Source organism: Blennius ocellaris, assembly GCF_963422515.1.
Source record: "Blennius ocellaris genome assembly, chromosome: 16".
Taxonomy (NCBI): Eukaryota; Metazoa; Chordata; class Actinopteri; order Blenniiformes; family Blenniidae; genus Blennius; species Blennius ocellaris.
The window spans coordinates 10905912-10978000 of record NC_137665.1 but is presented as its reverse complement, the minus strand read 5'-3'; the positions used below and the strand labels follow the sequence as shown (position 1 = coordinate 10978000).

The following is a 72089-nucleotide window of genomic DNA, read 5'->3' as shown; positions in this document are numbered from 1 at the left end:
TCATCCCTCCTACATGCTGATGAGAGCTCTCGGGCAGCTCCGTCAGTTCACCGAATCGCTGCTCCTCCAGCTCCAGGAAGTGAGCGGCCGCATCTGTGCTTCTCCCATCCAGCTCCCCGTGGGACTTGAACGGAGTTGAAGAGAGACTCTTCGCTACCATGCCGTCCCCTCGGCTCTCGTCATTCAGAAACGGCAGGGACATGGCGTTTTTCACATAGGTAGGCGACCCCCCAGGAACCAGCAGGGTGCCTTCGCTGTGTTCGTCTACTCGGGTCACCGACTGGGAGCGCTTGCTGCTTCTGAAGGTGCGTGAGAGGAGGCCGGGCCGCGGTGAGCGGGGGAACGATGTGGACTCCGGGGGAGGCTCCCCCGAGCGCGTGCTGAGGAAGGAGGTGTCTCCGAATGCGTCGCCGCTACGGCCTACATGCATCGTGTGACGAAAATCCCCCAGAGGGGCGCTGATCATCTCTCTGGTCAGGTCCATGCGTGAGCGGCGCTTTGTCTGGGAGGAGGACGACACCAGCTGCTTTAAGATGGGCATGTTGGCAGATTAGAGGTCCCGTTTATGACAGAACGGGCAGTCGGGCTCCTAAAAGGGCATCCAAAATATCAGCAGACTCTTGTCAAGGATCCCAAAATGAATACCGATGCTCCTTACATCCACTCTGCCAGAGAACCTGAAAATTGAAATAAAATACAATAAATTACAGAGACACCCAGACATCTTGAACATATTAAGTCAAACTACTTCAAATCGCTCCAACCAAGACAGATTTGCTGGTGCCTAATGAATAAAAATGGCTTGAATCAATTGAAGCGGAAAGCAAATAAACAAAATCTATAGTCCACCCACTGCATAGCCATCTTAGTTTGGTGTGAAGTCTTTTCACTCTTGGCTGTTTAATCCTATGAATAAAATAATAAAACACTTCTCTGCAATTTCAAAGGCTCCAGTAATTGAAAGAGCTGAAGCTATCAATTATGCAACTGCGCGATGATAAGCAGCGGTGTTTCAACATCTCTGCGAGATGACCTCTGAAATGCACTGGAAATAAGTTGGGGAACACCACAGGATTTCTCTCTCAAACAGCATTATAAGTGAGAGCAAAACACCAACCACACACCAGTGCTAAATACAGAGGAGTAGCTGAGGGCTGCCAGGGATTTTCTGGTGTGAAGCTCACACTAACTGCACAGCTCACTCGCTTGCCTTCCAGTGACAAAAAGTCACTTGGAGAAGCATCAAAGAACAGCACTGCCTGGGACCACCAACTACACAGACGCATTATTTTTGACAAACGCATGCAGAATTGTGATCAGAGAAATGGGGAACGACAGCAGATATTCTCCATCCATCTTTTTCTGACAACAGTTGTTGGAGCCCCCCCCCCTCCACTCGAGAGGTTTGTGAGTGACGGCCTAAAGAAAATGTGCTCCTACATTATTGAAAACTCAGAGGAAACTTCACTACACGCTGCGAGCCAGACACGGCTGCTTCCTCAGGTGGTGCACTGGAGGACGGGCGCGTGGCGTTTCATTAACAATATATCCAAAACAGTGAGCACATGAAAAGAACTCCACTGTGGTGGTCTTGCAAAACGAAATGCAAGCAGTTTCTACAGGCATCAAAAACACATGCATGTCTTGACTGCTGGGCGGAAAATATCTATGGCTGATCAGAAAGCAGAGCCGAAGAAAAATGCTTACCTTGCTTATCCTCACTAGTTTGCACAGAGTGCCTCTTTATTTGTGCGAGCACGGGATTGTAAAACCAGTGAGTGACTTCACCTTGACTTTGGGCTTTCTTACAAACAAAACATCCTCAAAGCCAGAGCTGTTTTTGGTATCAGAGCCTATGGGAGATTTCCGCTGTTAAATAGCAGGCATTTTAATGCATCGACCTCCATTCGTCTCCACCCCCCATATTTGCCAGCTGAGCCTCTTCCTCTTCCTGTTAATGCCCTCACCTGCCTTGGTTTCCATAGAAACACCCTCCTGCGAGCAAGCAAGCGACAGTGTTTCCTGTCAGAGGCTGCAGGCGACTTCACAGACACTGGCAATGCACGGCTCCCTGAGTCAGAGGGAGAATACGCCTTCTTAATCTGGCGTCTGCTCAGTTTCAACCACAAACATCACCCGAGTTGTTATTTTCAAAACAAAATCAACGTTTTACAGTGTAAAGAAAAGCAAAGAGCGACACAAAGAAAAGAATGCATAAAACATTGCAGCATTTTCAAGTAATGCTGGGTCACGATGTGCAAACTTTCCATGAGCTCTAAATGCTTCCATCAAGATACATAAACAAGGTCACTTTTTGTGTTAACAGATCCATTTATAATTAAAACTCTGTGCCGCTTTCTTTTGAGGGAAATAATGATAGAAAAACAATTCACAACCAGCCAGAAAAAACAACTTTTTTTCTCCCTCTTCCATAACTAGCTGCTTCTGGGTGGCATAAATGGGGGGAAAAAAACAAGCAACAGATCAAACAAGGGGAGATGGTAAACGCTTGCCTCCCACCTCTCTTTCTCACCCCTCAGGCCAGGATCAAGCTGAAAGGCTCAGTGGTGCTCAATGCAGGGACGAGGATGCAGGCATTTGTTTCAGACCACCAGGCAGACTGCATTTCGTCTGCTGAATCTAAACCAGATCCGCTGAAACTTCACAGGAGCAACGTTTCTTATTTACGTCAACCCTAATTCGAGGACCTGCCGAGCTATATTTATAGCTTTGTCAACCTTTGCGGAAGTGTGTGCATGCAGTGTGTGTGTGTGTGTGTACACATGTGAATGAAAGAGTGGAAAAGGGCCTGAGAAGACAGCAGTTGGCGTGGGAACCATTGGGTCTCAGCAAGGGGGGGGGGGGGGGGGGGGGGGACTTTATAAACAGACTTTCACAAAACACATAGTTCAACTGCAGCAGAGTCCATTAGAGACACAGAACGTGGGATAGAAACCGACACGATGAGCAAATGATGAGCATGTCTGCATCATTTCATTCCAACACTCGTGCTTCTGAAAACACACAAAAAAACACAGACACAGAAACACACACACACACACACTGCCGTGACCTGAAGACCTTGTGCCCTGTATGATATGCACAGATTCTAAGGTTGGCTGACCTTGCCTCATGTGGTATTTCTCAACTGCCGAGTAAAAAGCAGCAGAGCATGCTGACATGAATGCTGCGATAAACTGAGAATGTTTGCAAACTGGTCTGAGTCGCTCATCTTTCCCCTTTCGTGCATGCAATACAATTTAATACAATTTATTTTAGAGCCATCTGCATGTCAACTCCATGTGCATACACATATTAAACAAACAACATTAATGTGATCATAAACTATATAAATTGCGTTTACAATGTTTCTGTCTAAACTGCATATATTTTAGCCTTTTTTTGTTGAAAAGCATTCAAAAGAGAAGCCTGGACTCAAACCGGGGACTGTAATGAGGCGAGTGCTTAATAACCACTACACTATTATCCAGCCCCACATTAGTAAATAGAAATCATTTTTTAAACCTCTGTAAGCTTACAATTGCTGCAGTCACATCTAAACACCTTATTCAGAAGCTCCATAATGAGCAGTGGCAGCGGGTTAAAGCTGCGAGTTAAGCACAACAATAATTAACATCCTTACATTAAGAGTTGATACTTCAGATAACACACACACACACACACACACACACACACACAAGCACACACCAAAAAAACCCACCGTAACACAAAAAAAATGCATTTGCATGAGCAATGCTCCAGATCTCAATCACAGCAACAAAAAAAAAAAACAAAAAAAAATCGACTGCCTGAATAAATTGCGTTTAAGACCGCAATAACTTTTCACACCTTGTCAATATCCTTCTACTAAACCAGTCAATACTAATACTCAAGAAGACATCTCTGACAAAAACAGATTCACACACTCAAACATAACTTATGGTCCATTTCCAGAACTATTGATGCATCTCCTCTGTGCCAATTTCTTCTGTGTCTGCGAGAGGAAGGCTACTGTGGTCTGATGTCTGCATCATTTGAAGTCACTGACCTGGATGGACAACCAAGTGACCTGAGGGTGAAAAAGCTTTTTGGGGGTAGGAGGCCACATACAAAGGAGAGAGGCAAAGGCTTGCCACTCCTTCAAAATTGCTCGACCGATCACACGGTTTGCAAATATCCAATTTGTGTGGTGAAATTGGGACTCGCGCACACGTTTAAGAAGCAACACCAGGAAGAGGTGTGTACCACAGTTGTACAATAATAGCCGAGCTCAGCCTTCTAGACACGAATGCTCCAGTAATTAAGCAGACAAATGGCCTCTGGTAGATAGGTATCTGCCATGCAACTCAGTTAGTGGGCCTGAATGTCTCATTTAGGAAGGAGCAGCCAAAGGACAAACAGTGGAAATCACATTATCTCTCAATCACACAAATGGGGAACAACAGACATCGAGCAGATGATACCCTTGGAGATAAACACAGCAATGAGAAAGGATGCAGCCCTAATGAGAATTTACAAATAAAGCCCTCCTTACCAGAAAGCTAAATTTAGCTACCTAAATGGTGGATTTGGAGATCCATTAAATAAAAATAAATTCAAAACACTTGAATTCGTAGAATAGAGAAGATGACCTACAAAGTATCTCAGATGCACTTCTCCAGAAAGCAGTGCCAAGAAAGCCAAAGGCTCATTTTAAGTGAGTAAGTCCTTTCTGGTCCAAAAACAAATCTAAAAATCAGTTACTGTGGGGCACTGAAAATGATGAGGAGGAGCTGGGAATATCAAGAGACTGTCTAAATATGCTGCAAGATGGCAACCAGCATCTTTATTACACCATGACAAACTGGACCGTTGAACCAGTTCCCAATTTAGTTTGTGTTAATACATATATGGCTTTATGCATTTCAGCTAATCGAAGGTCTTCCCTGTCTGACCTGTTGAAAGGGATATCTTGTGTTTTTGCATCGACAACCAGGGACCTGAATAAGTCCTCCACAAAAACTGCAGACACCTTGCAGACAAAACAACAAAGTGCCAAATAAGTCGATAAAAGATACATAAAATCAAACAAAACCATTTTCCACACAAAAAAAAAATCTGATTTGTCATAAAGAGATGAATAAATCACCCAAATACTGCCTGTGAGAACATGGAGATTAAAAATCTTTTTTTTTTTTTTTTGTGGGTAGCCTAAAACAAGCTAAATAAATCATGTCAGTGTTTAGTTTTTATTTCTGCCCGCTTACACCTGACAAGCTGGTGCGAGGCTCTCTGTTATGTTAATGTCACACCTGGCACTGTGCTCGACCAGGATCAAACAACAACACATTTTTTTCAGCGCTTCCTTGCTAATAAAACTGCCTGCGGCCTTCTCAATTTGTATTCATGTTGGTGAGTGCCAAAAGTGGAGCTATCGTGAGATCAGTGAGTGGAATATTTGAGGCGAGCACCTCAGACTGGATGAAAAAACTTGCAGGAGCTCAGCTGGGTTTAAAAATAGCACTCACTGTACTTGTAAGTGACTGTGCAAAGGAGCAGACCTTCAATACCACATTATCGGAGTGGAGAGCGACATTACAGAGCGCTGCTCGAGAGTGTCAGGAAGTTTCTTTTGCTTTCCACATAGGCAGGAGAGACCAGTCAGCGAGAAGAGGGAGGAGTGATGGACAGATAAAGACGAGGACAAAAAAAACAAAATACAATGCCACATCTTTAAAAGAGCTCCGACAGCCAATGAGAAGGTTCCTGGCAGAAAGCAGGCCTGCAGCGAGTCAGCTTGACATGTACCAGCTGACCTCTGATACCCGAGAGGAGATGACTTGTCTCTCTTACATTTACAGCCAACACAGCCCCCAGATACGACACCCCATCCCTTTCCCCGCGTTCTCGGCTGCGATGAAGCAGACAGCTTTTATCACGGACGGGAGTGTGTTCCACTTCAACACGTCAGAGACCGAAACGTATTCTGTTGCTCAAACAAGGCTGATCAACACTATTTTTGTGAATTTACAATGCCTCTTAGTGTGCAAACAATGCCGTTTGTTCCCACTCTGCCGTCATCTCAGATCTGAACAAAAAGTTACAGGCGCACAACTAAAATTGCAGCTCGACATCAATATCTGTGTACCGGGCAAACACAAGAAAAAGGGTGGGGGACAAGAATTGGACCCATGCTGACATCTTGAGTGTGTCAACGTAATCAGTGAGAATGACGTGCAAAATGTGCCAGGAACAACAACTTAATATTATGCTGAATGTTTTCAGTAATGAGAAACAGCTAAAACCCTTCCAGATTTATTTTAGCCTGCTCCAAGGTCAATGACCAGCCTCGGGCCACGTCTATAACTGCCTCCCTCTGCACAAAGACTTCTTAAACTGTGGATGCCGACGGAATCACAAGAACTGAGTAATTATCGGCGAGCTGGATGGCCGACACCAGTAACCTTAGTCCAGCAATTACTGCACATTTTCCCCAGAAGCACGGACGCCAAATACATAGTTGTGCCTGATGGAAGCGTTCACAGTGAAATCGGTTTGTGGATTCGTCCACAGGAAGGGCAGGGAGAAAATGAGGCAGTGAGCCCTCCCATCTCTCCGGAAATGATCCCTGCCTGCCCTTCCTGGCCACTCGGTGTGTAAACAAGGCTTCACTCCGTCATACTGCATTACAGGCGGGCTTTCCAAACAAACACGTCCGATATCTCCATCAACGTTCAGTTTAGACCATCCACAGGTTGTGTGGGCCAATTCTGACACTGCGGGCTCATCAGCAGCAATGAATCCAGCAGGTATCTACGCATGGTGTGTGTCAGCTTCATTGACTTTAATTATTTCCGAGGGGGAGTACAACTGCATGGTAGGAAGTTGACTCACAACAGCTGATGACAGCTTCTGGCTTCAGTCCCGGGAGTCTGCATGGTGGGTGTCTCTCCAGAGCACCACACCAGAGGAGTAAGGCTACATTTTGAAAAACTCAAAGACAAAACTTGTACCAGTCCATGAAAGAATGTAGGGAAAATTATAGGATTGGAGCGTTAAGGTGCGAGAGTGTCATAATTATAGGGTCAGAACAGTAGAAGGAGAAAAAGGCAGGCTGGGGGAAAGCCAAAAAGCTTTTTTTTCTTAAAAATAAAAAGGAGATGGTTTCTTAGGCCTCGTTTACACGACAATATTTTCAAGTGGAGGATTGAATACTTCCGTGGCATTTTAGGTGTCCATTTACAAGACAAAGGTGCTCGGAGGCACTGAACCCAGAACTTTTTGAAGAAAGGACCATCTCCATGGAAACGCTGCTACTAAGCACTAAAGTCACAATAGATAGTTCCTCTGCATATATGCAACTGAATGAAAAAAAACAACAATATCTGCGTCCAGAGTTTCAGGACTCACGGTCCATTTTCTCCTGGGACTTGGTAGTTTTATAGCCAAGAATCACCCCGAATGACAATTCAACTTGGTCGTCTGTCCATACGAAGGTCCCAGTACTTGCCATTGTCAACGTTTTGCGCATCGTTCTCAGCACGCATGCGTGTGTGGTTTCGTTACAAAAACAAACAGTATCCACAAGAGGCACTATATGCGAACTACATCGTTTTCAGCGTTTCTGCCGTTGCTATGTAAACACAAAAAAGCGAAAACAATGCGTTTTCACTTTAAACAACATGTACTGTTGGTTGTTGAAGTTACTAAAAGGTATTGAAATGTGCATTCAAGGTACAAAAGTTCAATCTCCACAGTAAGTTTCAGCATGGTGCCTACAGTGCCTGTCAGCAGCAGGGACCAGGTAAATAAGCTCTTTTTAAATATAAAGAGGTTGCATATTATAATGCTACATTCTTACTTGTCTGAGTGCCCCTTCTGTCTAAATATCTGCCATCATTAATTGCAATCATGCAGCTCTCGTGCAATTCTTCCTACACACTGAAAATTGTGAATTATGTTTCAAACTAAAAGCACAAATAATTAATTCTAGCAATTACAACAGTTGAAAATATTTCCCATTATATAAATTCTGGCTTGTAAAGTTGCCAAAACCCCTGAACAGCAAAACAAAACCATCCCCTTTTCATTGTCTTTTGCTACGACGTCAGATTTATGTAATATTTGCAACTTGTGGCGAGGAAACAGGATAGCAGAGAACAAGCCCAAGCACATGGGGTCACAAAAGCAGCATGCTAAGACTACAAAACAATGCAGCCAAACAAAAGACACAGGAACAAACACAACATTCACACAGTGACATACGAGACTTTCCGTTGGGGCAGCAACATAGTACGTGGGTGTTAAACACTTTACCAAGTGCATTTAAACATACTTTCATTCATAATATCACTTCCACAATTCGTGCATTTTTCATCCATTCATTTCTGGCATGAGCCAAAGCAACGGTAAGGCGCGACATGAGCTCCAAATCCTTTAATAAACTTGGAACATGTTCAGCCTGGCCTCTATAATAATTCTGAAATTCAGTATCGCCATCTTCTGAGACATTCCTGGAAAATAGAAACAGTTTATATTGGTATTTCCTGGAATGTGAAGGGGCTGGACACAGGACACACATATTGCCTCAAACGAGCACACAAACTGCAGACATGTTCAAACATGGATGCAGAACTATACACTATGTGGCCACAAATAACACAGTTTGACTTCAGCAGCTCCCACGGTTGTATTTTTGAAACACTGCTTATCTACAAATTAAAAAGGAAGGCGCACAAATTTGCTCACTTTTGTAAACAATATTATAAGCAGGTTGCGTTTCCCGGGACGAGAGCCAGCATCTGCCGTCTACACTGCGCTTTGCCCAATAAGAGTACTTGGCACAGAGTCCAGCACCACAAGGAGGCAGGATAACTTTCACCTCCAGGCACTAAACACATCTCCTGCAGGCAATTAAATACTTTGTGATTTATGAAAACAGACGACAGTAAAGAGAGCACATCCTGTGCAGGCTGGTTCAAAATCGTTTTGCTTCTCCCGAGAAGTTTTTCTGGGGGGAAAAAGTAAACAGGCCAAGCCGAGCACACACACACACACACACACACACACACACACAAGACTAGCTTGTTTGCCGTGTCATCACCCTGTATCCATCACAGTGCCCAGAGAGAGGACACACACCAACACTTCTCAAAGCCCCTGCATGTTTTTGGATAAGACGGGTCAAATGTCACAGTTAAAGCCGCAAAAACAAAGAAAGCCACCCAATCTGCCAAACTGTGATCTGTGATAACATTATCTCCTCTAACAATCGCTGGGAATGTTGGTGTTGACGGAGTGAAGGCCGACAGACATGAGGCCAACACCTCATAATACCAGCCCATGACCTCATCAGACGCCCTCACTGCCAAGTAAACTGAGCGGCTCTGCCAAGTCCACAGGCTCTGGGACACGTGGGTGATGAACTGGACAAACAGAACATGTGTGCCTGGGAAAGATGAGCAGAAAGAGTGTGTGTGTGTGTGTGATGTAGTTTATCGTCATTTGTCTGGGCAGTTCATTTTCCCTCCAAGGAGGGCAAAACAAAGGGCTGCTGAATTAAGCTCAACTTTGCAAATATCAATCCAACTCCTGTCAACTACCAATTCAGCTCTGCAACTGTCAAATCCTCTTGTATTCTTCAGTGTGGGTTGTGCTGGTAATGGGGATTCAAATTGTACCAATTCGTAAGAGAGTGACCGGTTTTACACAAGAAAAAGCTCAGAGCTTCACATTTGACTTTGGTAAACAAGTGATGAGATGCCTACGGTTTGGTACAAACCTAAGGCACTCTGCATCCATATTTGTTTTTGCCTCTATCTTACTTTTTTTGTGACTTTTACCTCTGCTAATCAATACAGGAGGGTTAAAGGTTTTAAAGCAGATGAATACCAATCGTTCAGCATGCATGTAGGCCAGGACAACGTGTCACATGTGGGCCTTACAATGCACAGTACCGTCAACACTAATCTAATACAATAAAGCCCCCCTCCACTCCCCTTGTACCTCAGGGTGCGAGTTTAATCAATTTAGAAAACAGTTCCACAAGTTATATACATGCACCCTCAGTCACTAAGCATTGCGACGGTTACTACCCACCTCCCCAGATGACTAATGTACATCAATTACACCTTCAAATATTTCCAAATAGACCAACAATAGGAATAAATTCAAACATGCTGGGAGCCACACAGCTAATTTCCCCCCCTCACTGAAATTTCCCAGGACAAAGAAAAATGTCAGAAAACCAACAGAACAATAATAAGAGTCTTGATTCCCTGTTGTGATCACATCGGCGTGCTACACATCACAATAACGCTGATTCTGGGTGGGTCACTCCACCGGCACGAGGACAATAATAGCGTAAAGGCGTCAGCAGCCTCGCGCACCGTGCGCTCAATTCGACTGATTAAAACCGGAAGCTACATCTTAAGCAGCGTCCCCTCCGGAAAAAAAAATCAAAAATCAAATAAAAGGTGTATATTTTTTTCCTCGTTTAGTTTAAGTGAAAGCACAAACACAAAGGCACCAGGCTTACCGAGCATCCCATTCATAAGAGCCGCTCCACTTTTAGGCCCCCAGCAGGTCGTCAATGGGGGCGCGTTCATCAAAAGCAGAAAGAAAAGGGGGACGTAAAACACAGCAGCTTTTTACGACTCACCCTCCAAAACAAGAAGAAAAAAAAAAAAACAAACAAACGAAAAACAGACGCAAACACACTGTCGGAGAGTGTAGCTTTTCTTTGTTGGAGAAATAGCAAGTGTCGCTGTCACCGCATCCTCTGAAGAAGCGCTTCTGCAACGGAGCGCACAGCGCGTGCTGCCGTGCTGAGTGGCGTGAACACGCCCTCTTTACATGGCCACTTAAAGACACAGGGAGCCGCGCGGCCAGCAGCCACCTGGACAATCATGCAACAATAAACTGTAACCTCTGTTCTGCAGGATGACCAACGTTAAAGCCAGTTTTCTGCTTCCCTTTATTTCCAACAGACATGATGCAGCATGGCAGGGCACATTTATTTCTGTTGCACCGTTGCAAGGAAAAAAAAAAAAGAAGGAAAGAAGGAAATTCACAGTGCTTTACAGGTTATATTTGGCTTTAAAAATAAAGAAATACATAAAAAAACAAGGTGAATAAGAAAAAGATTGAAAAGAATAATACATACAGTAAAATAAAATTAGCAAACTATATTGTTAAATGGAATGGCCTGAGCAAATAATATTGTTTTAAGGACTGATTTAAAAGAAGTGCGTGTCAGCAGACCTCATGTGTTCAGGAAGTTTTTATTTCCACTGGCAAGGAGTGTGGGAACTAAAAACTGCTTCACCTTATTTGCTTCTGACTCTGGGAACACTTAGTAAACCTTTTGTTGATCTCAGGGGTCTGGGTGTTTCATATGCCCCCAGCATGGACGTATTTCAAAAAGAGGGCCAGGTTCAGGAGATGTATGGCCCCTACAACCCCCTTCTACCATATAAGCAATCGATAGTTAACACTTGAACCCCAAAAAGCACAATTGTGAATTTGTGTCTGTGTTCATTCAAAACATTTTGGCTTGGCCTGGAGTCTGCATTTAACTCAGAGGGAATTCATCCATTTTCATCAAACATTTCAAAAGAAATATTCCCAATTCTTATTTTTCTTGGTGGAATAGTGGCTAACACTCATGCCTCACATCTAAAATATTTCCAGTTTGACTCGAAACTTATGGGCTTTTCTGTAGCGCTCCAGCTCAAGTCACCCTTAAAGAAAAAAAGAGAAAATGAAAAGAATAAAGCAGAACAGATGAATCAATAGATGATTTGAACTTCTCAGCATGCCATCTCTGGGAGCTGCATACGCTCTACTTTTTAAAAAAATCATCTCACTCGAGCATTGCGCAGTTTCAAGCAGACATTAGTAAAATAATCTCTTAACATTATACATTTTGAAACTCCCCAAAAGAGCATGCTACAATTAAGAGAAACGAGGCCATATTTATACGGGAGATTTTTACCCTCAGTGGGATTACAGTTAAAGCATTACATTTGTACATCGCTTTAAGGTAAATTGTCTCTTGGCTTGGTTTCTTTTTAATCTTCCAGCCTGTTAATTTAATTGTAATTAACGTCAATTAACTAGACTTGGGTTGATGTGTTCTCCTTCATCACTGAAGATGTTACTTGGTGATCCTCTTTATTTGATCGTGCGTATTCTATGTTTATTGTCAACCCCTCAGTCGTTACCATGTCTATGGTCCTTACAACCTTTTACTATTGAAATAAGCAGGAAGCAGCCAAGTCACACCAGGAATACTCATCCCGAATGTATGAATGCTTGATGATTACTGCTGGCAAAATGTTACCTGGATAACAATGTCTCTCTCTCACTTTTGTTATTCACAGCCATTTAGTTCCTGAAAGCTTTTCCCCAAGCTGATCTTCAAAACGCCTGTTTCACAGTGAAACAAACTGCATGGAGAATATCCATCACACACATTCAGAAGTTATTTCCTGCCTGTGGCGACGTTCCCAGAGCGGTCTGAAGGAGGAACGTGGATCTTTATGGTGAGAATTTGACTGCTGTGGCCTTTTGTTCAAGCTCAAGGAGCATTCACATTTTATGTTATTTTTCTTTGACATGACCATGCCCCCAGATTTATTGGTTCAACTCTCTTCCTGAACAGCTGACGTGCAGTTCAGATGAATAATGAATGTGTTAACTTGATGGCTCACCATGAAACTGTTTTGTGCGCCCACAACATGCTTATTAAAAGGCTTGAAATTATGAGAGTGCATCTGCAAGCACTGCAAAACACACGACTGTAGACACTGTTGATTTTTCTCTTGAACCTTATCTTGTTATATGTGGACATGCCAGGTTAACAAATGCATCACTCAAACTCCACAAGGGTGAAAATTAACATACTGAGGTGAGGATTCCAACAGTACAGAAAGAACAGATATTTGTCAGTGAGCTGCTCAATGAAGAAAGCACAACTTCTCTTTGCGTGGGTGATTTGTCGAGCTCATGTAAAATCCAAATTGGTGAATTATTTCTTCACAGTGTATTGTTGCTCCTTTGCATAATGCCTTGGCAGCGTTGACAGTTCTGCTGAGTGGAACATCAGAAAGAAGCTGTTTTATGAAATGTCTCAGACTGTGCATTACCACTTGCTTTGTCTTCTTTGTGCCTGCTGTTCTGGGATCTTTTTCAGTTGTGACATTTGACATTCAGGAAAATGATAGAATGTCTAACATTTTCCCACCTGACATAGAATTCTTTCAGCCTCCATATTTTTTTAAGTCACAATGTTTGAAGTCGAGTGCAGCCTTCCTGTGTCGTGATGCCAACAGACAAAAATGACGGTTTATCAATGTCACAGTGCAGGTAGCCACCTCAAGACGGCCCCGATTGAATTCAAATGTATTGGAAAATTTCTAAAGGTGAAAGAAACAAATTTCAGTGATTTGACATGCACCCGTTAATCTTCTTGCTTTATCTGCGTGTGCACCCAGGCAATACAGAGAGGACTTCACACACACACTCAGACCTACAATGTGGAGTCAGTACAGAATTAGCAAACTGCACATACAAAGAAGGCCGGGGGAGAAATCATACAAGGCCAGACACACACACAAAGACACACAATTTGGAGAACCTTTATAAATCTGAATTGTATGTTTAGGATTGTGTGAGGGGAACTTTAGCATCAAAAGAAGTTGAAAACCCCACACAGTAAGACTCAAAGTGGCGGGCCACTATACCGCTGTGCAGCCCAATATAATGACGCATTGTGTTAATTTGTCCCTGGATGTGTTGCGCTCAAGATCAGAAAATAATAAACAATATTTAAAAAATTAAATACTGTATCAAACTCCAGTTGAAATCTTTACTCAAGCAAAAAGTTTTTGAAAGGTGAAACTTCCAACTTCCATCATAGATTAAGGTTTTGTCCTAATTTTAGATTCGCCAGTCAGGATGAGTTAGCTATGCCGCGAACGTGCAGTAATGTATTCCAGCAAGCAGAGTCGGAAATAGGGCACTCTCTGTATGAGCCAGTCCCAGGAGATACCGAACTGAGATGTGGAAATGTGACAGATTTGTCGATGTGAGGCTGCGTATCACTCACTCCCTCTGTCTCCCTCTGTTTGGATAAATGTGTGTGAACAGGAAATATCTCCCTGTGTCTGGCAGAAGCTGAAACACAGTTATAGAAGAGCTTGGTTGGATGAATTACCATAATTCCGAATTACACACTGAAATTACAGTGACAAAATGCGTTTTGTTTCGAAAAGTGAACTTCAGTACACATTGTGGTGTAGGCGTTGACGGAACACCTTGGTTTCTGTTCCAGGGCCATTTTGTGTGGAGTTTCATGCCGTCCCTCCACTTGATGGGGGAATTTGTGTGTTCGCTCTGTGATAGACTGGCAACCCGTCCATAGTGTACTCGCCTCTGAAATGGACAAAGGCGGAACTGCTAGTCCATCACAGAGAGACAGACAAACAAATAAACACAATGTCATTCATACCTAGAGTCAGTTCAGACAGAATTTTAATTCATTTGTGCAGTGGGAAGAAATCAAAATATCTGACGAAAACCCACACATGCATAGGGAGAATAGTTACGTTCCAAACTGACATGACTGATTTTCTTTTTCTTGGAGATTTTTTTTCTCCCAAGAAAAACTTTAGGTTGCAATTAGGAGAACGTATATAAGTAATCCTAAAATGATGCTTAAAATGCCCACATCCCATCCATCCATTCATCTTCAATGCTGCTTCATAACAGAGATGCTGGAGCCATTCAGCTAACTAATTATGAGCAAAGATGTCACTAGCTACTTTTTCCCAAACTAAAGTTACTATTTCCAAAGTTTTTTTTTTCTTGTACTTTTTTGTCTGTCAGTGATTTTGAGGTAAACAAAAATGCTCCAGCGATCTGCAACCTTGACCAGACATGTGCCTCTTGCCTAAACCTTCCAGCATAATCCCCGTTTCACTTTCATTTGCTTTGCTGATGATCAATGTGTTCTGGCCTGAAATAAGAAGATTAGTCAGGCACCTGTCTCACCCTGCTCCTGATTTTCAGCATGCTTGCGCTGGATCAGGTTCTCTTTTGAAGTCTTCCTACTAAGTCACGATTTCATGCACTGCAATTATGTCTCTGTTGTGGCCAAAAGAATCAGATCTTTCACTGTGTTGTGGGATAAAGTGTCATTTTGTATTAAATATCATGCAAAAAACCGTCTTCTTAGGACTTTAGTTTGCGTGGTCTGATCTTATGTAAAACAAGCTCTATAAATCCTCTTACATGCTGCAATGGATAAATAAATCCCCTCACTATATACTTGTTTTAAAAATACTGTGATTGATGACGAAAAAGCCAAGAATTGTTCCATACTGTGATGTCAACTTTGGGAATCTAACAGGTGACACTATATCTTGACTTATGTAGTTTATACACTAAACGTACATCCAACGCCAGCACAGCAATGTCTGTTTGTAAGGAATTAGCATATTCAAATCATCTCATCATAACATGGATAAACTGTCCAGACACAAATTATTCAGTCATATGACCATGAAACCAGTTAATTTCTTTCATGTATGTGTCGGCTGTTGTTCATTCACAGTGTAAACTGTTGTGAAGGTGTCTTGTTTTGACCTTTGAATATCTGTACGTGACCAATTTCACGATTTCTCTGATCTGATAGAGACAGTTCCCCTGTGCTCACTTTGATCACATTCAGCATGATATCAGACATCTTTGTTGTAGTGGATATACTCTGGTAAAGAAACATTGATATTCAGTGACTTCACCTCGTGATTTAAATCCATCCGTCCTGTTTTGACATCCATTGAATCCACACATCATTCGTACCAACATGATTTGTGCTTTTGGTTATTATCTGGGAATACTAATAAAGAAATCAAACGCTGTGGTTGTTCATTTTCCGCCATGAGCTTCAGCACACAATCAACATCCTCAGACTACTATAAAAGGTGCCACAATGCTTTAATGTGATTCATTACATTGCCACTAGTGATGATCTGGAAATGTTGAGCTCGAAGCTGATTGATATAAATATCTGGTAAACAATTTGAGACAAGTACATTTAGTAAACACGTAATGCGGTTCAAACAATGATTAGGCAGAGTGAGAAACTCCATGGCGGCACGCTGACCACGAGCGCCTTTCTCCATGTCAGAGTCCGTTTCTCACTTTCAGTTTGTCCGTAGTCAAACACCACTTAATTCCATCAGAGGGTTCCATTGTCCACTTTCAGCAAGCCAAGTGCTCCATACTCTATATGGTTCTAAGTTGGTTGTTGTTCCATAAAGCTCTCATATCAAACAATAATACAGTGTTTTTTCTTTTTTTAAACAAGGATATCTTTTTTAAAACTTCAAATTGAGTTTTTTTTTCCTTGTTCAACGGTTGAGTCTTCAAATTAATTTACTGAAGCAATGCATAAAATCCTTCAAATGATTGTCTCTTCATAAATTACATACTACATAGATTTACCAATCATACCTGCAACACACAATCATACACACAATCTTCACGGAGGAGAAAGCAGTATTTAAGATGTCTGCAATGCTTAATATTGAGCAACAACTCTGTCAGTAAGACAGAATAGAATAAAATAAAAAAAAATTAAAATAAAAAAAAAGGAGAGCAATATACAAATAAACCAACAGCAACAAAATCGAAGACTCGTCCTCAGGGTCCCGTTGTTAGAGGAAAGACAGCTGTGTGTCAAACAAAAGAGGAGAAGCCTGCGGTCGGTGCCTGAGCGGCACAGCCCAGACTGCTGGGGGGCCGGTACAGGGTGCTGTGCTGGCTGGGGGGTTCAGATGACAGCAGGGAGGGGGTAGGAGTCCGGCTGCCCTTTGGCCTGAACAGGGTGCCCTGGCCTTGGCACTGAGGCTGTGGGGACGGGGCGCTCTGTGGCAGGAGAGGGGGCAGGGGGGGCAGCGGGGGCACGGGTGGCGGGTGCTGTCGGGACTCTTGCTCCACCAGGGGCTCGGGCTGGGAGTATCCATATGCCGGCGGGCGCGAGACGCCCTTCTGCTGCCGCCGCCACGAGTTGTAGTAGGTGGGGTCGCTGATGTAGTGGTTGACGAAGGAGTGGGTCTTCTGCCGACTCTGATCCATTTCATACTCGCTGTCGCTCCCCTGTGAGTAATTCAGAAGAATCAGTCAGATGGCACTTTGACAGTATAAGAAGAGAGGATGTTTACTACAAAGAAAAATGACAGCGGCATCTCTATGCTCTTAAATCCAGGCATATTCTATTTCCAGTATTGTGCAATTTACTGACAAACTGCACAATAGTGAGTCATAATACAGCGGGAAAAATCTACTGACAATGGGGAATCTATTAATCCATGTGCAATTCTATGGAAGAGATAATCACTTGTATGGAGAAGCTTTCAGAGCTTGGAGCTCACCCACAGCTCTTTGGAGCACAAATATGATAAGTGCACACATAAATGTCCCAGAATTAGACAGAGACAATGTTTACAGGATTTGTTTGCTTTCTGTTTTTCAAAAGCAAGCCAACAGTTTACGATGCAAATGCTTGTGCATGCTGTTTCTGCACTACTAAAGCAGATAAACAGTTATGGAGGAGCCCTACAAACTAATTTGGGCTATAAATGAGTGTATGCTGCAAACTTCTACTGATGCCATCCAATACGGAATAAAAAAACAACAAATTACACTGACAGAAAGTACTAAGCTTTTGTCAAATTTGTTTGCCCCACAAGTGCTTGCCAATCCGCTAGTCTTTTAAGGCTGCAGCACAGCAGATGTCCAAGCCTCATTTATTTGCACAAGTGGCAGGTAAACAGTGGGAGGCTATGCAGCGTTAAAGAACAAGGCCGGTTTGTGTCTCCCGCGAGAGCACTGTTTGTCCAAACTGGGTTGGACAATGTTTTCAATACGCAGGTGCCAGATAAATTGGCCACTGTGATGTGGCGAGAGTGTGGCCGAAGACAGATGTTGGAAATGTGTACTCTCTCTGCCTTTTGTGTCTACCATCTCTCGTCACTTGCAACCTTCTGGATCAGCTCTCGCTTCATGGAGAGATTCGGATCAGCACATGATGATTGGCAAAGATGAAGAAATCGTTTCCTGTTTGAGGGAAATGAATTAGCTGTAAAGCTAGCCAAATGCACGTGAAGCATGAGAATTGACCGTTCTCAGGCGTCCCATGGGAGGAATTAAGATTAGAACATCCAGAAATGTCAGTGTTACTTGGAGTACACAAACATAGGACATTTACATTTGCAGTGATCCACTTTTGTTGCACAACAACATTCACATATTACCAGAAAAACTGGAGGATCATAGCATTTATTAGATTCCACATCTAGAAACACAATGATTGAAGCTCATCTTTCAGCGAATCATGTGATGTGCATCTTTGATTAGCAGTGACTTGGTGGCAAAGAGATTCAACCTCTATGCCACCACTGCCCATAGCAACTCAGTCACTATGATAGATGTGAGAACAGAAGTGTTATAAAATGCATTTGTTTAGTTTGAAAAGGTTACAACTTTGAGAAATGCAAACAGCTTTAATTTTCATTTGAGCCTTGGGACAGATACCAGATGGTGGGCTGGGTGAAGGCTGTAAAGCTGTGGTCACAGCTCACCTGGGAGTCAGAGATTTCAGAGGGTTTTTCAGTCAGACTGCTGCTCTCTGCCGGGATCAGGTCGTTATACTTTGTGCTGACATCTTCGTCTGAGTAGTGCAGACTTCCAGGACTCGGTCTTGGAGGAGACCTGAACACATGAAGGGAAAGCAGTGAGTGAGGAGTTTGTGTGAGTTTAACAAGAGCTAAAAGTTTTACCAGGTGTCTGTTCTTCTATCAAGATTGCATTTATTTCCGTAAGGAAAGTCAAACAGATTTATCAGAGCCAGATTTGTTTGAGTAAACATGGAAAGCTGTGTCAATCTCATGACTGACGCCACACAGGCAGCCAATGAAAGACTGTAAACCGGTTCTAAAAATGAAGATGAATCACATCCCACAGGGTGTTCGGTAGGAGGAACACAAACAGATTGAGCACAGACTCATTGATTACGAGGATGAAAACTATAGCTTAGCTCAGACAAGCACAGAATCGGGCATTTGTGCATTCCTGGAAGCCACTGATACATAATGCAAGAAGAAGATTATAATTGGTCTTATTCTTTTGCTATTTCTTTCTAGTCTTTGCAGCAAAGTGTCAGTTGGCAGCTGGGGTGGGGGGGCGAGTTCATCTCAGCTTCACGAGATACGCAAACACAAAAATACATGGGCATCTTCATGAAAGCAGGCTTTGTGGTGATGAGCGCTGAATGTCTGTACAGACTGAGTCAGTGAGAGATTTAGGATTCCTACAGACGAACTGGGTAACTAAGTATGAACTTGAGCTCCTTGAGTATTATGAAGTCCTTATACGAGTGCAAGTCAAGTTAAAAAAAACTAATCCAATCATTAAGACTCTGAAGTGAAGCAGAGAGGAACATCTGTGCAGACTATTATTTTTCTCCCTCTGCAGTAATGACCACTGATACGTTCAGGGTCCGCTGAGGAGGAATTGGACGGTGCATAACTGGACCACTACCCTCACATCACTGAACTACATCAGAGAGTTCACTATACGTTCAGGCTAATACAGCATTAAAAGGACACTTCACTCAGTTGGTTTGTGAGAAAAATGAGCCGCCCAAAAAAAATTAAATAAACCAGGAATGGCTTAAAAGTAAATGTTTAAAATGATGTGAAACAGAAAATGTAGTATGCGTGGGTAGAACAGACAGGCATAAAATGCTGTGATGTCAAGTGTAATATTTAGGCATAAAGCAGGCAACCTTGACATATCCTGGGAAAAGAAACATACTTGTGGAGCATACAGGAGCTAAATCACCAAAGTATGCCAAGAACGAGTTTAGGAGACACAACATGACGGTGGCCATGAAAGGGTTGACACAACAAAGGGTCGTCTCCTCTGGGTTAAAGGCGATGACGTGAGGGGAGGATGACACTCAGGAAAGAAAAAACTTCTCCATTCAGCCAAGGTTGGGTCAGATGTTTAAAAAAAAAAAAAAAAGAAAGAAAGATGGGGACATGCAAATGTAGGGGAGGAGGGGCAAGGGATCCTGAGCTTTGAATTATTTAGGAGCGCCGTATTTTTTCCCCCTTGCCTTATCTGTCTAATTCATCCTCCTTTCCCTCACACTTTCAAATATCCCACAGGGAGTCCTCCCACTCTTCCTCCTCAGTCTACAGATCATTAGCAAACAGTATGGGACCAGATTGGAGCCCTTCAAAGAGAGGCAGCTACCAGCTCCCCCAGACCCTTTGATCTTCGCCTTGGCCTCCTTGGTCAAGGAGAAAACAGCAGATTCCTCTGCCTTTAGTGCACTCCCAGCACATTCCACCATAACATACACACTAATGTGCAAAAGCCAACATCTTTTTCTTTTTTTGGAGCAGTGACAAGAAGCAGACTCTGAAGCTCCCCATCCCCCAATATGACAAACTGACCGCGATTCCAGTCGTGACCCGTGTCTGTACAGAGCTTAATGCTGCAGAGTCTGTGAAATTCCCCTTATCTAATGTTTACCTAGATATTGCCTCAGAGCTAGTCTCCCAAAGTCCTGCTGACAGAACTTAATGTGTGACAGCTTTCATAGCACTGCACTCAAGAGAAACTCTGGGCTCAAGGCCAAATAGAAGTAGCCGGTTTGGACCCATAAGAACTCTTTGTCTGGAGCCGTGATGGGCAGACAAAGCACACTTGCGAGAGCTCTTGAATGTTAATAAGCCGGTATTGTGCTGCCCCCTTGTATAAATTGTTGCTTCACACAAACACAGAATATCAACGAGATTAGAGGAAGAAGGCTCAAATCAGCGGCCGGGCTCCTTAAGAGTCTGTTTATTCCAGACGGACGTTATTGCGATCCAAAAGGGAAATGCATTATGATTTTGGTCAGCTCTATGAATAACACACAGCACAGAAAGTGAAAAAAAACCCCAAAAAACCAAACAAAATGTGAGAAAATGAATCTCTTGCTGCAGGAAATGAATGCGTGGTCAGCTTGATTAGCACAATGCTTGTACAGCGGAGTAACAACAACGTTGACTAACCGGGTGTAGATGCCGTTTTTGCGGCAGAAGGAGTTTTTCACAGACAGGCGCCTGTTGTTAAGCTCCAGAGCAGGGAAGCGACCTTCGTCCAGGCGCACCATCTCCCCGTGGGTCAGAGGCAGCGCGGTGCAGTTGGAGTGGGTGCCTGGACAGGGGTATGAGGACGACACTGTGTGGTTTGTGGAATGAAATAAATGATTTTAAATATTCAATCAAATCTGAAATCGATTGAAGTCTGGATGACTTACTAAACACAAGACAGTTGATATTTTCTTTCAGCATAGGAAGAAAACTTTTGCCTAATTTCCAAGAGGTATTTCAAAAGTTACCACTACATTTCTATTTGCCTAGTTCAGATCTTCCAAAAGTAGGAAGGAATTGCTTTTCAGTTGCACTGGAGCTGATAATGCCTATCTCCTTTTTAATTTTCACGGTCAAAACCTGAAAGTCAAATTCAAGAGAGACTGACTTCAAGCTTTAGCTTAAAAGCCTATTGAGTTCCAATTATCTTGAAACTAAGAATTCATAACTCAGAAAATAAGGGTTGCAGAGTTCAAGTTTATCACAGCATTGCAAGCCAGGAAGTAAAGTTGTTATAGTGCTAACTTTTTAAAGTAAAGTAAAGTAAAGCAGCTATGAATACATTGAATGACAATACTATCTTTGAGGACAGCTTCTTATATTGGTACACACAGGACAAAACTGTAGCACAACTTGTCTTTACAAGTAAATGTGTATCAATGTATCAATTAGAAAGGTGTCACTTACTCAGAAAAAAAACAAAAGAGGTTCAAGAACTGAATTTAATACAATATTGCAGGTTAGAAAACAGCAGGGACACTTTCAGTAAAACCATTTTGCTCTAATTAATTTGTAAAACTTTATATAGCACTCTATCCAAGTGACTTACCATGGGCTAATGCTAGTTAATTCAAACTCAGTATGCGAATTTGAGTCAAATTAAAACATTTCTCTACGCTACCTTCACTTTACTTTTCAATGAAAGAGTCAAAAAACTTCTATATGCTGTAAAAACTGCATAAAACACTGTTTACGATAACAAGTCAAGGTATGCACAGCCACTTTGGAAACAAAACTTGGGGTCCGGGAAGGACTTGCTGCTGTGCTCCATTTGTCTACAGCGTTGGGAACTACTAACTCAAACAGACGCCATTTCCTCTGAGAAACTGTGTTTCGGAAATCAGTTTATCACAACTCTAAAAGTCAGAGAAATAGTACAAACTTGTCCAGCCAGTCTCTATGTCTGAGTATGAATAATAACGTTACATTTTATTCACACACTGGTGAAAGCACGCGTGCACATACGCATGCACACACACACGCACGCACGCGCGCACACACGCACACACGCACACACGCACACACGCACACACACACACACACACACACACACACACACACACACACACACACACACACACACACACACACACACACACACACACACACACATCTTGAAAACAAAACTTCTGAAAGTTTACCCTGAGGAAACCAGAGTGAAGGGTGCGGATCTTTTATCGCCTCCACTCTGCAAAGCCATAAACAACTCCGATGCAACTAGAAAGCAGAGGCTCTCTTCGTATTGCAGATTTGTTTACGAACCCTGTCACAGTGAAACATGCGGACTCAGCTAATGAGTCAAAGACACAATGCTTTAAGAAGACTTGACCTGACCCTACGTTTTTTCCCCACCTCCTTTTCTTTCCCACCACGCTGCCCAACTGCACCGCTACCGACTTCCTGCTACCGGATAATTACACTGTTGAAATAATTATTCCCAGACGTCTTTCAAGAGCCTCGTATTTTCCAGCAGTGATGTATAAACAAGAGCAATAACAATAAGGCTGATTAAGTTCTTCTACCTGAGATTTATGCCGCTGAAGACAGAAACCATGACAAAGGGCTTTGTAGGAGTTGTAGTGTCACCCGAGATAATTTACAATCATGAAAATGGGCTTCTTGATACACTAGTATGGGAGACACTTGTGTGGTAGTTTTACAATTACTCTCACGGTGACTAATGACCTGCGCATTAAACTACTGCCAAGCCATTTATCCAGGTATTGATCCCCGCTGCAGTTAAACAGGAACAATAATATTTATTTATCTGCCTCTTTCAGCTGCTTCCCCGATAACCTTTACGCGCGTCTCTCCTCTGTCAGCCAAACAATGTCGAGAATCCTGGGTAATTTGTCTAATTGTGTGAGCCGTCACACGCGCATTGCATTAAATAGACTTCAGTTTTGTAATCATTAAAATGCGATTCTCAGCAGGTTTGTCTGAGAGGGAGACAAATAGCAATAGGTTTGCAAGAGAAACGGAGCTGCTAACAGGGTTAAGCAGATAGCTTCATACCTGAGTCGGCTTTTTTGGTGTATTTTTTACTCTGGCCTCGGATGATAAGGATGAAAACAAGGAGCAGGATGAAGATCAGGCCCACCAGTGCGATGACTACTAAAAACCACCACTCTTCATAGAAGGGCGAAACTTTCTGGGCTGTAAAGCAGAACATCAACAGCTACATCAGCAACATGTTGTTTCATGAATACAATTTTACATGAAATCATGAACAAACACTTCACCTGATATGGAGGGAGAAGGTGCGCTGGGGGAGCCATATCCGTAGTCGTTGACAGCAATTACTCGAAAGTCATACGTGATTCCCTCTCGTAGCATATCCAGATTAAGAGTGTAGGATGTCACTTCCTTGGGAATGTCTTTGATAAGAATATCCCACAGCCCTTCATCTGACGGTAAAAGGAGAAAAAAAAAACATGAATAAAATCAAAGTGGTATGATGGACACATCGCTTGAGGGGCTGAAAGTAGAGAGCTGTTTATGCAGATGACTCACCAGAGGGTCTCGCCTCGATGACATATCGTGTGATGGGTGCACGGCCTTGATCACCACTTGTCCAGTGCAGCGTCAGAACGGTGCCGTATCGAGAAATAAAAGGTTCGCCAGGAGGTCCTGGGGCGCCTTCAGAAGATAAGGAGTAAAGTTGGAAGGAATGGCACGTAATCTTTCAGTAGATTATGTTATTGGCACTGGTGCTGAAGATTGAGGCAGTAATACATAACAGGCTGAGAGTATCCCACCTTCTCCTGGCCCAGTGGTGATGTTGGCCTCCACCTCAGGACCATACGTGAGGGTTTTGGCCCGAATACGAAAGTTATAGGTGACGCCATCAGCCAGGTCTTTGAGCTTCATCCACAGAGGTGCGCTCCCTTTAACATCTACTGTCACTATCTTACTGACACCTGGAGTGCGAGGAGAGGAGTCTGTACAGGAAACACTAAGACTCTAGATACTGCTTTCTACAAGCGACACATAGCCAAGCTTTGTTCATACAAGCAGACACAGCATCACACATACACACACACACACACATTGCCACACACACACACACCTTCAGACACAGACATGTTTGGACATATGACCGCAAAATATTGAATATTACAGAGGCTATTAGATACTTAGAAAGCAACGGATATCAAAAATTGCATATTTTTTTACTCATTAACTGATATTTGTGTCTAGTTCAGCTCAGCTGAAAGAGATATGATCTATTATGTGATAGCTGAGGGACAGCAGCCTCACCTCTGCTCCTAATTACTTGACAACCACATTTACGTAGCTATTAATCACATTTCTCCTCAGTAAGAGTGGAAGTAAAGCATCACTAGAACATTCCACCATATACGTGACTGCGGGGCTTATGCTCATCTGTAACAAATTACAGTTTGTACTCAAGCACTGTGCATTAAAACAGACCACGGTTGGTAGGCAGGAGGCTGTAAATTACTGTCTGGGAAAGCCAGCTGAGGAATGTGGGAGAGATGACAGATTTTCTCACCATCTACTGGAGTGCAGGGCTCGTACACCAGGCGGTAGCCCTCAATGATGCCGTTGGCCTGCTTGGGCTCTCCCCAGGACACATTGACTGAGGTGGTGGTCAGCTCGCTGAAGTGAATGTAGCTCGGAGCGCTCGGAGCTTTTGGGTAAAGAAAGGGGGAAAAAAGATGACAAGTCTTCACAAAAGACAAAATAATCAAGACTGCAATGCATTGACCTGGGTATGAGAAACAGTTTCAAATATGGAAAAAAAACTAAATGTTTGATGAACTTTATAGAATTTTGTAATGAAAACTATAAGCTGAAGTTTTATGGCTTTTATTTATATAGCATATTTCACCACTGGCACAATCTCAACACATTTGTCCACACTAGATACAACAATAAAAATGTTGTTTTATGATATATGAAATATATTTTTTCCACATTTTTTGCAGTGTAATTCAAAGCGATACATTCTAATTCTCAAGGTTTTGCTGCATTTAGGTTCATCTGCAGGCATTGTTAGGTTTCATTATCTATTTAGAACTATTTTCATACTTTAGTCCAAATAGTTACATTATGCTATATGTCACAAAAGTGGGAAAAATTTGGGGACAATGTTGTACAATAATACTTAAAAATTATGTCTATGTGTGCACCTGCTCGTCAAAACACGTACTGGGGTCGAGTTCAGAAGAAAAATAAAACATCCCGTATGACAGTTTAGGCAAATGAGTCACTCAAAAAACAAAAAGTAGACACAAATTTGTGTGACCTTCAGTGAGAGCTGTGAGAAATGCCTGCCTGCTGACCCAACTCAGATCCAGCTAGTGTCAGGATTTAGCCACAATTCTGCATTAAACTCACAAAAGCTTGTGTTGGCTCACTTCCCAGTACCCTGTGGTGCACAGAGCCAGAATTCCTGCCTGTGTTTTTAAGTTCTCAGCACTTTGTACGCCGTGCCAATGTCACAGCCTTCAAGGGGGTGGAAAAGACGAGGGAAATTTATACTGTAAACCATTTTTGTGCTGAAACCACAGAGGAGGGACTCTCACTCGCTGGTAAACACAGACGTCTTTGTGCAGCTGAGGCCAAAAAAAACTAATCTACATGTGTCCCCCGCACTCTGTATTCGTTGCTCCTCCGCCGTCATTAGGATTTCAACCCCATGGCTTGTACTGGAGGAGGTGCCAGACAGACTGATCTCTCACGCCGTAGCTCATAGGACGAAACAAAACTCTTCAGTGAAAATGTTCTGATTCTTGCTGAATAGCAGGAGCAGGCTTTTTTTTTTTTGTCTTAAAGCTATAGTATTAGTTGTCGTGTGCTGTTTTGTGGGGACAGAAAAGCACTCATCATCAGTTCTTTCTTCTCTATCCTGGGATACTGAATCAACGGTTCAAGTCTTTAGTTCTGCGCTTCAAAAGCACTTGAGAGCCACAAACATTGTGCTTAAATAATGAGGAAGAACATCATTGTGGAAATTTCAGCACGGGGGACAGATTTAGTTACAATACAAAAACAAAAACTGAAAAAAAACCCACACAAAAAACAACGCTACTTGGAAGATAGATTTCACTGGCTTCTTTGAAGGATCCATTAATCTCCATTTCCACATCTGTTCTTTTTTTTTTTTTCTATTCACCTGCTTGCTGAGTGCGCCCTCTGGTGGGCAGGGAGCGGGGTCCATCCCCTGCAGCATTGAAAGCTGCCACACTGATCATGTAGGTGGTGTAGCCTGTCAGGTTCTTCAGCTTCACCCCGAGCTCCGGCAAGAAGAGAGTGCGCAGCCGCTCCGTCTCATTCTGGAGCTGAAACTCCCAGAAATAGATCTAGAAATGGAATAAAAGAGTTCAACATGCAGAAGTCATCCATTTTTCAATGGAAATATATCAATATAGAAAGGCATGATGTAAGTTGGATTCGTGTTCTTGTAATACACAGAAAAGACAGAGTATTGATACCTTGTAGCCCTGTATGTCTCCGTTCTGAGCATCCAGAGGAGGCGGGTCCCAGGTGACATCCAGCTGAGTGGCTGTGGAGGACTGGACCACCACATTTTGGGGAGGGGCTGTTGGCACTGGAAAGAAGTGTGTGTGAGAGAGAGAGCGAGATACTCGCGCATTAAGAGATCAAGAATTAGGATAAGTGGAAGAAACCTACCCGCCTCTCCCACAAACACTTCCTGCGGTGAGCTGCTGGGACCCTCACCCACTGCATTGTACACACTGAGCCGAATTTCATAGCGTTTGTGTTTACTCAAATCTGCAAGGAGAGAACCCAACGCGGCGTTGTAATAGAACAGTTAAGATGAAAGAACAAAAGAAAGCTATTCCAGAGAGACACACAGTTGTAGTGACGCCTGTGGCAAGACAACATCGCAAATTGAACAAAAAGACGCAGGGTAAGAGTTATAAAGCGCACTGATGAAAAGATGTGGGGTTGTTGTGGGGACAAGGGGAAAGATTTGTCGGTGATTAAAAAAAAAAAAAAAGAAAGGAAAAAAAAAAGGGAGGAAAACATGCTGAAATAATGACGGGGCAGCTTGGAGAGATTAAAGTTGCATTCACACGATAAGAATCTCCGGTGGCCCCTCAGCGGCTCCAGCTGAGTGGGAGGATGGAGCGCACACTTTCAGTGAATTATCATACAGCGGTTTTATTTTGTGGAAGTGGGATAAAGCAGATGACATGCAAACAGCTGGAGAAAGATGGGCGAGAGAGAGAGAGAGAGAGAGAGAGAGAGAGAGAGAGAGAGAGAGAGAGAGAGAGAGAGTGTTGCTTACTATCCAGTTCATATTGGGTGAGCGAGGACTCGCTTAAGTTCCTGATGCTGTAGGGAGCTGGAATTTGGATACAAGGAGAAGCATGATCAAGCATCTTGATGATGGTAAATAATTAAATAGACTGATTTGAAAGTCAAGTGAATAAAATAAAAAAATTAAAAAAACAGGTAACTGTTTTCAGTGTAGATGAAGTGACCGATTAAAAAAAAAAAAGTCAACTGACCTGTGAGATCAGCCCAGTTGGCAGATGGGCTGTTTATTGTGCGGATTGTAAAGGTGCGCAGTCTGTCGTAATGCAACTCCCGGTATCTGACCCTGAACCCTAACAAGACTCCATTGATGTGATCCTCAGAGGGAGGCTAGAAGAAGCAGAGAGTTGTTATATATCCAGTTATTTTTTTTCTGCAACCATATACAATCAGCTATCCTTGGCAGAAAAAAACAACAACCCAGAATCTTCATAACAGACTGCACTGGCCTTGACACCGCCTGGCTTAAAATCATCTTAACATAAACCTTCACTCGTTAGCTTTGAAGTGGGTGTGACAGTTGTTTTGACTCCATTATAACAGTTCTGCTCTGCCTCCTCTATTTAAATATGTTGCTACTGTACAACACTTTGGTCAACAGCTGTTGTTTTTAAATGTGCTCCATGAATAAATTCAACTTGATTTGAATGAATTTCACATTTTCTTATTCATTTTTCCATTCACGTAATGGAGCTCGTGTCACACGGTAGTGTAGAGGATTAGCACTTTACAGCAAGATTATGCCTGATTTGGGAACCTTTCTGTGTGGAGTTTGCATGATCTCCCATAATTCCAAAAACATGCATATGTAGTTCATTTGTGACTCTTGCTTTCTTGTAGCTGTGGCTGAATGTGTATATGTTTGTGTGTGTGTGTGTGTGTGTGTGTGTGTGTGTGTGTGTGTGTGGGGGGGGGGGGGGGGGGTTGTCTGTCTGTGTCAAAGTTGAGTTGAACAGGGTATACCAGTGTAGACGATGCATGGTTGTGTGGATGACACAGTCATTAAACAGCATACCTGCCACCGAACCAGCACAGACGTGGTGGTGTGAGGCGTAACAGACAGGATTGTGGGGGCTTTGTCCGGCGCTGCAGGAAATGTAAAAAAAAGTGGTGGTGAGAAGACCAACCAGAAAGGGATTTATAATCCAGACAGTGTGGTGGAGATTATTTGGGTAACCAAGCATGGATGTAAAGGCCTATTTGTCAGTTCTTAAATATTCTTGTACACCTGAATGAAAAGTATTCTTACCATCCTGTAGTGTCGTGATGGCCTCACTCTCCAGACTGTATTCACTGTCTCCGATGTCATTGGTGGCTTTAACACGGAACTGGTAAGAGGTGAACGGCTTTAACCTTCAGAGAGAGAGAGAGAGAGAGAGAGAGAGAGAGAGAGAGAGAGACAGAGAGAGACAGAGAGAGACAGACAGACAGACAGACAGACAGACAGACAGACAGACAGACAGACAGACAGACAGAGAAGGAGGAATTTGTAGGCGCGTGGACCCCCACATATTTCTATTTTCTGATCACATAGCCGCAGAAAATGGATTTTTGTATTCACCTGTCGACGATGTAGGAGTGTGTCTCATGGCTGACTGATGCGGAGTGGACAGTCCAGTTGCTGTCTGGCAGCTCCCGGTACTGGACCGTATAGTAACGGACTGGGGACAGGCCGTCGCTGCCTGGTTCCCATGACAACAGCACTCTGCGAGCCTGGACTTCTTCTTGAGGCACTGTGGGACGACTTGTGGGTTGGGGTCGAGCTGAAGGGCACACACAAACACACACACACACACACACACACACACACACACACACACACACACACACACACACACACACACACACACACACACACACACACACACACACACACACACACACACACACACACACACATGGTCTCTTTTAAACTTTCTATTTAGAGGTGAATAATTGAAAAGGATACATTTTTAACCGGAGCATTTCACACTTGCCTCTCTTTTCTGTTGTGACCACCAAAGCCTCCGCAGCCTCTCCCCAACCCTTCCGTGTCTGAGCAGTGAGGCGGAATACATAAACCATTTCTGGTTTCAATCCACTTGCTGTGTACTGTCGAGCGCTGGGGCTCAGCACGTCGACTGTGGCGGCATTGCTATTTGAGGAGTTTCTTCTGAATGTGATCTGATAGGCTAAGAAGACAAAGTCACGTCAATATAAAGTCATGATTAATGATATTAATAATAATAACAATAATTAATAATAACAATAATAATAATTATTCTTACTACTACTACTACTAATAAAAGGATCAAAATGCAGAGCAATTCCAATGCAGTAAAAAAAAAAAACCAAAAAAGCTGAAGGAAATCTCATTTTTTTAGTACCGAGATTTTGTTTAAATCAAGGCTAAAGACTTTGTAGCTCACTCCTCTTTTTTTTATTAAATTTAATGAGGGACACTGACTGTGCTGCACTATAGTTACGCTCTGGTTTTATTTTGCTGCTTCATCTGTCTTATTTTATTTCTTCTCAATTTTATCTTCTCTTTTATTTTATTCCTTTAACATCCCATTAATGTGTGTCTTTTAATAGAGGCTTGTATTTCTTTTACATTTTGTCCTAATGTCTTTCCTGCATTATGTGCAGCCTTTTAGAAAGCACCACTGTTGAAGTGTTGCAATACAAATAGGCATCCGTTGCCTTTCCTTTCCTTTATCTCCATTATCTACCAATACTGTTCAAGGTTGAAGATGATGGTCAGTAAATTGCAAACTCACCCAGTATAATACCGTTGGGCTGTGCAGGAGGTTGCCAGATGAGACGTACAGAGGTGGTTCTGACTTCAGGGAACAAGATTCCTACTGGAGGCCCAGGCACTGTCGCACCAAGCACAACATCAGTCATTTTACCACAATCCAATGAAAAAAATTTGAAAGATGTATAAATCTACAAACACAGAGTCACAATTCAATAATGACCAAATATTTTTTGCATGCATTTGACTGAAATTAGATTTTAAATGAGGAAAGTGTTAAAATTTAAAGAGACAAAAAAAACAAATTCCTGACATTGAAACAGTGTTCTGTGCTTGTTTAGAATGAAATAAACATCTTCAATAATAACGGCAAGGTTATGTTGCTCTGTAGGCATTCATCTTTACCGTCGTCCAAGGTTCTTTCCAGAATGGATGGTGAGCTGCTCCTGCCGTCTCCGATGCGAGTGAAGGCCAGCACCTGAATCTCATATAGGACATACTTGCCCAGACCACTGAGCTGGACACTGTGGCTCGTGTTGCCTTCAACTGTCCAGAAGTTTGGAGCTGCATCTGAGTCCTTTTCTTTATACACAACCTGGAAGATGCAGGGGATTTCATACCGGTGAGCAACTTTTTCAATAATGAAATTTAACAGCGAAATTAGTTTTTAGAAAGATGCTGTGATGAAGGGTATGTGGTGTGACCTTGTAGCCCAGAATGAGCCCATTGCGGTCGGCCTCTTGGACTTCTCCCCACCGCACGAGGATACTGCTGGAGGTGGTGGCAAATGCTGACACGTTGGTGGGACCACTGGAGGGGACTGCGCCAAGAGAGGTAGACCGAGATTTGAGAGCATATCAGGGAGAGCGGTGTGATTACGTGTTGAAATATGCATTTCTCTCCCCTCACCTGACTCCCGGGTCCTGCCATGGACCGGCTGGCCCCAAGGCCCAGAGCCGATACCATTGACGGCTTGAACTCTGACCTCGTACTCTGTCCACTCTTCCAAGTCTTCGATAGTGAACTCCCTCTCCAGCCGGTCCATGATGACGTGGGAGAGAACCCCCCCTTTAGATCCCGCTTTAGAATACTGGACTCGGTAACCGACCAGTTCTGGGTTGCCGTTGTACTCCCACTCTGGTAGAGGCTGAAAATAGTTTTGGCTGTGTTTATTTCCCAGTTCATGCAAGATCGATATGAATAAGATCATAACTGTGTGCATAATGAAGACATAAGCCATGAGAGGCTGTACTTCACAGTGATTTAACTGCAGCTAAGAGGTGTTTCCAGACACATTGAGAAAGCAGTTGAGTTGCATTGGGTGTTTTTAAAATGTCACAACAATACTTTGTATTAAAATAATGATATTACCATTGAATCTGGTGCACACAGTAGCACAGTGTCTTTATAACACAAGCCCTCATTTTAGAGATTGACTTTTCCCACATAAATCCTTATATAAAACACACGGAGTGACTTTAATGCAGCTAAAACCACTGACATATCAATTATCGTTACTTGTTTTAGGTTGAAAACCTTTGTATGCCGGGCAAAAAGCAGTGCGACGAGAAAACATGGACTTTTTTAAATTGTGTATTTGTCATACTGAAAAAAGGCACATAACTCTGCATTATACATGACAAGACACCTGAATACATCCAGAGCGTTTAACTGTGATAGTGTGATTGATTTAGTATTCAAGCTCACTCTCTTCAAGAGTACTGTGACACAGCTATGAAGTGGACCACAAAATTTTACAACAGCTTAACAGCCAGCTTTTGAAATGAGCCACAATCACTGAGCTATGTCATTAATTTGTACAGCCATATCACAGCGTTGACACCTCTCTGCTTTTAGATGCAGGTATATTCAACCTTTTTAATCCTGTATGAGCCACAGGAATATGACAAGCCCTCTGTGTCTCGCCGGCCCACTCATGAAGAATACAGTGACCAAACGCTGACGCAGGAAGCGGCAGTAATGAAGGACACGGCGTGTGTGTGTGTGTGTGTGTGTGTGTGTGTGTGTGTGTGTGTGTGTGTGTGTGTGTGTGTGTGTGTGCGTGTGCGTGTGTGTGTGTGTATAGCCTTCTGAAACGTCACAAATACAATTACTTGCACTCAATCGTCAGACAACAGTCCCCGAAGAAAGAAAGGTGCATCTGTTCAGTTTTTCATAGATTTCTGGAGAGTCACTCTGTGATGTCAAACTTTAGTAACACGTGAAACATTTTTTATGGTAGTTATGGGAAAAATGAAATCAACTAAAATGGGTTTTTGTAAGGAACATTTTATAAATGTTATAGCCAGTTAATAACCCAAGGGCATTTTTTACAATACGGTCTTGTCCCAAGATAATTCTCCACCATGTCAATGAGCAGGACCTTGAGAGAATAAACCAACCGTTTAAAATAGCTTCTTTGAATACTAAGGCGTAACAAAATCTAAAGTGCATAATTCATACAGAGCCCAAAACATGCATATTGTAACCTTTATTAAAGCGCAGCCAGCTTCGGTCTGCCTCAGCCAGGACCGGCGTATAAAGAGCAGTGACGTCTTACCACCCAGCGGAGCCACAGACTGGTCTCACTGGCAGTCCGTAAGGTGACGTTTGCAGGGGAGATGTCTGGAGGGGCCTGCAGGGTCTGGATCTTTCTGGAGGGCTGACTGGGAGGACTGGTGCCCACAATGTTGACTTGATGCATTCGAAACCTATGACAAAAACCAGAAACAAATCAGTGATATAGAAGAAGAAAAATTTATAGAATAAAATACTAATTATCATTTTTTTTTTTTATTACAAAGCATATTGAATGTGTAATCTAGACAAATTATAATGATAAAAAAAAAACACTTTAGTGTACAACCACAAGTGTAACCCCAAATTCACACCAGACTGTGACTGTTTTCAATGGAAGCTGCATAAAGCTGCACTGAGCAGATAAAGCCAGAAAGGAAGCTCCCACACAAAAGGCAGAGTAAATCTGATCTTTTTTAGAAATGAAACTCGTTGGCCAATTAAACATTATGTCATATCAGGTGTAAATAGGTGATAAGTCAGGGATGATGAAGCACATACATTTAAACAAAATGACCAAAAATAACAAAGTCATGACCTCTCTACTTTGGTCATGAATGCGATTGAACAAAACAACAATAAATTAGACAACAGCCCCCCCCCCCCCCCAAACTATTACATATGTGTGTGAAGCATGTTTTACTTAAAATACACATACTGTACTGCTTATTTTGTATGCATTCACCTGTAGAAAGTATATGGGTTCAGGTCCAGGACCTCCAGCGAGCGAGCGTCAGGTTCGTTAGCCAGCTCCTGCACCATCAGCCACTCTTCATTCTCACCAATTATGCCAATCTGAAATGCACAAAGTATTACGTTGGGGTCAGTTCTTCATGACATAAAATGATGAAAGGAAAAACACAGGCTGTTCTTGTATTCAATTCTAAAACAAAAATGTCCTACCTGAGCTTCAACCTGCCAACGGGAGATAGATGTTTTTCCATCATAACCTGGTTTGAACTGCAGATTGACGGAGCGCGCCCCAATGTTGGAGATGGCTAAATTAGTGGGAGGACCAGGCAACTCTGTGGAAGAAAATTATAAAAACATTAATTAAGATAATGATTGAGGCATCACTATTTTTAGAATTTGCTGAGTGTGAGTGTGTTGAGTCAGAGAGTGCGGCGGAACTATTTGAAGTTCAGCTCTCCTCAGGGAAGTTTCAAGTGCTTCCTAATTCTCTATCTAAAAGTTCATTAACTCATTCGAACCACGAACCTGGTGGGACTCCCGACGATATAGTGGAAGCGGAGAGCTGACCTTGACCTTTGGAGGTCATGGCCGCCACCTGGATGGTGTAAGTAGTGAGGGCGGTGAGCCCTGTAACCTTGTACTCCTGAGTCAAGTTGGGTAAATAATGGGTCACCCTTGTATTGGTCCTATTGAACTCCTCCCAGGAAATCCGATACCCTGAAAGAAGGTGAATTTAATCAGGACAGTGTTACACTGCCTTCACAGTAAATCCAAGCAAGATGAGGGAGGCATGTTAACATTTTGGTCATTTTAATGATTACCTGTGAGGACTCCGTTTTTCTCTTGTGGTTCCTTCCAGCTGACTTTCAGCGACGTGTCCAGGATGTCAGTGAAACTCAGGTGTCCCACAGCTCCAGGGGCTATAAAGAAGAACACAAACAGGCAGTGAGGGAGGAGAACAACAGCCGAGCACATCATTTTCTGTAAAGACTTTTAATATCCTGAACAGGGGCACGTACTGTCCTCATGAGTGCGTAGCCGCTGAGCCAGACTGCGCGGTCCGTCTCCAGGGGTGGTGAAGCATAACACTGAAATGTAGTACTCTGTGAACTTTTTAAGGCCCGATATGTAACCCACGTGCATGCTGTCCTGGAAGTTGGGGCGCACCGTGACCACGGTGACCTCGTTTGTACGACCGGGTTCCCACGCCAATAGCTGGAAGTACAAGGCCCAAATTGAGCATACAGCAAGGATTTCACACTTAAATCCTTTCTCATCCTCTGTGAAAATGGGGCTTCGCCAGTAGCGATGCCTTGACCATGAATTGCCCTTCTACCACTGCCCACTAGAGTGCACTAGTCGACAGAAGGCATGTACTCACCTTATATCCTTGGTTGATTCCATTGATAAACTGAGGGCTCGGGGCACTCCAGGTAAAATGCACTGTGGTAGAGTTGACAGGCTCGGCTTGTACATTTCCTGGTGGCACAGTGGGCACTGATCCAGAGGAGAAAGAAAAAAAAAAAACACAAGAGATACAGGGAGGGATAAAGATTACAAGGAAGGAGGAGAGAGGGAGGGAAGGGCAGGTGGGCAAAAAGAGGGAGAGAAGGAAATAATACTAATGAGATCTGGAAAAAAAAAAACCACCTTACAAATCTACATGAGGCACATTCAGACTGGCCTCATTTGGAGCGTGAGAATCAAGCTGAAGGAATTTGTATTTTGGCTCATTTGGGGAGGGAAGAACATGCCAATCAAACCGGGTGTGAGAGTAGTTGCCTCAGGCAGCTTCCAGGTGAACCCTGCAGCAGTTTGTTTGATGTGAGCATGCCATTCTGATGTAACACCGGAAAACAGTCAGGGAGTTGCACATTAATAAACTGATTGACCACTACATGTCCTCGTGTCCCCACGCTGTCCTTCTCTGTCCTTGAATGCATTTAAATAAGCATCAACGTCTGCCGCCGTGGCTCCTCATTGGAGAGAGTGATGGAAACATCCAATTAATGAGCGCTGAGCGACACAACATGAATGCCTTTTTTGCCGTTGTTATTCACCAACAGTGACTTGGATGATGAAATCATAATTTGGGAATAAAATTGTGATGTTTGCATACCTTCCAGGTTTCATAGTTTCACTAATTAAACACAGAGATCTTGCGTTTCCCGAAGAAATGTGCTACTTTTGTTTACTTGCAGATGCAGCTGACTTTGATTTGGACCTTGTCATTAACTGACTAATTGATCAGGCATCACACAAAATGTGCCAGAGTTTCCAAGGTTTTAGCATTAACGTGTGCCAGCTCGAATTCATCATATTTTTTTGAGGCATGTGGAGTATTTTGTGATCATCTAGCCAAGAGAAGGTGACAAAAAATAGAAGCCATATTTTTTAGACAGAGAAACACATAGTGTGGATGATACAAGCTATATTTATGAGAGTCATATGGGAAAGTAATGATGAAACCTCGAGAAAAAAAAAAGAAGAAAAAAACGCAGAGAGCATATCAGGAGCAATGATTGTCAAGAAGAAATAAAAAAAAAAAAAACAGTTTCGCTGAAGTTGCAGCACAATTATAGTAACTACAGAAAGAAATAGCTTATTTAAGGTTTTAAGTGTGAATAAAAAGATATGTGATACTTTCCTGAAAATTCTGTCCATTTCAATGTTTCTGTCTCAGTGCAGTGTTTTTTACTTGAGGTCAAAATGCAAACCAGATAAATCAGCATAGACTCGAAGCCCCCGATACAGACTAATAAGCCGGCAATCCGCATACCTGCAAAACCTAATGAAGTCAAAAATAACTTCTGAGTCTACCTCTCTAATAAGTATCAGAGCAGAGAATTTAACAGGAAAGGAAATTTAAACACTCCCAATTTTCTTATGCCTACCCTTGAGAATATGTCGGGGAGTCTGGTGGAGAGATCTCTCTGCATGGAATGGATTTAACATGACAGGGATTCAGAGATATGCCTGTGTGTTAAGCCTTTCAAAGCTTTATATACAAGTTAAAGGAATTTAAAATCAAGCTGGAAGTCGGAGCAGCATATCTCAACCAGAAGCGATATCCTCTGTCTGGTGTAGGGTACAGTCTACAAGCAGCATTTTAAACTCACCTTAATCTATGAATTGATTTCGAAAGCCAGTAAAAGCAGTATTATTTAATGTTGGTGCGATAAAAACATGGATTAACCTTTGATCACGCCGATGCATAAGCCACAACCTTCATTTTTGGCTGTGTGTTTTGATAGGAAATCAGCTTGTTAACTTATATCTTAAAAGGTCGAGTCACACGCTAAAGAAATTGTCTTTGAAAGCAGCTTTCAAAGTGTGTAAAGGCTCATCCCCAAAGATCTGTCGCCACAAAATAAATCAAAGACTTTGTTCATTTTACAGTAACAACAGTGGATTTCCTCCTGTGAAGATGTTTGAGTAACGGGGCGGTGGGGGTGTGTGTGTGAAATCGGTAGGTGTGACAGAAATATGTAGCCGTGTGACACCAGGGAAAGTTCACAATGTGTGTTCTAATTATTCTCCACAGCGTGTACAGTGAGGGATGAAGTGAAGCGAGGCCATTTCTCTCTGGTGCATTGGGAGGCATGTCACAAGCTTGACACTCATCAACATGTGGTGATATATGTGGAGATTCAATCAAATCTGCACCACCAAAGTCTTCAGGTCGTCAACTTGAACATTCTTCCTGTGTGTTAAGTGCGGCGGTTACAGAAATGCCGGATAATAGAATCCATTCCTAACACTGCTTAAAAACAATGTAGGAATTAAAAAGAGTAAACAGCGACGTATGAAGATTGATGACAGTAAGACAAACGAAGAGATAAATCCACATCTATCCAAACACAAGCGCGGACGCGACAGTAAAAGCTTGGACTAAATTACAGTGGAAGGATCTGATGAAGCTTTTGGCTCCAGTTTGCACACACTTTGTTCTACAGATTGCAGGATTTATTAGGAAATGAACCACATAAAAACAGACAAAAACAAGTAAGCCACGCTGAGAGGCAAACAGCACTTACATGCTGATGTCTTTCACAAGCTTCACTGCCGCTGCTCTGCACTAACTGCTGACTTCTAACTAAGACAGCCGACAGTAAAAAACACACTGTTGTAGATCTACCAATACATGTGATTGGCAAAAACTCAACTTGACTCATATTGATTTGTAGATCAATGGAAAAATAGATACACTCGATACCAAATGCTTCACTTTTAGAATTGACTTTTGTTTTTAAAAGGTCTGTCTTTATGATCTATACATAGATTCCCACCACCATAGAGGAACTTTCCTTATTGACAAGATGTATTCCTCACTCGTACAAATTCTTCTTACTCCTTATTCAAGCAAACCAGCTTTAAAAAAAAAAACTTTTCTTGGATAAACCAGGTTGGAGTGTTCCAGTTTGTCACGAGTCAGACAACACCAGCAGTATTCATGAAACCAATCATTCTTAAAAATATTGGAATTTCTCACACACACACACACACACACACACACACACACACACACACACACACACACACACGCACACACGCACACACGCACACACACACACACACGCGCACATGCACACACGCAATAGTGCAGCAGTGATGCATGGACAAGTTATTGACACAGTTGGAGAACTTTTAAATCCGGCAACAACAACAACATCGAAAGATCACAAGCGGCCATATTGGAAACTGAAATTGGGGCCCTCAAAGCTGCCCCAAGTATATTTTTACATTTCTTGTCGCACAGCGGAACAGTGGGCAGCATTCTCGCCTCAAAGCGAGAAGGTCTGGGTTCAAATACCGACTGGGCCTTTCAATGTGTTTGCAGGTTTCCTCCAGTTCCACCCTTTTTTCCCTCCCACAGTCCAAAAACATGCACGTGAAGTTAATTGGTGACTCTAATATCAGCATGTGGATGTGAGTGTGTGTGGTTGTGTGTCTCTTTGTGTTTTCCCCGTGATGGACTGGCAACCCGGGCAGGGTGTATCCCTCCCTCACACATATAGTCAGCTGGGATTGACTCCAGCGCCCTGCGACCCTGCACAGGCTGAAGTGGTATAGAAGACGGATGAGTGGACATTTCTTGTGAATTATGTTGAATAGGAATTACAAAGAACAGTCCTAGTGTCATTTCATCAATACAATTTGGATTAACCTCCATTTGAGCTCCTTCCTTTGATAGTAGGTTTTAAACAAAGCATCAGTATTATCGATACCATCTTTTAATTGTTATCAGATCGAAATCACCAGGATGGGATATGCTCTGTTGAGGCAATGTCTTTCTCTTTGGTCTATGTTTTCCTCTTTCTGCTGAGCTACTTTTGCCGCAGGGTGGGTGTCAAATGTATCTCCCCTACGAAAGTGATTAAAGCTACTTCACCAGCAGACCAAAGAAGGTCAAATAAATGTACTCTGAAACCTAAGTAAAAGCAGAGCTGTCACCTCTTAAACATCAACAGTTAAAAGATCGCCACTATCGTCCTCTCACCAACTAAAACATTTAGTTTGAATTTGGGATTTTCGATATTGCATTTATTTAGAATGATGTGTGCATTACAATCGGCTGATTACATTCCTTTGAACTACAATCTGTGTATTACTTCCTTTTTAAACTTGATTTAATTCACTGATTCACCTTGCAGCAAACTTTTCCCCCTTCTGCTTTTATCACAAATTACAATCCGAGTATCACAAATCACATAATGTATTTTGGCTTATGAGAAGGATTCCAATAATCTACAGTGCAACACAGAGGCAGTGTATCGCTCCCACCTCCTTGCAGAGTCCACTCGGTGACTTTGTGGCTGTAGGTGCCCCTGCCGGCTCCATTGTACGCTGCCACCTCGATCTCATAGTTGGTCCAGATGATGAGTTCCTCCAGGATGAGACTGGTCTGGTCTGGGTTGGTGATGTTCTTCATCTGACAATCGACTGGAAGCCCTGACAAACAGTACCTGGGAGCAAAGGGAATATTTTCATTGGCAGAGGAAGTGAAAGACAGATAGACAGACAGGGCGAAGCAAAGATAGAAAACCATGTAAATATATATTAGGGGACGACAGTGAGGGAGAGGGGTGCCGGAAGAGAACCCATAAAAAGCAGTATTAAAAAATGGTTACAAGACGAGAAGTGACAACAGATGAACGGTGAGGAAAGTATTTAATTGGCACCAATTATTCTACAACAGCGGTACGCTAGTATGGGGGGAAATGGAGGGGAAGAAAAGGTGCTGACATAGCACTTATTCCCACATCTGAATGGCACTGTTGTAGACAGGCACACAGTTTTGGAGGTGAAAAAAAAAATAGGCAGGTTGTCACGGTCTTCTTACCTGATGATGTAGCCCTGTAGTGGACCGTTCTGATGGCTCTCTGGGGGAGGCTGCCACTGGATCATGATGGACTGATTGGTGCGGCCACTTGCGATGACTGTCTGAGGTGGGGCGCTGGGAGGCTCTTCGGGAAGAGTCAGTCTGCAGCAGAACAGGAGGAAAAGGGAGAAGAGAGGTGAACGAGGAGACAAAAAGTGGAGCCATGCATTAATTATCTGGGGTTTCTGCATATTTCCATCCAATTTCATCATAGACATCAAATCATTATAAAGACGGGTTTTTGTATTTTTCTTTTTCTTTTTTTTTAGAACACCATAAAGGAACGCCGGGTCGAGTGTGACTGCGTCTTTGTCCAAAACATATTCTCTATAATGCTGTCCACAGAGGGACAGCTTGCTGTGGCGTGAAAAAAAAGATCAAAGAGGCCTTGGTGAAAATGGAGCAGCACAATGGAGAGACAGTGTGAGTAAGAGAAAGATATAAAAGAACAAGAAGGAGAGATCCAGGCAGACTTTTCCCTTAAGTCAATTTAAGATGACATCTTGATTTCTTCCCAGTGCACCGGAGCACTGCTCTGGAGGAGATAAAGCAGAGTGTTTAGGATCAAAGAGGTGTGCCGGAGAGACGCCTCAGAAAAGCCCTGCACTCACTGACGCTCAGTCACCCTCCTGTGGTGCTCTCTTGTCTGGGCAGATCCACATAGGAATACAGCCCTGTGAATGAATGTGAGGCAGAAAAAAACCCAAACAAAAAACATGTATGATGGGTAGTGGCATTCAGTTTGAAGGAGTTCCTTGCTGCAGGTGTAGAAGAAATAAATCAGTTGTGTTGATGCAGACAAGGTCAGACAGTGATGTGCACAGGTGAATCGTGATGAGCCAAAAATGCATCTCTGTGTGTGAGCGTGTATGGGGAGGAGGGTGTGCACTTGTATAATTATGAATGTTTCTTCTTGCTAGTCAGGAAAATTCACTCGAGATTTGAGTCTGTGTTGAGCTTTGCCTCTTTCAAGCTTCCCCGCATTTTGCCGTGAAGTACAGCAAAGGCAGTTAATAGGAGGGAGAGAGATGAAGCTGGGTCAGTGCACCCATCAAGTCTTCACAAAGCACAATTTTAGCTCATTCACAGTTTTATCTTGAAAAGGCCCATCCCGAAGCCGGCTCATCTCTTGCTCACTCCCACAGGAGCCAAGACCAAAAAGTGGACTTACAGGAAATAATCACAGGATTTTCTATTGAACTGCCAAGATGAGGGGTGGGAGAACAGGCTGTTCCTGAACAACAAAAGCCCTCAAAGTGCAATGATTTTTTTCCTGTGACCAGTGTACACACTTAAGTTGCATAGTCTACATAGTTCAGCGAAGGCACAGCAGCACCCACCGGTCAGTCTCTTTGCTGAACTGGCCTCTGCCCACGTCGTTGACGGCACACAGCCGGAACTGGTACGAGCGTGCCGGGATGAGGCCACCAACGGTAACCCCATTAGAGTCTGGCTCAATGTTGGCCAGCAGAACCGTCCACGGGGCATCTAAGACAGAGAAGACGCAAATAGAGTTGTGAGCAATAGCGAGCAGTAAATGACCTTGTGTGGCCGCATTTATTCCGGAACAATAATCTCCTCAGCTAACTCTAATTTAAATTCATTGTTATTTCTAACTATGATTGCACACGGCTGTTTCACTTTCAGTAATATTATTGCAGCCACCGATAAAAAACAAGTCATTTATTTTGTATATACTCTCCCAAAATATCAGATTGCAATTCAATTATCTAAAACCCAGATCCCATCTGCATCCTCAGATTCATTCTCCCTTTAATGAGTTGTCATCTTCTCAGTTAGCCTGAGCTTCGAAGAGAAATGGTTGAACAATTTAGTCTTTATGGGTGAGAGCATCCCAATTTCTTTGATTTTATCAAGTGAACGGAAGATAAGAGCATTGGACATCAACACAATTTGTCTCCCCTGATTGTTTGTAAAGTAGCACACAGGTGAGGAAATTGAGACATATTGATTGAAGAAGGTATGAAAGGATGCAACTGCCAATTTAAGGGACACGATGGAAATGTAATAAAATAGGAGAGGTACCAAATTAGTGCATCCCAGGAGTGGAAAGCAGCGATATTGCCCTCAAAATTACTAACAAGAAGCAATAAAAGAGCTAGAATTGTGTGCTGGTAACAGTGACAGTGGAGCTGAAACCAAGAAAAACTCACTGTTCTCCGAGACCTCCAGGATGTAGCGGATCAGGGGGCTGTTGCCATCAAAGGCCTGGGCCCACGTCAGGTTGATGGCCCTCCTCTCTGAGGTGCTCAGAATTGCCACTGGGTTTTCTGGCGCATGGGGCAGTTGCCTTTATGTGCATATGCGAGCAAGAGAGTGAGGGATGAAGAGAAATAGAATCAGACAAGAGAGGCTGCAAATAACAGGATTTAACAGCCAAACCAGGAGCCTCACACTGCAAATATTAGAGGTGTTTGATGGATTAGAGAGGAGAGCGGTGATAAACCAGGACAGTGAGGAAAACATCTATCCATCATGTCCTGGTCAGACGTAAATAAGAGGCAAAAAATACAGGCGGAGAGATAAGAAGAGGGAGACATGAGGCAAATATGCAGACCTGACTCTGAGGTGGGCGCTGCGAGAGTCGTTGCCACCCACTGATGTCACCCTGCAGGTGTATGTACCGATGTCGCCCGACCACGTCTGGGAGATGTGCAGGGTCCCGTCGGGATCCAGACGCAGACGGGGAGACGTGTTCACGTCAATCACAGAACCGCTCTTCTCCCACACATACCTGGAGGTATTTACATGAGCAGACACACACACACACGTTCACACTTTAAAACACTTGACAGTGTTGTGACAGTAAATTTGTTTGCCTTGTATCAGTTCAAATGCCAGACACAGGAGTTTGCTGATGCTGATGAAAAGCATTGTGAAGCTGATAGCAAAAGCATTTATATTCCCTGTAACACGTAGAGTGGAGAACCATTCCTCCATGTATGCACGTAGGCAGACACATAGGAGGAGCTTCCTGTGATTAATTGCGACTATTTGGGCTTTCCAGCTAATCTCCTCTGTGTTGCGTTTAATTAAAGGCTCCGTCTCAAGTTATTACTCTGTTTACATATTCATCTGTTTACCCCACAATCTGATCAGTGTTGGAGGCCCACAGGTGACATGTACTCTAATCTCGGGGCTCCACAGACATCTTTCTGGTCCCTCGGAGACAGACGCACACACGTACACACACTCCATCATGCTCAAGACCGTCTGAAGTGTACAGAAATGCTGTGGACTAATTCCTCAATCTGACTCTCAGAGTTTAAGAACTTTCCCATAGGAGGCCTTCTGAGGGTGGATAAACATTACAACATCTCTTGCAGTTTTCATGAACTAATTAAGTACGACACTGATACCCGGGCTTGTTTACCAGGCTGCGGCTGAAATAAGAAAAACAGTGATGCCAGACATCATTGATTGTATGTGACTGAAAAGGAGCAGAAACCCTTCGCATTACCTGACAGTGACACTGGGATCGTGGGTCACTCCGCAGGTCATAACAGCTTTGGTCCCTTTAATAACGCTCTGATCTTGAGGAGCCTTAGTAATTCGAGTGCGGGCTGTGAAAAGACCCACGTGCGGTTATTTAGAGAGCGTTTGAACACGGTTTCATATTTCACTGCTCGATGTGATTCAAAACAGAGCAAATCATCCAACATTTACAGTGAGTGGAGTATTTTACAAGCCTTTCAAGGCGAACCCATGTAAATGTATTCAGAAAATTAGTGCATATCTAAACAGCATAGTCAGAACATCTTGTCAATGACCCCCAGGAACATACTGCTTAAACAAGTGAACAAGTTGTGGATTAAAGAATGATTTTTCTTCTTTTTGTTTTAATGCATTTTTCAAAGGGTCAGACTAGTTTGTGGTATTATACGAGCGTTGGTAGAAAATGAGAAAACAAGGATCTGCAAATAGATCCTCAGAATACAAATGAGATGCAGAGATTGTCCGATTTCCGTTCTGCTCACCCCAGACCACGAGGTCAGCCGAGGCCTCATCGATGCCCCTGGAGTTACTGGCCATGCATGTGTAGGTTCCAGCATCAGATAGGTGGGAGGGGCTGATTAGCAAGCTGCCCGACTCCAGCAGGGTGAACCTGGGCAGCTGGACTGAGCCACTGGCCAAGACACGTTCACCTACAGGGAAGGGCGGGAGTGATTGATGGTTTTGGATGGAGGACAAGAAAAAAAGGGAGGACGTGGGTAACAAAAAGAGAGATTAGGGTATTGGATAAATGTCAGGGTAAACAAACACCAGGGAAAGTGGTGGAGCAAAAGTAAAGAAGTAAGGCATGTTTGGAGGGAATTCATATTCTGAATCTTTTCTTCAGCACTTGTCTAACTTTGGCATCTGAAAATGAGGAATAATGACCCCCACTTTTATGCCACCTTCCTGGAATCCCATGCTGTTAGCCCACGCACCTTTCTGCCAGGTGATGGCTGGCCGTGGAGCTCCTGAGGTCTCACAATGCAGAATGACTGACATGCTGTCAATCACGGCGCTGTCAGCGGGGCCGGCGGTGATGTTGGGAGCTATACCTGCGGAGGGGGTTTCAGCCACACACACGCACACACACACACACACACACACACACACACACACACACACACACACACACACACACACACACACACACACACACACACACACACACACACACACACACACACACACACACACACACACACGCAGACACACACGCATACATTCAAACAAAATTAGGTGAGACAGAGGTGATAATGAGGGACATAAACAGATTTCTCCCTAATAAAGCAGACAGCAGCAGAGAGCTTAATAGACTTGACAAAAGGGGCAGCTGTCAGGTCTCATTCTCAGAGACATCTCTGAGAATCTGACAAGGCGCCTCCATTTGTGCTTCTTGTGCTCAGCCTCTGATTCAAAAATAGCCAATAATTGCCCGAGCATCCAAGGTGACAAATCTGTCACTGCAAAGCGATATATAGATAGATGGGTGTGGGAGGGAAGAAAAAGAGAGACGGGGAGGGGGGTGGGGTGGGCAAAAGAGGATTACAAATGAGAATAGAGGAGCGGATTTAGGAATAAAGAAAAGAAATGAACAGAGAAGGGGAAGACAAGCGGAATTAAACACGAGACACGTGCATAGCTTAGGAAAATTCCAAGGGGACGTACTCGTAACAGCTAGGTAGGTGTTTGTCTGGATCTCGCCTGCTAGATTGCGGGCAAAGCACTGAAACATCCCCGTGTCGTCTGGAAGGAGGCCGTTGATCTGCAGGCTCCCTCCCACCAACACCCTGTACCTGGGGATCTTCACCGGGCTGATGGGCACTGCGTCTTTATACCACACTATGTCTGGCTGTGGAGTGCCTGCAGATGGAAGAGAGGATGTTTTGCCTTGTCACTGTGACCCTTTAGTTCCCATTGCTCTCCTTTAATCACAATTCTTATCACAAATGCAGCAATACAGACAAAAAAAAGAAAAGAAAAGGACAACAAAGTAAAACCCAAACACAGCTAACCTCGTGCCTGACAGGGGATATCCACCACCTTCTCCATTTCTGCACTGATGTGACTCGGTGGCTCTTTGACAAATAGAGGATATTCTGTTTTGAGAAAGAAAAACATACAAATCAATGCTCCATTAGAGGGTTTAAAAACAACTCGGGGAAAAAAAAAAAAACACCCTCATGCTTTTTATCTTGACCCTTCTGTAGAAAATAAGCAATTTTAGCACTCAAGATGACAACATCAGAGCAATTACGGAAATATAATACAGCTACAAAAAACCTCCCCCTTTAAAAATTCCCTCACAACATGAAGGCCAGATCGAGGCGAAGTTTGGATGATTTATTTTCAAAAGTTTTGCGTTACGTTAAAAAGTGAACTGTTGGGTTATTTACCAAGGACGTGCAGGTACGCCCCAGCAGTGACTGAGGGGACGCTGCTGCTGCGGAGGGACGCCTCGCACTCGTAGTATCCACTATCACTCACTGCAGGCAAACTGATGACCAATCTTCGACCGAAATCTCGAATCCCCGTGTTGACCACCACCCCATCTTTCCTCCAAGTGATACTCATTTTGACAAGAGGTCTGGGAGAGAAAGATAAAAAGCAGAAAGAAGTAACAGGGCGTGCTGGTTTTTAATACAGATTTATATTCTGTTTCAAGGTTAGGGAGCATTGAGAGAGCAACGGGATACATCTGTCAGTCTGATTAAGTCTTTGAATTGGAGATAATAGTCAGAATTCAGGACTGGGATGGTGTGAGAACGAGAGAACAGAGTGAAGCCTTGAATCAAAGGGAAGAATGGTGGAAAGGTACGAAATGAGAAAAGCCAAAAAAAAACAAAAAACACTTTTCTATCACGTTCAAACAAAAGATTTAGGGACTCATTTAAATGACAAAATATCAGATGAGGAGGTGAGAGAAGGTGATGTGTTGATGACGTGTGAAAGTCTGTCTGTGTGTCTTCGTTGTCTCAACATTTACCTCGCGTTGGCAACACACTCCATGATGGCTTCGTTTCTTCCCACTGTTACACTGGTGTTCTTCGGGGAGATGATGATGGAGGGGGCAATGGGGTCTGCAGGTCCCCCAACATCTATCAAACACACACACACACACACACACACACACACACACACACACACACACACACACACACACACACACACACACACACACACACACACAAAAAACACATACACAGAGAAAAAAGTGAGGGAAACCTTTGGACTGCACGGCACAGAGATTAAACCGGTGCATCTGCCTGACGCAGCCGGCTGAGCACGACTAGATCCTCACACGGAGACTGACAATCTGTCACTATCACCAGCAGGTAGCCAGCGTGCTATCACCTCACTATTAACGTCCCTGTCTTTACTTTAGATCCCTTTTCTAGTGCACACAGCATTTTCTTGAGCACGGTGTTAGCCCAGGTGTTAGAAGCCATTATGTAACATAATTGAGACAAACACAGAAAGCGATTAAATGCAGCACCATCACTCACTGGTTTCACGGAGCCTCCAGCCAACCATCGATTCACTGCCCTCAATCAGTGATCTCTCTCTGAATCTGATCTCATTTTCCCCCTACCTCCCTGGAGTACGGGTTGGAGCCTGTGAACTTGTATGTGCTTGAGTGATTGCACGTTTACGGTGTGTTGCATGCACGGATTGTGTCGATGAGTGGTTGTGTGGGCTCTTGTGAGCTAGCTTTCAGGGCCGGTCCATGTTAATGGCATTTCTTCATTATTGCTATTGTTTAATTTTGTTTTTTGGGGATAATGTCAACAGTTGTATGGTTGAGCGTACTCTACAAAGTGTCTCAAGACAGGAGTAGACCTTCAGAAAGCTATTGGGACTATTGGAAAATATTCTTACGTTTTTCTAAGCATGAATTCCTTTTTATGAAAATTAATAATAAACAACAGCCTTGAGTGCAAATGCTCTCAACAGATACTTTGCTGATCCAGATACCATCCGTTGATGCAGTTGTGCATGTTTGCAGCACACCGCAGCGAGGGATAAGGCAAAAGACAAATGAAATGTACATGCTGTTGATGTTGACATTTTGCTGGCACTTATCCAGAATGCATTTAACATTTCAAATTAAAACATTCATTAACCCTAAAGCATATTCCAACACAAACTGAAGTTTGCTTTGATTGTAATTCGTTATGGCAGCAGAGGGAGTATAAAAGTGAGTGACCCAAAAATTAGCTGTCATGATTTGGTGGGGGCAAAAAAAAAAAAAGTGAAGTGAGACATTTGTGTCAGAGACGGAGCTGAATAATAAAATATATGCTTATTTCTACTGTGCTATTAAAGAATCATGAAATCCAGAAAATAATTATAAAAGTGGAGGTGGATGATCTATCAGCTGATTGACAATTAAATTAGAATATGTTGTGATAACTGCAGTTGAACAGGAGCTGAGGAGCATTCGAGATTTCCCCATTAAAGCATTAAGCATCATCTTCAAGGTATTGATTAGACTATCATCAATCACACACACACTGAAGACCGATATATTCATGCCGAGCAGCTTCTAGCCAAGTCATGAGAAAACTAAAACCGGCGCAAAAGAAGCAATTAAACACGTTGCAATGATTTGCCTTAGTCCGTGGGATTTATGAGGAAAAATCCAAATCACTTCGGTCAGAAGTTATTGACTAAAACGTAAGATTACAAGATTTGGCTGATCTATGTATTTTTGGGGCCTAATTAACTTGTGAGATTTGTGGAAAGTTTGATTGCTCTGGGTCTTATGGTCTCTGAGTTTCTGTAGCATTTAGAGGAGAAGTAAATGAGAAAAAGAAGAAAGAAAGAAATGATTAATGAAGGGCGAATGACTCAAACATCACTACTAATAATCTTCCACCGGGCAAACTAAGAAGAAGACTACATTTACTTTCTGAGCCCACTCGTTTGGAATATATGATTATATGTTATATCCCTTTTCTTTTTTGGTTAGTACATTTCAAAACAATTATTTTAAAGCTGTATAAATAAAGTAAAGAGTTTTTTACTTCCTTGATTTTCAGAACTATGCATGTGAACTGAAATTGGGGACATTTCTGAGTGATATTTGCATGTTGTCCCACTGGGTTCATTCCAGGTTTCTCAATTTTCTTCCACAGGCTAAAAGATGTGCATGAGGTGGATTGGTGATCCTAATTCGCTTGTATGTCATATATGTGAGAGCGTGTGATTGTCTGTCTCTGTGTATTTACCATGTGATAGACTGACAGCCTTCGCAGTTCAAGTGTGACCCCCCCCCCCCGTGGAATAAACAGGTACAGAAGATGGATGTCTGAAGATATGTGTGCTAACAACAGCAAAGAATTGGGAACGCATCGGATATATCAAAGAACTCATTTTGTTTTTTTCCAAAAGACATCAGCAGACTAATTAATGTATTGCAGTTCATAAACTCCCAATGTTGAGAGTACCTCAAGTGTGTAATCTTCTAATTAAATGGAAATAACAAACAACGTGGCGACCTGCATAGCAAATTCTCGCTACTAATGTCACCATATTATTTACATCTGGCTATCCAAAAGCTATCGTCAGCTCAAGTCAACTGTAGTATATTTCACACTCTAAAGCATAAAACAACACATCAACATGTCTGCCTCCTGGAAGCATTAGCCAGCGTCAGAAGGCTTTTTACTGTTGCGCTCAGCTCCGTCTCATTTGTATGCTGTCTTGGGAATAAGATGCTCCCTTTACTGCATTATGTTTTCTTTTTTTCCATCTTTTTCTCAACAGAACTGCTAAAATGAACAAATACGGCTGTAAAAACCTTATTGACTTGCAGATGCGCAAGACAATTGTGTGATATGCAAGGTCAGATTTGGTGATATGCAGTGATATCTGGTCCCGGCAGATTGCTGTGTCATGCGTATTGAGCACTGAATTGCAAACACTGCATTAAAGATGTGATGTGTAGATGCTGGAGCGAGAAGGAAGCGGATATTAAAAATAAGCTGCTCAACATGTAAGCAGGTTAAAATCTTCACACAGTAGTTACATTCCCCAATGGCTAAATACTACAAATCACAACAGATTCAAAATGAATGATTCATTATTGCAGTGTGTGATATAATGTGTTCTTGTAAATTTTGTCCTCGGATACAAAAAGGAGATACATTTTCAGATATCATCGATTGTTTGGTCCAATAAATAAGTTCAGTAAAAGTCCATTAGACGAGGTTCAAACATTTGTGACTTTGTTTGGATCTACCAAGGTGACGATAGGTGGAAATGTTTGGTGCACAACCTGGCATGTACCAGCAATGTCAAACTGTCTGTAAAGTTGTGTACATGCTCTATTTATAGCCTTCTGATCTGATATGTGTGTGTGTGTGTGTGTGTCAGTGTGTGTGTATACCTGTCTATGTGTGTATATTTAATTATTCCCTGTTTTCTCTGTGTCCTTTTCATAAATCAGTTTTTTTTTGTGAGGAGCAATTAAACTGAAGGTCCCCTTTACGGGCCTGTACATCCAGTCTGAGAGGTGCTGCTGGACCTCCACCTGAAACACAACACAAGGCGATAACTTCCATGCTAAAAGTAGAGGTGAGAAAAGGACTGCAGAACATCTGCAGAACTCTGATGGTGCCGATAATGGCCGTCATTGTGTGTTGATCAGAGAGAGGAAGCAACACGATCAATGACACCCACCAGTAGAGGGCGCTATCTGTGTTTTTTATATGGTCTTGTCTGAGACACCTGTTGTGCAGCTGTTTAACTGAGAGACATAAAACTTTTTTTTAATTACATCTTTAATTATATGTCAATGTACAACTACCTATTAATGCAGTCTACTGGTGATTTAAAGAGTCTGAAGCTGAGTTGAGGTCTGCAGCTTCAACATGTGTGTGTGTGTGTGTGTGTGTGTGTGTGTGTGTGTGTGTGTGTGTGTGTGTGTGTGTGTGTGTGTGTGTGTGTGTGTGTGTGTGTGTGTGTGTGTGTGTGTGTGTGTGTGTGTGCACACGTGTTTCCAGGAGTACTTACTCTCCACAGTGAGGACGACAGGCTGACTGGTTTTGTTTTCCCCATTCTTGTCGTTGACCGCCTGAGCATAATAGCGTCCTGCGTCGGGGGCCACGGTGGACAGGATGACCAGCGTGTTGTCCAGGGTGATGGCACTGAGTAAATATTCATGCACGCAAACACACAGAGCAGTTTAGCATATTTTAAGGTCACCACATTAATGTACACCAACTCCCGTAACACATCACTTAACCTCGGCCACGCTCGGAGAAGGACACAAACAGCTTCGGGTCGTGTTGAATGCAGTTAAACCAAATGAGGTTCACCAATTTGGCTTCCAATTAAATAGACATCCACAGTTGGCTGGTGTGTATTACAAAAAAATGTGTCCCCAAACTCACACCGACCCATGTATGCTTGTGTGCACACGTTAACAAGCACACAGACACACTCAAATCATTAAACCAGTGAATAGTTGTTTCGCACAGTCAATAAATCCTGAGGGTAAACTGACACACATACACATAAATTATGTCTGAAGAGAAGCTCACAAAGACAGTTTTATGAGCACTTCCATCCACAATGGATCACGCTGTCTTAGAGGAACAGTTCAGAAATCCTCCAGTTATTTTAATCTGTTAGAACAGCACTTGACTGTAAAACTCAGTGTCATGTTAACTGCTGTGTGTCCAAGTGGATTTTCACTCAGAGACACTGTCCGTGAATCTGACTCTTCTGTGTACATGGAAGCTCCGTTGCTCAGTTTGGCATTTGTCTGAACACATTAAGACAGATTAATTGGTTCGATGAAAGCTTGGCACAGTTGATAAGACTTGAGGATATCAACATATTTGAAATATAGTTGTGAGAGGTTAGTGAGAGGTGAGGTCCTGACCAGAGCTCATCTACATGTGGACAACACCAGTAGAGATATATTTCTACATCTCTGTCTTCCAAACTTGGGTCTTGAGACTTTTTTGTACGTCTGTGAGCGTTTGGCTTCACTGTTTGTTGTTGTAAATCAGGTCAAAGAGGCAATCTGCATGGCTCTCGGAAAAAAAAAAAAGAAAAAGTCGAGGAATCACTACAATAACACACCATTATTTCGCCAGACTAATTATAAAGTGCTCTGAGGCAATCTTTTTTCTTTGATGGATCACAAAAAAAGGTTGTAGACACCCCCCCCCCCTCATACCAATCTTGGATTCAGGAAAACAGAGTGAAGCCAAACACTGGCAGACACACTCACTTCCACCAACATACTACAGGTCTGCTCTGGATTGTAGAAAATATCTTATTCTGGCTTTCAAGCAAAGCCTTGGGGCCTGAAGTGGGTTCTAGAACAAAGGTTGGAAACCCCTGCTCTGAGGTGTTTGCATCATTGTGGATATTTTATGCAAATGAAATGTATTTGCTCGCCATGATGCGTCATAACCTTCACGCTATCCATTTCAGGGTTCATTATTTTTTTCCTGCTGCTGTTGTGAATGTTAGTTTGGCTGATGGTCCAGCATGTTTGTGAAAATGAGAGCTGATGTTAAGCACACAGCCAGATTAGGCTCTTCGTATCTGTCAGCATCTGCCTGATCGCTGTAGGATAGACACACATGCACACACGCACGCACACACACGCACGCACGCACGCACGCACGCACGCACGCACGCACACACACACACACACACACACACACACACACACACACACACTTGGACAATTAGGAGCTGAGGCTGCATACACTCTTATACAAATACACAAACTGTGTACACACATGCACGCACGCACACACACACACACACACATGCACACACACCTGTGAATATCAATGTGGCCTGACACAAAGCGAGCAAAGAAATGGTAAATGCAGAGTGTCCTGTCAGCACCTCTCATTGTCACAGAGCAAAGTTTCAACGCTTCACTTCTGATAAGAGTCAGCAACATAGCAACCAGCTCTGAGACTGCTCGACCTATCATGGAAAAGCCTGAGATTTTTCTTACAATATCCCTCAATGCATGTTCTGGGCTTTTCAGGCCCTGCAGGCAGAGGATACATGTACCAATCTATTGTTCAAGCAAGAACTCTGGGTAAGAGTTTTCATGTCAACTATGACATGCTAGAGCTGGCTGATGAATAATAGATGAGGAGGAGGTTTCTGAAGGCTGTGGACTGCCTTACTCTATTTATCAGGATGGCAAAATTAATCTCAGGTGATTGGCCTTACAGTGTCTCCTCGGGAATAGCTACATATTCGAATAGGCACAAATCCAACAAACTAATAAACAAGAAGTTTCAAATACAGAGGCTCACACTTAGAGCAGGGAACATACAGTCACCCGCTGAACTCTCGACATGGCCGCACACAGTTTGTTACCACTTTCACACGCACACACTCGCAACCTCCCACACAAATCCACCCAGGGGTGAGCGCTGTCAGTCAAACATATCATGAATTGAGGCCTTTTGTCCAATTTTGTCTAATTGGTTCCCCTGCTGCCTGCTCTATCTCTACCCTTCAATCATTCCGCCTGCAAAGTCAATAGGGGCGATATAATAACAAGCTTTATCACTGAGAGGTGATTCAATGATGAACACAAGGCCTGCGCCAACATTCAACTATTCTGTTCATCAACTATTCTGCTCAACTTCACTCGTGGTGTGTGGGGAGGGGGATTGGAGAAAATCTGTGAGCAGTATTGAACTTCTTAAGAGTTCTCTGAAGTGAAAGATAATCTGCTTCTGCAGCTCAGCATTCACCAGCAGCTCACATATGAAAACGGCGGCTCAGGCGAGCACAGGAACACATGCACGCATGTTTTGGCCAAAACAAATCAAATCAAGAGAGAAAGGAATGAATGGAGACTTACATACGACTGCTTGAGGGAATCTTACGCCCATCTCTGAACCATGTGATCTGAGGCCGGGGGAAGCTGTGTATCCGTGGAGCATGGATAAGAGCACCCTCGCCCTGGGATACAGTTTGAGATCTCTCACCCTCCACAAAACCCCCCATATCTAACAGAAAAGTGAGAAGGAGAGAGGAATCCCCCCCAAAATATATATTAAAACTTGAAGAATTTCTTTTTGAAATGCATAGCAACATAATATATAAGTAGGAGAAAGTGTTATTAATGTCATGTAGTGAAGCTCTTTTAATCAAAGTGACTTATCCACATACTCAGCAAGACGGGGCTCTAATAAGAAAAAACAGCATCCTCCTGTTAATACACGAGATGCATTAAAAAAAAAAAATGCACTTACAAGCAACCTGCACTTCAGTGCTACACTGCATTATAGCTCCCACTCTATTTCTCACAATGCAGCGGTAGTGGCCGGCATGCGCTCGGTCCAGCGTGGGGATCAGGTACCTAATGGGCACACACAACACAAGTGCAATTAGTCAACATCAGCATGACAGACAGCAACATTTGTCATCTTGGCGCTTTTATCACCCACACTCAAGATGCTAAATTAATTGAGATGTTTCACTGGGTGCCTGAGACGCAGCTTGAATGGCATTCTACTTAGCTACAAGCCATACATGTTCTAAAATAGTAAGACAAGTGTGGTTTGGTTTGGTGCTGACGTCATACTGAACCAGAACCAGATAGTAAACTGAAGAAAAATATTATTATTTCAAGAGGGAGCTGAGTTGTATGTTTCAATGAGTTCTGAGACCACGGCCCTGTCCCAATCGACACCATCCGGATGCGCATTCATGTTAAAAGGTGTATTTGAAACATGAGCTTGAAAACACGCGAGTGTAGTCTCTTTTAATTGGTTTGCTACAACCACTTAGGAGTGTGGTGTCTGCCCTGGCCATGTTCCCCCCCTGCACTGCAATTCAGGGGTAGAGGGGTGGAGGGATGGCGGGGAGAGAAGGGAGGGGGGGGGGGGTCTGATTAAATGGATTCCAGTTCTCCTCTTTGATCAGGGCTGGTGAAGAATAACAAGCAGAGGGCTGGCCTGCGAGGCAGACCCAGAGACTAAGCCACGTGAGAGCAAAGCCAAACGCCAAGGAAAGACAGCGAGAGGCGAAGACGAGGGGGAGAAACGGGAAAGACAAGGAGTGACAGAGGGCGGAAAAATGCCAGGGCCGGGAACGGGTTGTGTGTTTTTTGCGAGCGTGTGTGTGTGTGTGTGTGTGTGTGTGTGTATGTGTGTGTGTGTGTGTGTGTGTGTGTGTGTGTGTGTGTGTGTGTGTGTGTGTGTGTGTGTGTGTGTGTGTGTGTGTGTGTGTGTGTGTGAGCAGAAGGGGTTTAGTGATAGCAATCAGACAACAACACCTGAGAGTGTCTGTCCATGTCGAGGGCTTTGGTCACACCGTGAGTGGGGTCGAGAAAACGGGACAAGAATTGGATAGAAAGTGAGTTTCACTAAAGAATGAAACCGTGACCCGTCAACACATATTCAAGCACGCTGGGACACGAGTATACTGTACATGTACAAATTGGCGCACTGATGCATACACACATATGCACACAGAGGCCTTGCTAGCACCAGCTGAGGGCTTCTTTTGCCATCACTATGTGCTGTCAGTAGAATTTGTCAGCAAAAATGTTTAGAGGCAGAAATCCGTAATATAAATTTTTTAGAAGAACTCCACGATTACTGAACCGGCATCTCACTGCTCACAGAGCAAAGTAGCCCACCCACAATGTTCGAGTTGATGAAAAATATGCACTGTGTGATTTTAGCGCAACAATGATGGTTTCAACAAACAGCAAGAGAGAAGGGAAAGAACGAGTTATTTGCTCACATCATCTCGGAGTGGTGAATACAGCCTGAGATACAAATCGGAATAAATTTGACAATCCCCTGAACACAAGATGTTATGTTTCAAGGGAGATACTGTACGCAGCCAAATCAGCCCTGAATAAATACATGAAAATTAGTCTTGAATGTGAATAAAAATGAGCAATTGTGCTATTAGTTACAATTAAATGCTGCAAAAATTTCCTCATGCAGCAAGACAATTACACTTGTTGAATAAAAATAAATAAATAAATAAATAAAGAATTGATGGGTAGAATGAACTCTCTGTTGAAGCGAAGCCACTCACCTGTATTCCAGAGAGAAACGTGTGAGCTCTGTGCCATTGTAGATCCATTTGAATTCAAGGGGCCAGCTGCCCTCGGCCATGCAGGTTAGTACCAGGCGGTTTCCCTCCAGGTGGACCTGGGCTGGAGGGGGCTCCATCTTAAAATATGGCGGGACATCGTCAACTGGAAAACGAAATAGAGGCAAAAATAGAGATGGGCATAAAAAGACCAATAATAAAAGATGACTAAACACAAAGAGAGGAAGTTGTTGGCAAAAAATGGCAGCGATGCAGCCATTCACCAAACTCTGTGAGAGCAGTCGCAACACAATTTCAGCAATTCACAGAAAATAAAATGGGAACTCAGAACAAGCTATTTCCATTTTTCTTCTGTGCTGATTGGGAACTTGAAGGTCAACAGAAAAGCTTGCCAAAAAAATCACATAGAGAAACTTGTTCAAGCAAAAGCAGCTTACTCTTTATTTCAAATTGAAATACGCTGGAAAAGAGGTAAAGGAGCAATTTGTGCAGCAGGAGAAGTGTAAATGAACATACAGCATCTCTAGATCAGTAAATGAGAGACGGTAGGAATGAGGACGGAGAAGAGATGGAAGCAGGAATGGACAGAAAGCAGATGGGAAAAAATGTTTGCGGAAAAGGGAAGAGAGAGTGGTGATAAACTAGGAAGCCATGGGGGGTAGGGGTAGTAGGGCCTGCTTTAGAAAACACAAAGTTTCCCAGTCTTAAACCTTCCTTCTTTGACAGGATGAGTTATGCTCTGTGCCTCCCTTCATTTATCTTTATAGTTCCCTAATGCAGCCAGATTATACAAGCCTCATCCGCAACACTGCACACAGCCAGTGCAACCACAAAAAGCCTTTAAGGTGAAGGTCCAGGGCTGAGCTTGGAGACAAAGTGCTTTCATTTGAGCTGATGAAAAAGGCATGATCAGACTTATTGATCTGTCTGCCTCACCAGCTACGGGCGACACTGAGCCGATTGTGCCAGTGTTTGTGGCGGGCTAATTAAAGTCTGTATTAATAGCTGCAGTAAGCTGCCAAAGCCTGAAGCACAACTGGTTCTTCGTCGACCACACTAGCTGAGTCACTCTCATGGCTGATTACTGGTGCCCACCTCGCTCTACGTACCAGTACACAAGTTCACACTCCAGATTTATGGTGGTAAATGCAGAGGATGGTGTGGCGGAAGTGGGTGAATGTGAGGGTGACCTCACTGAGCAGAGGGGAAGATACTGAAAATTGAACCTGATTGAAGTCGTAAATAAAAGAGCGATTGTGCACTTCTGTGTTTCACCAGCATATCAGGACACACAGCATATGTACATGACATCCATCCACCTTCTATTCCCTTTTATTAATCGAGATTGAGTATACATCCTAAACAGGCTGCCTGTCGATCCAGGTTCAACACAGAGATACAGATATAAAACACACATCCACACCAATTTCGAGTCAACCTGGCTCACATACATACATACCCACATACATATCATCCACAACCACCAAGACAAAGCTCATGAAATCATTGCTGGGAGGACATGCACATTTCATAAAAGAAGACCCTGGCCTGGATTTGAACCTCATCCTTGAGGCTAATCACATAGTGCCATTTCATTACTCATCATAATATCGAACTGCTACTTTTTTAATATCTCTATCACATCATGCATAAAAGCAGGATAAAAACTGACATCACATTTGCTTCCCAAAACACTTTTTTTGTTTGTTCGTGACAACAGAACCCTCCACGGCCTGGGCAAGTCGACCACCTCAACATGAACTTCTCAAAAACAAACACAGTCAAAGCCAACAGATGTTAGAAAACCGATCCTTGCCTGAGCCCAAATGGAGGAGCCATCCCTGTTTTCCCCAGGCACTGGCTGCTGGAGTGGTGGCTTTGCTGTAATTCCATCCAGTAGTAAATGCATTTGTACTTGACATGTGCACGCACGCACGCACGCACGCACGCACGCACGCACGCACGCACACACACACACACACGCACACACACACACACACACACACACACACACACACACACACACACACACACACACACACACACACACACACACACACACACACACACACACACACACACACACACACACACAAAACATTCACTTATGGATGAACAAACACACCATAGGCAGTGACCAACCACTTTGAGCTGGTACAGGGGGCTTAGTGGCTATGTGCACTTAGCAGAGCAGCTCAATCAACAAGTCACCATTAGAGACCTGCTTCTGCAAAAAACTGAACTCACACATCGATTGTCTGAAGCAAGGAATAGACGGAATACCAACTTACTGATGTGAAATTACAGAACATCAATTTGAGTGCCCTGTAATCACCACCACGGTTACATGTTTCAGTGCTTTTCATGTGTTCACATGGATCTCAAGCTTAGAAAAATGTTTCAAATAAACTATAATTATAAATCCATGAATGCCTGCTATCTGTGGCATGTGATTAATTCCAGCTTTGGCAAAGTATACTTTCCCGACCAAAGTGAGCTAGGTGGAGGGATAAATCACTAATTAACATCACATAAAAGTGAAATCCAATGCTGTGATGCAATAGCAAAGAGAAGATGGCTCTCTGTGTTACACACAACTGACGTGATCTAGAAACTGAAACTGTGAGAACTTAAATGACCATTGACCCGCCAACAGTTCTTACTGCTGAAAGAAGACAGGACCAATTCCGCTACACACTGGCCTCTAAGATCTAATGAGTTTCCAACAGAGAACCTCTTGTCTGACCCTGATTCTCCTCTGCTTCACTGTGCTTTTGATCCTCACAGTTAAACACTGAGGTCAGACCCCGCTGGTACATGTGTAGGCCTGTGGCAGAAACTGCATGAGTGGTGTCACTTTCATGATTAGGATTTCAAGAGTTTCTATTTCTCTGTTTGCGTTTCTTCCAGGCTGAAAACATACACAACTGTAGATTTTTGCACTGAATGGGCTTATGTCAAGGTAGGGATATTTCTCTGCTCTGTTTTCATATATCATTTGGGAGATTTTACATGTAAGTATATACAGAAGTGAAGGGTACCATTTATATAAGGGTTTATAAGTGACTGTGTTGTATAGCATTGGTGTGCTATAATCAATTCTGACACATCTGACTTACGGGATATCTTCTTTTATGGAACAAAAGCCACTTGTACTGTGCTTGTACATGACTGCAGGACATGTGTCCATCTCTTTACAGCTGGTTGACTGCACTGTGCGAGGTAAACCTGGCATTTTTATTTCAGTTATTTTCACAGAAGGCAGCAGTGGAGTGGGGGAGAAGAGAAGAAGGGGCATCGGCCAGGAAGAAATGTCGCTACCTCTGTTCCAGTGAAGAATGAATGGACGGCAGTGGGTTTGGCAGGTGCGTGGCAGTGCAGATGCTAAGCTCGGAGGCAGTCTTGTGGACCTGAGATTCCTGCGGGACTCTGACCAGAGATAAAAGACGACCGAAGTCAGGCAGATCTCGTGAAGACCAAATCTGGCATGGAAGGACCAGGAGGGCTTTTAATGGGGCTGCTGTGCAGAGCAGCTGCCCCCAACAGTCAATCTGCAACACCACAGCCCATTCACCACAGATATAAAAACACCTTATTCTAACCTGACAGCTGAGGTTGAATGGTGGCATGGCTCCAGCCGGGTCCCCTGCTGCATACACAGAATTTTAATGGCTGTGAGACAAAGACCACAGGCACCAGGGCAGCTTTATAAACCAAAGCCTATTGTGCTCTCTATTGCACCATGCTGGCATGCAATCACACAAACGGTGTTCACACTCGGCTTTTGTCTTGTTTTCTTTCTCCTGCTTATTTTGTGCTTTACCTCCTTGTCCGAGCTCTACTTCAGCAGCAGGACGCTCGTCCTGCCCTCCGTTTCATCCTCAGGCACCTGTGTTTGAGCCAATATGCAACTGCACAATAGATGGCATGCTGCACAACTGTATAATTGAGATGCAGCAATGTGAATAGTGGAGTCCCCCCTCTTGAAACATTTGGAAGTGTTATAATGCACTCTGCCCCGTTTTTGCTCTGACTATACCTTATGATCTATTTTTCCACACCCCTCGTTTCACTGCTGACCACACTCGCATACCGATTCACAGAACTTTCCCGCTCCATCGAGCACTTCCAGTCCACCCCATGGTGCATCATGCCATCCAGGGAAATTTAGAGCTGTCATTTAGCCTTTCCAATTGGACTTCACCATGCAAGATGGGTCATGGTTACCCTCTCTGATGGGGGTTATGCAACTGTCATGGTATTGACCTTGGCCTAGTAATGGGTTGGAGAGAAGGTGTGTGCTGGAAGGGAGGGGGTCTAAAAGCATCTTAGAAGCTGATAAATGTCTTCCCTTATGAATACAGCTCTTAGACTCACTCGCATGGTAGTTGGACATGAAGGTTTTTTGTTTTTTTTCGGCAAACATACAAATACAAAAAAATGCAGAAAAACATCTGAAAGATAAACCTGCAACCCGAGAGAACACAGCTCGTGCTGAAGGTCAGGCTGATCACAAGCTGCCGTGGCCGCGACAGCAGGTACTACGCCAATTTACACTCTATCACTTAGGTGAGTCAGAAAGCAGGCCGACAAAGAAGGAGGGATTAAGAGAATGAACAAGAGAAGACAGAGGAGTAAGAGAATAGCAGGGAAAAAACAGATGGTGAAAGAAATGCGGGGCTTAATGATAAAAAAAAAAACCCCAAAGAAATATCGAGTATTGATGTAGAGGCAGAGTGAGATGAGGATCTGAGAGGGGGGCTGAACGAGAAAAAGGGAGCAAGTGTCCTCCAACACCAGGCAGCAAGGTGAAGCGACCCATTACAGTAGAGTCCAGGCCTGAAAGACAGGGAGGGGAGATGGAGAGCCTCCACGTACCCTGACATTCATTTAGAGAAATAGCCCATGGATCAGCATCTGCATGCTATATGTGAATGCCAGTCCATCAAAGATTGATGTCGCTCAACACCTTGACCCCCGTATTTATAGTGTCTAAATCGTGTTCCTCCACCACTTATGGACGGCGGTGCACTGTAAGATGTTTTGTTATCCATGTTGTGGCAATATACATTGATGACATACTTTTAAAAGCTGATACAGTCATACAGCAGTGTGCTCTTTGTAAAAGAAGACGTGAAAAAGGAATATGGATTTTTATGTTAAGTTGTTGAAAATGTTGGGTGTTTTTTTTTTTCATTCTTTTTGAAGCTGTGTTTGCTTTGATGTTGCAGAAAAAAGTCCTCAGGTCACTGCAGATGAATTACTGCTTGCATCCCAGCTGTGCTTAGTGGATTGCCACGGGTTAATTGATGTGTAATTGATGTGATTAATTGAGGTGTAATGTACCGCGGTGACGTGTCTGGGATCCTACTCACTGCAGGGCCCATGCGCGTGTGTGAGGGTGTTTAGGTGTGCCCGCGTGTCTCCACGAGGCTACGGCAACACAATTAGAAGCAGTAGCATCCAGCCAACAAATGGAGATTTAATTAGGAGTGAAGACGGAGCGGGAGGCCAGTCAATGGGCAGCAGATTGAATTATCTGGACACACACTCCAGCAGGCAGCACAGACAAATTCACAGTGGCACACATGCTCTGACGCACACACACACACACACACACACACACACACACACACACACACACACACACACACACACACACACACACACACACACACACACACACACACACACACACACACACACACACACACACACACCCTTTCTCTTTGGAATTCTTCCCTGTTTGCCTCACTGCTCCTCTGAGTGCTTCCCTCTACCTCTGCTATGCTCTGCCTGTCTCAAACCATCTTCCTCTTTTTTTTTTTTATTCTGTCCTTTTTTTTCACCCCCCTCCATCTGAAGTTTTCTTTTTTGTCTTTTCCTCACCACAATAACAGTTTCCTCTCTGCATGTTGTGGCAGCCTCTCTTCCTCAGCAGCCTTGATCCATCCCAATACAGTAGTCTTTATGCGCTCTCTCCCTGCCCTCTCATCAGCTGTCATCTTCCACACACACTTTTACACTGCTCGTCCCTTCTTAACTTGCTGCCAAAGTCTCTCCATCTTGTTCTGTCTCTTCGCACCACTCCTCGCTCTGTGCCTTCTATTCTTCAGCCCTGCTCTCTCACACTCCTCAGTGCGCTTTCAGAGTCGCTCGCAGTATATTGTATGGCGCACCGGGGGACGTGTCTGTGATATCCAGGAGCCTAATTAGCAAGTCCAGCTCCTGGCAGGGAACACGGCACGCAGAGGAGCACAGGCACAAGGCCTGGCGTCAATTAATGAGACCTCACACACCCACAGCCATCGTTACACGCCCTCTGCAGCGTCGAGTCTCTCGTCAGCTCAACCTTGTCCGACGAGCAACAGGAAAAACCGCAGCCGAACAACTGTAGCGAGATGTCGGAAAGTTGTGTCTTTAATCATCAAGGAATAGTTGTAACTTTGTAAAGATGAAGCTCGGATTCGTTTCTCGCTTTGTGACACTCAAATAAGATTTATATCTAGTGGCGTTGAGCTGTGAACATATTGTTGGAACCAACAGATCAACGAATCAAGTCAGGAATGTGAGCCACGCAGGAGGCAATTTCTATCTTTCTAAGGACAAGATATATTAAATTGTTTTGTCTTAAGAAAGTGGGATATGGAGAGCTCTCATAGGTAGAACACAATGAGAAGTGATGCAGGTTTCCCAACCGGTATAGGGCGGCTTGCGTGTGTGTGTGCGTGATGTGTGATTGAAATCGCTGTATTATTTCCCAGGTGTGACAGAGCTTCCGCGGTTTGCAGGAAGACGAGATGTTTTGTGCACCAGATCACACACACACGTCTCTCTCTGACTCCCTTCTTTTTTTCTTTTCACCAGGGAAAAGACAGGCAGTTGCAAGTGGGGGGGGGGGGGGGGGGGTAGTTGCAAATTCTTACTTGATCACTGTGCAAAGTAATTGACATTGTTTGACAACAGTAAAACAAATAAACGACAGAAAGCGGGGGAAAAAAAATCGCAGTTGAGAACAGGAACTTAAAAAAAGAGGCGGCCAGCTTTATCCCAAGGCAAGAAGGTTGGAAACAGGCCTAAGTGAATTTAGAAAGTAGGGCAAAGACTAACAGGGTAAATAAATAAAATAAACAAACGCATTGAAATGTGAATTCCACAGGGCCCTGGGTCATTAGAGTTAATACTGTGCGTAATGCCATCTGCCGCGATTGTTTACACTAGACTGGATAATTAGATCCTAATTAGTAGATGGTATGGTGGGGGAAACATTATTTCACACGCGTTGAGATGAAAATAATCAGATGCACCTGCAATACCGTTGGCTGTCCATCCAGGTACCTGTGGGGAAGCGGCGTGAAAATGTTGCTATTAGACAGGTCTTGATTTAATTACTCGATGCAACAAACAGATTCCTGATTCTTCCTCCCTACCATTAACATATAGATGGAGATATGCTTTTTTTTGGAATCGTCTTTGAGATTGACATTTTACATAAACCTGCAAGCGCCTTGTTCTCCGTTATCCCTCACGCTGTCACATGTGTGCAGGTGTGTGCCTCTGCATAACAAAGCATGTGAATATTCTCACCTCGGTGCGTTTGTGACACCCGTCTTTAAGATTGAGACTCCCAAATATTATTGAGCAAAACGCATGGTCTCAATCTGCCATGTTCCATTTGTGCTTTTCTCCTCAACCGATCTCTTTCAACTCTTGCACGGGAGAGATATCACCGGCATGATAATGGTGTTTTGGTAAGAGAGAGGTAGCGTGGCACCTGCCGTCATAATATATGCGTGTGGAATAGCTGGCGATTGTGATTCTTATCAGTGTGGCAGAGAGCATGAGCGTCAGGCAGTGAGTGGCAGGAGATGGTGGTAAATGCTAATGGCACAAAACAGCTGAGAGAAAAAAGAGAATTATTATCTCCCTTCATTACATTTACATGGCCCGCCTGTCTGTCTCCAGGAACACGCATGAAGAGCAATCAATGTGGGCAATGTTTTATTTACCTGCTTTGCCGAAGACAAACACCTTATTCAGTGTGAATCCATCATCCACTCAGAGATGAGGATCTCAGAAGTTTCTCATACTGACAACAGGTCGCACAGATTCAATTACACGTGAGAAACAACAGATCTCTGACAGGAGAGACATTACGTGAGCAGAGCCAAGGTGTGTACGCAGGCTGGATTGGGTGTTTTTTCATCTTGTGTAATTTTTTCAGAGGTGTGAAGTGTAGCAGGAGCGTCACCTCAGTGAGCCGCCTGGCCCACGGGAGCATGAAGTCCCCGCTCCTAATTGAGACCTCTGGAGTGTGGGTGCTGACAGAATAGAGCTCGTCGTCACATCACTGCTTCCCTCCACCACATTAAAGAGAGGCCCCCTGACCACCATTTTCTCCCATTATCCATGTTAGAACACCAACTCCTGTTTTGTGATGGAGTGACAGGTATCCCATCACCCTCCCAAATCGTTTCCTCCGGTTACAACCTCAAAGCCTTCAGGCTCCTACCGTCCCTGACCTCAGAGGCGTTGTTCCCCGTCTCTGAAGTGCACGCACACCGCGAGCAGCAGGGAAGACACAGGAGCAACACAGCAGAGTGGCACTGTGTGAAGACAGACAGCCAGCCCTTACACCAGCAGGCAGACAAATATGTGAGCGCCCTGACACTATGCTAATGGTAGCGTTTGGCTGGTTCCTACACAATGTTACACCACATTGCTCATCCCAATTATCAGATACACTTACAGCTTTGAGTGAGAAGCTCGCGAGTTGAACAAAGCGGAAAAAAATGAAAAAAACACGGTCTCAGTCAAAGATACTAATTAGTTTGCTCCCACCATATGATCCTTTAACATGGTTTAGTGTAAGAAACATGACTTTTTGAAAATGTATAACATCCTGTGTGAATACTACAAAAATTATGCATCCTTGAGAGTGAAAATAATGAATAACGATTACAAGCAAACGCTGACAGACCACACAAGAACATTAGAGACGTGTCTTTTTCTCCTCTCTCTTCTGATTATGTAAATACACTATATAAAGTGGAATAGCTGTCCCATAAATGTGATTTTATATCTGGAATACACCCATACAGCTAAACTCTCTGAGTATTTTATCAACCCCTTTCCTTTTAAAATGCCATCTGGGCACCTTATGATTAATGAAACAAGCCCACGTTTTCTTACCACGGCTTAGAGTTTGCTGTAAACAATTCTAATATCTGAGGTGATGAGATGATGTTTCTCTAACTTTATTCACGGGTTTGTACGTGAAAGAGTCACAGTGTTACTGCTGTGATTTTCATATAGTTTTCTTCTATTTAAGACAGTGGAATTCTCACAAAGTTTAAGGAGGAGAACTCTGTGGGTCAGGGGGATGCCTTTATCTGGAAGATTTTTATCCCCCAATTAATTTCTGAGCCTAGACACACACTCCCGCCCCTGATTCAAGATGAGAACTGAAATCCACCGTTTTCACTGGCGCCAACTCCTGATCAGCATATGTTGTAGGTGTTTTTTTTTTCTTTTCAGTGTGCTTTCTTTCTAGTTGGAGGGTTTCAATTTTTTAGAGCAAATAATACAAATCAAACTGTAATGTTTACATATATTCATTAGAATTGGATGTAGTTTTCAAAATCTAAGCAAAATAAACACAATTAGTACAACACCATGAGTAACAAGGGTAGCAATTAAAAGCACTATCAACACAGTAATTTCCCAAATAAAAACTACTGCACCTGAGCAAGTTCTTCCAGTTAACAGTCTCTATATTGCCGCTATCGAGAGTGTGTTTTAATTTTAAACTGATTAGAATATGTAAGGAAGCATTTAAATAATATTCACCACTACAAGTATTGAATGCCTGCAGACCTAGGGCAACCTTGCTGTATTGTACTGGGAGTACAAGGAAATAAAATTATAATCCACTTGTTCATAATTAATGATGCACTCACTTAATCACTGGTATCTTTTATAAGATATCCAAAAGAGGACAGAATGCTACACCAACATTAGTCAAGTCAAAATTGCCTGATAGTATTGAAGTTATGTCTCTGCATGGATAGGAAATTCACTCTATAAACCAGTGGTGTCAAACAGTTTATTTCAGGGGCCACATGCAACCCAACTTCATTTTGAGTGTGAAGAACCTTTAAAATAGTGGTATAATAACCTTTAAATGTATACTCCAGAGATTTTCTTTGTCAGGGTGCACAGTATTTGTGATGAATATAATACAGAAAACTATTGCAACCGCAACATATAGCTAATTTTAATGAAACGTTCTGGTGGAAATTACAGTGAAATGCCCAAATAACTTCACCTAAAGCTGTAGCATCATGCATGATTTTGCAAACTCACCCTAAAAGCGTGGTTTGGAGGCTCATTTGGTAGCTTTCATGGTAGCATCACCAATATCTCAACTCAAGTTTCAGCATTATGTCTACTGACCTTAAGACATTTGTAAATAAAACAACAACATTGTTTTGTTTGAAATTTTTTACCATTAACTGGGTGGCTTCATGGGACAGATTGGAGCTTCTTGCAGACCTTTTTTGGCTCATACGACTTATGTTTGCCACCCTTGCTATAAAATAACGAAGAGCAATGGAATTTGGATAGACTTCCCATATGTTACTCAACATATTTTGTATGCCTAAACTGATCTGTCCTTGACAATCATTGCTATAAAAAGAACCTAAAAACCTCTGGAATCAAATAATGGCAAATACTGTGCCTCTTCTGTACACAAACTCAAAACACAATAACAAAATTATAGCTCTCATACTAGAAGAATAAATAAATGAAAAAGTACGGACAGTGAATGGACATTTCTTCTTTAGTTCCTCTAAAACACAGCACTTTGGTCATTTGTGAGTAGGAGCAACACAGTCAGGATTGCAAGGTCTGAGAGGGAAAAGCAGTCGAGAAAACAGCCCAATACCAAAATTCAAAACATACCAAAACAAAACCATGTACACCACTTTAAAAGGTTGTTGCTTTCACTGCAATGTATGTTATCAGAATTCCAAAATAACACCAGACTGCTCCCACGTCGTGTGAGTATGGTCAAGTTAGTGGGAGATTATGTCACATCCACAAAGTACCATAGTATTCGGTGCAAAGTGCCAATCCATTTAAGTATGTGGTAAACATTTCCTAGAAAAACAATAAAAAAAGGAAAATGGAATGAATGTATATACAGGAACCCCACCCAGGCGACCCAGACCAGATGTGAAAATTGTGTGGCCAAAAGCAGATGTTCAGTCATCCTCGGTTTGCTTTATTATGCTGAATAAAAATAAAACCACAAGAAAGGTGCGAGCTGGTAACGTAACCACATCTGTGTTCGACCTGCCAATCAATTTGTCCTCTGCCAGTCACTGGTTACGCCCCCCCTCCCCCCTACCCCCGATAACATCTCAAGCTGTGCTTTGCAGTGATTGGTGATGAATACAGGGATGAACGGGAAGTCTGTAAAATACGTCGACAAGTTTTTAATTTCTGAAAGTAAAAACCAAGGTTAGCGCTATTTTTGACACAGTCTTATACATATGCAAGAGCCTCTTTATATACAAAAAAAAGAATTACAAACGCAGCAATTTTAGTCTTCACACAATGTCACATATATCCTGGAGGTTATCGTTAGAAATTACATAAATTTAAATAGGAACACCATCTTCCATCAGGTTAATGTATTCAGAGAGCTTTTTTCTGCTGTGTTATTGAAATGTTCCCACAATTGCTCTTAACACATCAGTGTAAAAAAAAAGGAGGAAAAAAAAATGTTGGTAATTCTGTGAACGCTCTCTCTGGCTCAAAGGACGTACAAAGCGGAGGGACTGACTGCGGTTGGCTGCGATGGTACGCTGAAATATGCATGGATGATCAAGCAGATATGGCATAATGCAACTGGCGCCAAAACAAAGGCATAAGTGATTTGAAGGCTTAATGCCGCTCTCCACACTACACAGAGTTATAGCCTGCGATTTGCATCATAAATGTCTGTTAAACTTGCACTTTTAGAAATGAATACCGCTAAATGATAAGCTGACAAGAAGCCAGATGGGAGAGGTAGGATTGACACTTTTTTTTTTTTTTACACATTTGTATTTTCCGCCCGTGATGGGACCTAATTCCATATTACTACATCTATAAGCTATGCATAAATACACATCAAATAGCATATTTTCTCAAACCTCATAATCCCTGGATAATCTTCATCTACAATATGAAGAGAGCTAAATTGGAATGAAGATTCACAAATGAACATATTTACATCAGTCCCATTAGTGAGAGACTGAGGAGATACATTTTAGAGATCTACTGCTGCTTTGAAATGCCTGTAGGCACTTAAGAATTTTATTAGAAGCACTTTAACTTACCATGCAATAGTAAGTAATGTGCTTTAGTACACATATAATGCAGTGGATTACAACTCTGGATATTAATAAATCATCTGTTTTATTTATTACTGCTCTTTACCACAAGCAAGCAAATGACATGTTTAATCTCTGCCACAGATTCAAAGGCTGTGTGTGTGTGTGTGTGTGTGTGTGTGTGTGTGTGTGTGTGTGTGTGTGTGTGTGTGTGTGTGTGTGTGTGTGTGTGTGTGTGTGTGTGTGTGTGTGCATGCGTGCGTGCGTGCATGTATGAACTGCTACGGTATCGTTCCAGCTGTCTGCATGTTTGTTGGCTTTAATATAAAGTAAATGCAAATTTTGTGAGGTTACAGACGCCGTTTGCAAATAGTGCATATACAGTATAATTATTCCTATATGGGGAGGCACTCGCAATTGCCTTTCATGAGTGGATCCACGTACATTTGAATTCTTCAACAGATTAAAGAGATGTGTCTGTATACCATAGTCCCTTAATGACTGACGGATCAAAGCCCATCATGTTTCTTGCTGAGTTGAGGGGGATCATTAGTGATCGGTCAACAAGTCATCATTAGCCAACATGCCTTGTAGCATGTTTACTCATTGTGTGCGTGTGAATGTGCCTGTGTGAGAAAGTGTGTGTGTGTTCCGATACGTGATCATCAAATACATCCATATTGCTCTCTGATCTCTGCACAGTGTGTGGGAGGTACACAGGTCTCTCCTGTGGCCCATTTCCCCACAGACAAATGCCGCTCCAGCAGTGAGAGCTCGCCTCATCTATTGTACCTCCTGCCTCCATCAACTCACTTTCCATCTATTACGACCCAACAGGCTGATCTTCATGGCTGAAGCTCATTGTAAAACCCTAGCCTTGCTGATTCAATAGGCTCTGGAGGGTTCTGACAATGACCAATTCACTCATGACTATTATTCATCACAAAACCTTTCCAGCTCTCCAATAAAATCCACCACCCACCTTTCCTACTCTGTTTGGTATGCTGTAACAATCCATCACTTCCAAATGTTCTGTTGCCCCATCCAAATGTACGAACAAACACACACGTGCATGCGCGCACATGCACACACACGCGGACGTCACTTTTCTCTCACAATTTCACTGAACAAACTTTTTTCTCACCTCAGAAATTGCTATTTTGGTGCAGGGCTATTCCTTCTCTCAGCAGTTTCACATACATTTTTTCTCCCTTTACAAACATTTGCTCCTGGCTCCCGTCTACCGTCAACCTTTCTCAACCACAAACTGCTCTTTTCCACTGCCAACTCTCTGCGTCGCACCCTCTCTCTCTCTCTCTCTCTCTCTGTCTTTCTCTCTCTCTCTCTCTCTCTCTCTCTCTCTCTCTCTCACCTTCAGATGCCACCCATCCACTGCCTCCATGCCTGACTGCTTTGACAGGCCCGAGATTCAGGCAAGGGGGGATTTGATCCCTTCGTGGAGCGGAGTTCTGGCAGTGGGGTCCACTCTCCAACCGCTGGACGTACAGCCCTGAGCTACCAATTAAAAAGTCATGAAGGCTTTTAGGGGCACGCAGGGCTGCAGTTTCTCACTCTGCTGTGGATTGGCTGCCTGAAAATAGTCTTTGTGTTCCTGAGACAACAGTGGAATATGCAGGAGGGGGGCTGGGGGTTGAGGAGATGCGGGTTAACAGAGCAGCAGTGCGTGGGCCACTTCGCTCTCCCCTGTGCTCTTAAGCAGCACTCTCCCGGCCCCTCACTTCATCAGATTAGATGAAACACCCACTGTCTACTGTATATGCATTGTTCATTACTGGCCCCTATATGAGCATTGTGTATAGGCTTTTACGACTGGCCTCCTCACTTCCTTTCCATCAGACTGTTCTATAAAGGGTCACATCCAAGATTTACACAACAAAATGCCTTTTTGTCATCCTCTACCTTTGGCTCTGAGCACAGAAAGATCTGGCAGTAAAAAGTGAATCACTTCCTTCTCTGGAAAAGAATAAATGGACTAATGAGAATGGTTGTGAGCCATAAATCATCCACCTGAAAAGCTTGCTTTCAAACAGTAACACACAAATCATGGAGATGACCATTTACCTCATAATGGCTGCGAGGACTGGCTGTATACAACATTACAAGTGTGAAACAAGATCTTAATGTTCTGTAAAAAAAAAAAAAAAAAAAAAAAAAGCACTGCCCTCCCAGCATTAGTTTAGTCTTCTCAACAGCAACCATCCATACCATTGTCACAAATAGCAGCCAGCCACTAATGGAATCAATAAAGCCTTGCAAATATTTACAGGACAAGAGAGCCTCAAGGCAATCAATTCCAATCTATAAGACGATGGAAGGTTCTACTGTGGCTGTGTTTCAGGTTAAAAAAAATCAATATAGTCAGCTTTAGAAAAAAAAAAGGGAAAAGATAAATAACAGTCTTATTGTAGGGGCACCCCTCAGTCTTTTACTCATATGCTTTCTCCATCCGTCCATCATTCTGACCCTTGTGTTGGTTCTTTTTTTGTTGTCTCTTTTTCTTCCAAAAGTTGTCCAAGTTTGACATCGCCGGGTGCGCCTCCCAGCAGGTAGCAGCAACCGCAGGGAGCGCAAACAGCGAGGTTGTGGGAGACAGCTTTTGAAGAAGGCAGCAGCTACTGGATGTGACAGGCTGTTGAAAGCTTGGGAGATAACAGCATCTGCTCGTGGAAGCCTTAGCAAGTAGAAAGGTAGAGTAAAGGGGGGAAACGGAGGGGTGAGAAGGCCAGGCAAAATCTCGGGATAATAGGATATAAAAACAATGTTGCTAAGTTTCTGCATACACTCACACTGGCAACAAGGAAAGCTGGCTGAGTGACGGAAAGTGAAGCAAGGATGTAGTGCGGAGAATAAGAATTAGGGTATATTAAAAACAGATTGCTTCCATTCCTCTCGGGGGGCAGATTTTTTTATGCACAAGGTTGTAATCCCTAGTTTATGTTCTGTAGTAACTAGCTCGATAAAATACATCAACCCAGCACATAAAAAGTGAATAAAATGGAGTATATAAAAGTGTGTCAGGGCGGCAGGAAGCTATAGAAGTCAAGACCGCCCAGAGTGATTGCTGATTTATTGATGCATTGATGTCTGGTGGTGCACCGACGAGTTCAGCAACTTCTGATAAATAGCCGATAATGTCAGGTTTTCCTCTGGCAAGCACACAGTTGCCGGGCCTCATTCGGCTCGCCAGTCTCTAATGAACAGGTGGATGGAGGGAATGGATGAACTAAATGCAACGAGGCTACCTTATTCCGATGCCACTGTGTTTTCGCTCCCTTGTGCACTATGTTCCTGGAGTGAGAACGATCTGGGGAGAGGGGGGGGGGATTTAGCTCCTGCCAGTGGCTACGGGAGTCTCTTTAACAAGTCAACCCTCCTTCTGTGATAACATGCATGTGGGAGAAAAAAGACTGTGTATAATAAATCAGCGACACACAGATTCTCCAGTGGCCAGCTTTAGCATAAATGGATCATTTTGGAAGCAGCTGGAAAGCTATTCAAAGAGTGCTTTTACAAGCAATGGCGCTACATGTACATCGTACATATCACAATGTCCTCCACTGCCCCAGGGCTCGGAAACATAAGCACCTCAACGGCTGCTTCATCACCTGAAGTGGCTGTGTCCGCCATTTCCATGTTTGTGTGTGTGTGTGTGTGTGTGTGTGTGTGTGTGTGTGTGTGTGTGTGTGTGTGTGTGTGTGTGTGTGTGTGTGTGTGTGTGTGTGTGTGTGTGTGTGTGTGTGTGTGTGTGTGTGTGTGTGTGTGTGTGTGTGTGTGAACAAATAGACCAGGAAGATACGTGCATAAATCAGCTGTTACCCTCAGTTTATATTTTGCACTCCATGCATCATGCAGATATGAAAACTGCATGGTCCACACTCTGAAAAATGACTGTATCCTCATCTGATAGATATTTCACAGCGTCACTCAAT

General features: G+C 43.2%; 2 protein-coding genes across 2 annotated transcripts in view; both read right to left on the bottom strand.

The window, feature by feature from the left end:
• cdc42ep4a (CDC42 effector protein (Rho GTPase binding) 4a) overlaps positions 1–541 on the bottom strand; it is a gene marked incomplete at both ends in the record, with an annotated part of 1056 nt that extends 515 nt beyond the window's left edge. The window contains one exon of the mRNA XM_080511483.1: positions 1–541. This exon is cut by the window's left edge and continues 515 nt beyond it. Coding sequence (XP_080367609.1) covers positions 1–541 — 541 coding nt within the window.
• A 16181-nt stretch (positions 542–16722) lies between these two features.
• On the bottom strand, positions 16723–55893 carry sdk2a (sidekick cell adhesion molecule 2a; the record flags this gene model as incomplete). Its single annotated transcript, XM_080511312.1, has 44 exons — positions 55739–55893; positions 53938–54044; positions 53544–53691; positions 50702–50835; positions 46671–46782; positions 46081–46271; positions 45700–45783; positions 45353–45547; positions 44623–44739; positions 44170–44337; positions 43653–43755; positions 42750–42926; positions 42346–42482; positions 41512–41659; positions 40133–40273; positions 39574–39755; positions 35171–35286; positions 34809–35004; positions 34611–34709; positions 34315–34506; positions 34000–34121; positions 33782–33891; positions 33080–33230; positions 31429–31666; positions 31224–31339; positions 30925–31114; positions 30542–30640; positions 29753–29953; positions 29344–29545; positions 29032–29135; positions 28798–28868; positions 27977–28112; positions 27754–27810; positions 27132–27233; positions 26933–27048; positions 26614–26800; positions 24988–25125; positions 24230–24391; positions 23985–24110; positions 23714–23878; positions 23487–23627; positions 21111–21255; positions 18627–18756; positions 16723–17142 (listed from the first exon to the last, which is right to left on the bottom strand). Exons 1-44 carry the CDS (start codon positions 55873–55875, stop codon positions 16723–16725), a joined length of 6513 nt encoding a protein of 2170 aa, XP_080367438.1. The 5' UTR covers positions 55876–55893.
• Between the last annotated feature and the right edge of the window lie 16196 nt (positions 55894–72089).